The sequence below is a fragment of the Piliocolobus tephrosceles genome, chromosome 18, assembly GCF_002776525.5.
Source record: "Piliocolobus tephrosceles isolate RC106 chromosome 18, ASM277652v3, whole genome shotgun sequence".
Taxonomy (NCBI): Eukaryota; Metazoa; Chordata; class Mammalia; order Primates; family Cercopithecidae; genus Piliocolobus; species Piliocolobus tephrosceles.
Window position 1 is genome coordinate 7,124,283 of NC_045451.1, and position 72,089 is coordinate 7,196,371.

The following is a 72,089-nucleotide window of genomic DNA, read 5'->3' on the forward strand; positions in this document are numbered from 1 at the left end:
AAGCACTCAATAAAATACTTATTGAATGAATGAATGGTTGATATATTCTAAAACAACAATTTCAGAAGAAAGGCATCATAACGGGCAAATTTCTAAGGATTAGGAAGTGATATCTGAGGATTTTAATTTTAAGCTGAAAAATTCACTTTTACACATGCAATAACTCAATGAATCAGAAACAATTAGCAAGTCTCAGGGGAAACAAATAAAATAAAAATATGAATTAGACAATTTCAATAGAATTAACAAAGTGGTAAATATTAAAAATAATTTAGAAGTACAGAATATATGAAAAAACTGGGAATAAATTTTGAATTATTTTTAGATATAAATAAAACTAAATAATTGTAGAAATCATGGCCACACAGCACAATGTAAAGGCTGTAAGCTGTCAAAAGGCAAAATCATAAACATTATATTCAAGGAATTGAGAAGGAAAATTAGTGGGACAGTTTTGCTATCTTTCATAGCTCCCTCTCTCTTTATATATCTCTACATATTTTACATAATTCGAACTACATTTTAAATATTAAAAGTGTCAAATAAATACAAATATTAACATATAATAATTATATCCATTATATAATTACTGTATAATATATTTATATATATTTCCCAGTATTATTAATGTGTTAAATATTACACGCTAAAACTTAACATTTTAATAGTATTAATATTTATATATCAATTATATATAAATATAAAATTAGATACAAATATAAAATTATCAATATAAAAATATATATTTATATATAATTACTTTTTTATTTTTTACATAATTCTCACATTTTTAGCATAAAATTTGTTAATATACATAAACATATATGATATTAATATATACTTGTAAAGAATATTTTTATATTATGTATAAGAATTATAATATTCTATATATTCATGTTTAGAATATAAATATATCATATATTAATATATGATAGAATATATGTAATTAATATAATATTACTTATATTAATTGTTATACATAATATTAATACACAGAAAATCTTATATAAATTAATTATATTAATTATGAATACTAGATATAATATTAATAATCAAAAATATTTTAAAATCAAAGCTTTATGACCAATACTTCATAAGGATATTTTTGTGATTTTTTTTTCAAACTTAGAGAAAGCTTGTAAGATTTAATAACTCTTAGGATGATGAAGCAAATGGATGAAATCCAGCAACTCTTTCAATTATCTACAGATTGTTTTTCAATTAGCTTTATAAAATGTTTAATTTGAACTAAAATGCTTTTAATTAAGATGGCATGTGTTGCTTCTGTTACTGACTGTGTCTATATAACTGGTTTGTTCATCAGTTAGTTCAACATTTCATTTATTGATCTTTCAATGCATCCCTCTTTTTATCTTTACATAAGCATAAAATCATATCTGGGAAGATGTACAGTCAATGTTCCTTTTTCAACTTTTTACTTTTTCGTGTTTTTGGAAATTTTTGTAATGACCATGAATCATTTGACTAGCAAGTGTTAAAGACATTTATCTTGAAAAATTAAAAAGGAAAAGGTAGGCAAATAAAAAAATACAATATTGGAATAGGAATATCAGCCAAATATGTAAATGCTTTTACCATATAGATTATTTTGCACAAGCAACTTATAGTCAATTTTATTGCTAAACACATGTTTTCATAAATATTGCATTGATTATTCACCCCAGTTAGCTTGGGCATTATGCCTATTCTACACACACTGACTAATGCTATGACAATATTTTATTATCAGACTTTCAGAATCTAACTGTTTCATATTTGGCTGGTCTAGCTATGAATCATGCACTTATTTTTTATAATTATGTTGAATGTTCTAATAGTTTTTCTTAAGTCTTGAAATATGTTTACTTATATGTTTACTGGTAAAGAAAGAACGAAAGAGAAAATTTAAGGTGGTTGCATTGAGACCTGAGTGGATACTATTATTTTGCTTCAAGTCTATGCACTGACACACCATTGATAACCATCCTTATCAAAGCTAGCTCTAGGTGACATTTGGCTGGAACTTTTCCTTTAATTCTAGCTTCATTCCCCATCCCCCACTCCATACCTAGGTCAAGAACTGACCTATGGACATATGCTCTGACTTACATCCAGTTGTGCTTCATTCTTTGTGTAAATTCAACGTCTCTTTGACTTTCAAATGGAAAGATAAATATTTTCCACTCTCATCTGGTTCCAAGCCATTTTCTATGTGGTGCTAAGCTCTTCTTAAAACCACCATGCAGGCCCTTACACTATATGATAGGTAAGTACAATAGCCTCTGTGATTCCCAGTTCACAGGACTTTTCTAGGCTGCATGGTCGTTTTTTATTCTTTATTTTATCAGTGCCTTATAGATTCTGATCATCTTCACTCAGCCCTAGCCTCTCACTATTTTGATTTGGTAACCTAGATAGAGTTTATTTGCACTGTTTTTATCCTGGCATAAATTCCTGAACAAACACACATGCACTCTTTTCAAGAAAAAGATTCTTAATTACTAGAAACATTCAGATCAGCTTCAGACAAGAGAAGACATTTCAATGGACATTTTAATAAAGGTCCCGATTTTAATCAGGACGTTTTAATGTCCTATGTCCTTTAATCAAAGACATTTTAAGCAAGGTCCTTTTTTTTTTTTTTTTTAAGAATGGTAATGAAAGGTAAAACAGAGCTTTACCAATACAATCCTGAACATAAAACACAATCAAAGCAATGGTTACCAAGGGGTAGAGTTGGTCCAGTCAAAACAAAGGAGGCCAGTCAAGAGCAAAGTTTACAGCAACAGTTTTTTGGGATACTCAAGGCATTTTTCTTGATGACTTTCTGGAGGGTCAAATAGTGATAACATCTGATTATTATAAGAGTGTTTGGAGAAAATTGGCCAACACTTTAGCAGGAAAATCCCTGAGAAGGCTTCACAAGAGATTCTTTTTCCACCACGACAATGCTCCTGCTTATTTGTGCTCATCCACCAAGGATAATTTTTAAGAGTTTTGATTGGAAATCATAAGGCACACACCTTACCATCCTCAATTGGCTTTTCCTGACTTCTTTTTGATTTTTACTCTTAAAAAAAAATATGGCACTTATTTTTCTCCAGCAAATAATGTAAACTAGACTGCATTGACATGGTTAAAGTCCCAGGACCCTCAGTTCTTTAAAGGTGGACTAAATGGATGATATCATTGTTTAAAAAACAATGTGCTTGTGCTTGATAGAGAATGTGTTGAAATACTAAATTTATAATTTTTATTTTTATCTTTTAATTTTATTTTTCCACAAACTTTTTGAAGTCACCTTGTATTTTGTAGAAAGTCCCTAGATTTGGGTTTGTCTAACTTTTTAAATGATTATACTGAGGTGAGATCGTGGATTTGGGGAAGAGTGTCATACATGTTCTGTGTGCTCATCTCATCATATCGGGTGCATGTAATATATCAACGTGAGTCATTACTAGAGGGTGTTTAAACTTGATCACTTAATTAAGCTGATGATTGCCATGTTTCTCCACCATAAAATTAGTATTTTTCTCTTTCCATACTTAGAAGCTTATCCATAAGTCCAACTTATACTCAGGGAACCGGCAAGTGCAGTAAGCTTCACCTCCTACAGAGAAGAATATTAAAGTCTGCATGAACATGTATAAAAATTATTAAATTATTAATATAATTGTGGAAGGAGATGATTGAGGCCATTTAAATGCTCAATTTCTCTTTGAGGTTTTAGCCACTAATGCTGGTATACATCAATGGACCTTGCCAGCCTCAATCTTCACTTTAGAGGAAATTTGTACTTTAAATAGGAATTGCTGTCACCTTAATGTTGAGGGTAATGACACAACCACCGTATCAGGAAGATCTTCACGGAGCTAGTTTTTAGAAAAGAGGTCATACTAATTAGAATGTTACATTGTTATTTCAGGTAAATGCTAGTTATAATTTCTATACAAGGAACTACGACCACGCCAGTAGATGTCTTGAGTTCACAGGATAATCAAAGAAATTGGTCATTAAGAGTGAGCAAACAAAAATATGTATCGTGCATTTTTGTTTATTTTTTGTTTGGGATGGAGTGGTTGTGCAAATGTTTTTGTGTCTGTGACTACTACTGTTACTGCTACACATAAACACTCATATGCATCCATAGATAATGAAGTCCTATAGAAGGAGCCATTTTCTGAATTAATAGATGACATCTCACATTTCATATTTATACACATTAAATATTAATTATTTTGAAAGTACTTTAAAAGAATAGTTTGGCATTATTAAAAAGAACATCTACCATTTTAAAAAATTCCAGAAAAAATAAAGCTGACTTTTTTCATTGTCAAGAAGTCTAAAGTGACTCAGTTTCATAGTAAAGTGACATTGTGCTGTTTCTGTCAACATTATTTTATTTCTAATTATTGTTATCAAATGATGCTGATAACAGAGACATACATTCTCCCTATTCAAAGACATTTTTCAGGTCCCTGATGAAATGTTTACTAGGTATCATAATCGAAATGAACATCTAGTAATTGAATATTCTGAACAGAGAACGCTGTTACACTTCTAAGTGTAATTGGCAGATGAGTCACTTTAGTGGATTCATTAGCACTGAAGGAAACTTAAGAACTTGAGACATTTATAAATATATAATTTTGAGGATTATTTACTTTGTTGTAAAAATTTGGTTCATAAGATAGTATCAAAATACTAGAAAAATAAATAATTTGGGGAGAGATGAATTCTGACTTTTCTCTAAAATCACTTTTCCTTTATTCATTGTAAATAACTCAAGGTGAACTTTACACCAAGGATATAGTACTGATCAGAAAGTTCATTCATAAAGTGCTATGGGAGTGATGGGTAGTTGACTTTCATTCTTCTTTTCCCGCCCTAGCAGAATCAGTTATGCAGCTATCATTTTAGCATATAATCACTCTCCTTGAAATCAATATTAACTGACAGTATTAATGAGGTGAATTATTAATAGATATGCACAGGGCTACAATGGCTGTCACTTTTCATTGCAACTTCCAATTCCAGCACTATATTAGTGATGATTTTAAGCTATTGATGTAGCCATAGATCACTCTTGTTTTGTCAGAATCACTACATATTATTTTGATTTTGAGTACTAGTAGATATTCAGTATTATTGAGAACAAATAACGTATATAAAAGCCATACTGGATTGGGACCATAGTGGAAGATTCCAAAATGTTACCATTACTTAAAAGGGTGAATAGTTGTTGGGAGTTTTTTGTGTAATATCTACAGTTAACAGTGGCATGAAGTACATGGAGAATTATAATCTTGCAGAAAACATTTCATCAGCGCCTACCACATCCTAGGCACCCTACTTATGTCAACTCAACTAGACCTCCATCAACCTTAAAAGTTTAGCATTTCTAGAAGGTTTAACATACACAGAAACTTTTTCCGTATCACACAACTAGAGTGTACTGGAATTGGATTTGAAGTCTTGTTGGCTCCCAAAACACATTAATACAGATACTTTTCACCGTGCATCCTAGCTCTCTGATTAAATTCCTATATCATCCACTAATGTTCTATTGGTAATTATAATCATCATCATAGCTATTATTTGAATATATCCTCTATTTCAGTTTCCTGGAGAAGATGCTTTGCATTTGCTATCTATTTTAACAATTATACAAGACTGTACATATGCTAGCTATTTTAATCTTCTGCACAATTTCAGAGGGAAACTTTCACTTAAAAAGTAAATTTGGGTTTCAGGCAGTGCCACTTTTTTACTTTGTGACAACCCGGCTTTAATAATCATATAAAATAAATACACCTTTCTTCATTCTATGGAAAGGCTAACCAAAACTCAGAAAGATTAAGTAGTTGTTTCAGGTTCACACACCTAGTAAATGATAAACCTGAACTTTGAGTTTCATATTTTTAACTTGAACACATTTGGAGATAATTAATTTTTTTGTCTTATTTCATTTTCTGCTGTAGAAAAAAATCTCACAAATTAAAAAATATCTCACTTGAAATGAGAAAAACATTATCATATAATTATGGATGTCAGAAATCTAAAATAGGACTGCAGGCTGTATTACTTCTGGAGTTTTTAGGGAATAATCCTTTTCCTTGCCTTTTTCAGCTTCTAGAAGCTTCCTGCTTACACTGTCTCATGGTCCCACCTTATGTGACCTCTGCTTCTGTTGTCATCTCTCCCTCTTTGACTCTGGCCCTCCCTGTGCCCTCTTTCATTTATAAAAATCCTTGTGATTACATTGAACCAATCCAGATAATCCAGTTTAATTCCCCTATTGCAAAGACAACTGAGAAAACAGTTATTACCTAATGACACAGTTTGGCTATGTCCCAACCCAAATCTCATGTTGGATTGTAGTTTCCTTAATCCCCATTTGTCCTAGGAGGAACCTGGTGGAAAATGATTGGATCATGAGGGCAGTTACTCCCACGCTGCTGTTCTCGTGATAGTGAGTGAGTTCTCAAAAGATCTGATGGTTTCATAAGGGGCTTTTCCCCCTTTTGCTCAGCACTTCCCCTTGCTGCCACCATGTGAAAAAGGATGTGTTGGCTTCTCCTTTCACCATGATTGTAAATTTCCTGAGGCCTCCACAGCCATGCTGAACTGTGAGTCAATCAAACATCTTTCCTTTATAAATTACTCAGTCTCAGGTGTGAGAACACACTAATATACCTAAGTAACTAAGTGCCATTAGTTCTACCTGAAATCTTAATTCCTCTTGACCGTGGAACCTAGCAGATTCCTATGTCTAAGAATAATTAGGCTGTGGACATCTTTGGGGGGTATCACTCTGCCTATCACAGTTTCCTACTTCCATTGGGATGTGCTCAATTTCATGTTTAGTGTAAAACCTAATGAAGCCCAACTGCCTGGGCTTGAAGCCCAGCCCTACCATTGACTCACTGTGTGAGCCTGGGCATGATAGTGAGCTTTACTGTGCCTCAGTTCCCCCATCTGTAAGGTGGAGATAAGAACAGGATCTTCCTGCCTGATTGGTGAGAAATATAATGAGCTAATATTTGTAAAATATTTAAAACATTAACTGGTACCTAGTAAGTGCCATATAATTCCTGAGTAAAAAAGTAAGAACAATTCCTTTTCTGATGAAATATAAATTAAAAGCATTAGTGTTACATAAGCCACATAAATATTTGATAATGATTAAACCATGTGTAATTTCTATTCCCAGTTTAAATCTAATGGTCAAAAACTAATACCTGCAAAAAGGAATTACTGTTTCTTCTGCCTGGCTAAAGTAAGGACAGAGGCACAGAAATGTGAAATAAAAATTATACATATATATATATATAGTCATATTCAATTTAGGAAGATATACAAGTTGTCAGGAAGACCAGTAGGAATGGGAGAACTAACAAGGTTTTCTGCCTAAAGCAAGACTTCTGTCCTAGAAACCCGGAACCATCCTCCTGAGAGCAGAAAGCAGTTCCAGCAGATGATTCATTTGGCTCCCTATCCCTTAATAATAAGCAAGTAATGTTTTCATCCTCTGTCTCAGAAACCAGATACACATTCCCCTGCACTTAGAAGTGGAACTTAGGTTGGCTGAGAGGGAGGGACAGTTCATATTGGAGGCCAAGTCACTTTTTTCATGGCCCCAATTAAACACACACACACACACACCCCTCACAGATTTTTATTGGTGACAGAAGGAGAAAAACAGGAGGCTTGGTGGATGAGTCAGAACTGCTGAGGCAATGCTATACTTTTCCAAGATCCCAGAAACTGAATTAGGAAGACAGTTTCTTCTCCAGTAGAACAGCCTCTCAACTGCCCTGCTAGATACCTCCTGGTACTGGGCATCCTGGCATCCTATTTCCCTTCTCCAGAGACTCAGTCTATAGCTCTGCAGTGTTACAGAATAACCAGGTAGGTTAAAAATCCTGTACATACCTGCTCCCTATCCCAAACCTACTTCATAGGATCTGTGGAGAACTGAAGCAATAGAAAAGATCATTCCATTAGTCTTCTCTAACTAGAAATACTAGTGTGATGGAGAGGAAAAGACGCTGGGTCACAGTGAGTCTATGCTATGAACCCAACTGTCATATTCTAACCAGGTGACCTTGGACAGGAAACATCACTGAAAATCTTTGTCCCTGAGTTTCCTGTATGTTTACAGGGGAAAACAATATCCAACATGCAGATGTATTATGGGTTTACTCTTCATCTATGTAGAATGTCAAAAACAGTGCCAGGATAGAATAGTGAAAAGGAAATTCTTGAGCTGATGGTAGTACTGACTAATCTTTAGCAATGATGACTGATCAAAGAGTGTGTATGTGTGTATGCAATTTTGCACATATCACATATATATATATAAATTTTTGAATGCATATACAATGTTTATGTACACATAGACTGTGTGTTTGTTTGTGTGTGTGTATAGGTTCTGGAGCTTCTTTTAAATAATGCCTAACCCAAGGAGACTGAAGGTATCTTATCATGGTTTTTATGATTCTGTAAGTCTCTATATATGGAGTTTGGGGATTTTGTAAACCTTTAAGTTAGGATGCAAGATTTTGCATGTACATGAGTTTTCCAAGAAAAAAAACTATGTTTTTAAAATAAAATCTTGATTATGTCTTGACATGCTTGCCCAACTGCAAAAAGCACTGACCACAGCCTTTTATATAGCAAATAGACATTTTAGACACAGGGGTAGAAAAACGTTTGAAGACAAGGTTGGTCTTGAGTCAAAATCAACTTTAGAATAAAATTTTATAATTACAGAATAGTATACCTGAATGGAACCACTGAAGCTGTCCCTTGTCTTTAATGTACAATGGTGAGCTGGAGTCCAGAGGATTGAAGGGACTAAGTGATACAAGTGGGTAGCATAACCATCATGAAAATTCAAAGTGTCAGAGTCTTCATTTCAAAGTTTTCCCCCTGTAACTTCATGTTGTGTATATCTCTAAAGAGGTACTCAGATACCTACGAAAGACTAATGTGATCTCAGAGAAAAATATGTTAATACATTCTTAAAACAGTACCTATAAAATCAGCTACTATAATGCAGCAAGCATAAGGAAGATTGTGAATGTCTAGCAAATTAACACTTGACAATTCAAAGTGCCAACTAGTGCTAATTTCATTTACTGTAGTACTGTAAATGATGTCGATATTTGGCAGGCTATGACTTAATACCATCTGGCCTGAGAAATTTATGATTCATTCACACAACTAGACTTTTTAAAAGTTTTATACTGCTTTTACAGAGAATGCACTTGACTGCTGGTTTGAAGGACAGTAACTTGAGGTTTTTCAAGTTGAATCATCACATTTTAATATAAAGCAGCTACTTTTATTTTTTTCCTCAGGGAGTATATCTGAATATCATAATTGTTAATAAGAATTAATATTTGCAAGAGGAAGAATTATGCAAATACTAACCTGTTTGTTTATAGTTATGTTTTTCCATATTTTGTTTTCATTCAGCTTTCTATAAAGGCTAAGCCATCAGACTTACTGTTCCAGGGATGAGAGAATCATTCCGTTCTGACCAGAGAAACTAGAGGAAATGAGCCTCAATGCTAAGTAGACTTTTAAATGAAAGAACAGGTTTTGAAAGACAGACACTTTGGCAAAGAGGAATTTCTCAACAACAAAACTTTTCTTTAAGAAAAGCTTTAATAGGTCTAGAGGTTTAGATTACGTAGAATCAGTATTTATGTATCATCCGATTAGGCTGAAAAATTTTAGATGAAAAGTGTGTTTTTCTGGATGGCTAGGGGTGGAATTAAGGAGCCCTTCCATGAGATCCCAGAAGCTCTTACCTCCCTTCCTTAGACCCAGGCACCATATTGGAAGGGAGAACAAGACTTGAGAGGTGACTAAAAGTCTGGACATTTATGCACAATAAATTAAATACCTAAAGAAAATTAGATGTACATTTAAATACTTAAAATTATTGGCTTGGGACAAGGTTACTGGATTAGACAAAACATAAATAGCCATAGGTAGGTGTGGAAAGATAGTGGAGAGATTTGTCCCTTACTCTTGGGAGACAGAAAGACAATGAAGATGATTAAATTGTAGAAAGAAAAATAAAGTCCATTGTTTTTAACGTGTAATGCAAGTGACACTCAAAAGCATGACATAACTGACTTTTGTTGAGAATTGATTGCAAAGGATGCTTTGTACAAGGTGTCTTATTTGATTCCCACAATAATTCAATGAGATTAATATTATTATGTATATTAATATTATTAAGTATCAAAACACTAGTTGACTTCAAATATGTGTTTTAAGTGCCCAGGGGTAATTATGTGGAATTTGTCCTCAGGATAGGAGTGTCATTTGTCTTCAGTAGTCTTCTTACCTGTGACATCAGTCATCACTGATTTTGACCTCATCATGCCAGGCAATCTACAGTATCCCTACCTGAGCCACAAATGCTAGATGACATTCCTTTCTCTCTTTTCTCTTCACTTACATTAAATCCTTCTCTCCTCAACAGCTTCCCCTGAGAATGCTGCACTTAGCTATGAAAGATAAATTTTTAAAAACTTACTGCTTTTACTAGATGATACATTTCTTTTATCAGGGTTTTTCTGAATGAATCATTCAGAAAGAATTTGACATAATGGTGGGAGTTCCAGGCATTATGTCAGCCAAGTAAGAAATGTTTGTACATGGGGAATTTTCTGGCACACTTCAAATCACTCCAACTTAATCATGCCTGCCTGAGTAGTTGAATTTTAACCTTGGACTATTTCATATTACAAATCAGTTCATAATCTGATGGATAAGACAACTTTATTGCAAGGAAATACCTTAGACAAAAGCATTATAAAGCACTTGTTGCAAATTATCTACTTATTGGTCATTACTTATTTGCCCTACAATTTTTAGAACAGGACATTTCTCCTTTGTCTCTTACCATTGGATCCATCATGAAAAAAATCTTTAAAATTATCATTTGATACAGCTGGCTGCAGCATGGAGGTGTCACCCTGCCAGTTCTCTTTAAGAAACACTCACAATTCTCCCAAGGAAACAACCTTTACACAATTCTGAAACAAGGACAAAGAGAGCATCTTACTAACAACTTCTAAATTTTAACTTTTGGTTCAAGGAGAAAATGTGTATGTAAGAAAAACCTGTGAAATCTAAATTTACAAACATACACTAAGATCCACAAGTTTTGATGATCCACAAGTTTCCTCTTCATTCATTGAGGAAGGAGCGTTCCCACCTGAGGGTTATGGGGCTGGCTGAACTCAAAGCACCCAGCACTGGGCAGGTACGATTGGCAGCAGTGAATTAGTCACACATATGCACAGCCTGGGAGAGGAGGGCATTGCATGGCCTGCAGGACCACACAGGGGCTGTGGTCAGAAAGACAGTGAGAAAGCGAGGACTGGGGAAGGTCAGCTCTATAGTAACAAGAGGGTGCCATGGACCTACTTCCTGTACATGATGAGATTGACTTGTCTGAATAACTGGGCTGATCGGGGACTGAAGCCTCTAATTCAGGGATAGGCAAGTACTGTGCTGTCTCCATGACAAAGAAGGATGTGTAGCTGGGGACTTTCAATAGAGAAAGGCCTGGAACTTGCAGTTAGGCCCTCAAGTTTTCCCTAGGCATCTCAGTTCTCCCTAGGTGTCAAGGTACACATAACATCAGGCCTTAATTTTAGGTCTTGTGCCCCAGCATACCATATGTGTACACACATGCGTGTGTGTGTGCATACACAAACACACACACACATTTTGCTGCTGTATCCCATGGTCTTGCCTGTTTGCTCCCCTTTACACCTATGGTTACCAAAAATCACACCAAATTTCATTAAACTCTGCTGCAAGGTAGTGTATTAATACGGCTATTGCTAAATCATACAAAGCACTTGTAATAGTCTGTCCTCATGCTGCTAATAAAGACATACCTGAGACAGGGTAATTTATAAAGAAAAAAGAGGTTTAATGGACTCACAGTTCCACATGGTTGGGGAGGCCTCACAATCACGGCAGAAGGCAAAAGAGGAGCAAAGGCATGTCTTACATGGTAGCAGGCCTAAAGAACATGTGCAGGGAAACTCCCCTTTATAAAACCATCAGATCTTTAGAGAACTCACTCAGTATCAGGAGCACAGCAGAGAGGTAACTGCCCCATGATTCAGTTACCTCTGACTGGGTCCCTCCAACCACACATGGGGATTATGGGAACTACAACTCAAGGTGAGATTTGGGTGGGGACACAGCCAAATGGTATCAGCATTTATTTTAACATTACTCTTATCTTTAAACATTTGTTGCCTCTTAAGCATTTAGTTATGACTTGTACAAGGACAATGTAAAGTGTCAGAAAAAAATCTAATTGTTCAATTTCATTTCTTGACATAATTTTGCAAAAAAACCTTGATCTGAGGGAATATCTCAAGAGGGTTATAATGAGATCATATGATGATTTTGTATCTATTATTTTTTATTCGCACATAAAACATTTAGAAGATACGTCCAAATGCTATTCACACATTTAGACTCCATTTATCACACTAGTCAAGGGCTTTGTGAGCAGAGGGTACAGCTTCAGGGTAAGTGCAAGGTAACATGAAGTTCCGCAAAGCAAGAGACTTTTGATAGACAGGTGGAGGTATGAAGAAGTGAGAAGCCCTTTGGTTACTTCTGGCAAGTATCAAGTCAGTAGAGTGGTGGACTGGACATTTAGCTTACAAAATCCGCCGCAGCCGTTGTTCACCAAATCTCTGGCAGTCAGGATAGTGTTAAAGAACTGTTTTAGTAATTGTATGAAGCCATCCTGACTCTGGATGCATACAAGTGTTGAGACAGAGGAAGAAGGATAGAGTAAATGCCCAGAGGGATTTTCTTAACTGTAGCTGTAAGAAAACCTAAAATATTCCATTCCTGTCTAGCCTACCAAAAGCTGTAAGAAGAGGAACACCTCATCGCAATTTTATGGAAGGAGTTTTGTTTTGTTTTGTTTAATAAGCAAATTCTCATTCTTCCACTGTAGTCCTGTCATGAGATGCAGATCCTGGTGATGACATCTGAGTGATTGTGCATAGCTGCAATCCTAATTAATGGCCTTCCCATTCAATTTACCTTACAGTGCTAATGTAAAAACCTGATTAAAAAGAGAGCCCTGAAGGCCACTAGGTTGGTTCATTGCTTGACCAGGGAAGAAAATTTTCAAAGTGTGACGCTAGCTGGAAATGTGTGGAAAGTTTTCTAGGTTCTCATAATTGAAATATAGAAATGGATCAGATGGGAGAAAGGGAGTAGTATTGACTCTTGGCTGCAGCATTTCAGTAAGACAGTATCAGTAAAATATTCTGGACGGAGACCTGCTTGCCAGCAAAATCTGCCCATCTTTGAGTAGGTCTGAAAATCTGTGTACCATGATCTACATATAGGCCCAGTCCACAACAGTCCCTGATAATGTGAGCCTTTCAGAAGCATTTCCTTTATAATTTGTCTTAGTGTAAGAAGTTCTCAGGCAGATGAGAAGAGTGAAATCTCTGTGAAGTTTACTTGACACCACCTCCAAAGGCTTTTTCTTTTTTTAGAAACCCAGGCTTATATATGTCTCTTTATGGCATTATTTGCTCATCAGTAACTAACTAAAACATTGGTAATACAAAAAAGAACATCTGAGCATTAAGTACAAACTGAAAAGTTATACTTAACATTGTGTTAGTCCATTCCCACATTGCTATAAAGAAATATCTGAGACTTTTCGGAAAAAAAAAAAAAGTTTAATTGCCTCATACTTCTGCAGGCTGTACAGGAAGCATAGCAGCATCTGCTTCTGGGGAGAACTCTGGAAGCTTCCAATCATAGCAGAAGGCAAAGGGGAAGTTTGCATGTCACACAGTGAAAGCAGGAGTGAGTAAGAGAGAGAGAGAAAGAGCAGGATGCCACACACTTTTAAACAGCCAGATGTCATGAGAAAACACTCACTGTCATGAGGACAGTACCAAGGGGGATGATGTTAAACCATTCATAAGAAATCTGTCCCCATGATCCAGTTACCTCCCGCCAGGACCCATCTCCGATACTGGGAATTTTAACTCAACTTGAGATTTGGGCGGGGGCACATATCCAAAATATATCAGACATTAGGGTAGATGTTAGAATAGAAGTTGGCAGTGTGAGGAGATGAGAACAGCTGGGTGGCTCAGGGGAAGAGGTGATACCACATGCTGGGTTTCACAGACTATCCAGCTATCGAAATGTTGGATTTTTATTCTCTCATTATTCTTTCAATAATACCTTGGAAGCCCTAGTTGTTCAATAGACTTGCTTCTCTAGTTGACAAAAAAAAGTCTTCCCAACAACAGTTTGATATATGCATTATTTTTATTTTGTGAATTTAAGGTAAATAATTTGATGATTTGGTACACATATACATGGTGAAATAATCACCACATTCAAGCTAATTATTATATCCATCACCTCATATATCTACCATCTCTTTTCTTGTAGTGAGAACACTTATGATCTACTCTCTTAGTGGATTTCAAGTACATAGTGCAGTATCGTTACTGATAGTTACCATGCTATACATTATGTCCCCAGACTTTGCCATCTTGCATAAACTGAAGTGTTCACTGACCAACATCTCACCATTTCCCCTCCCCACAGCCCCTGATAATCACCATTTTACTTTCTGTTTCTATGAATGTGACTATTTTAGATTCCACATAGAAGTGAGATCATAAAATATTTGTTTCTTCTACTTCTGGCTTATTTCACTTAGCATAATGTCTTCGAGGTTTCTCCGTGCTGATGCAAGTGGCAGGATTTCCTGCTTTTTAAAGGCTGAATAAGATTCCATGGTACGTATACATAACACATTTTCTTTATCCATCCATCCATCGATGGATACTCAGGTTGTTTCCATATCTTGGCTCTTGTGACCGATGCTGCAGTACACGTGGAGTGCAGATCTCTCTTACAGATCCTGATTTCCGTTCCTTTGGATACAAACCCAGAACTAGGGATGCTTGGTCATATGGTAGTTTTGTTTCTAATTTTTAAAGAAGCCTTATGCTCTCCTATAATGACTTTATCAATTTATTGTCCTTCCTAAACTGTGTAAGCATTCCCCTTTCTCTACATCCTCACTATGCTTAATTTTTTTAAAGAAATAATAGCCTTCCTAACAGAAAAAGCAACCCAAAGTGCATTAAAGCCTTAAATGTAAGATTTGAAACTTAGAAAAAAACATGGTAGAAAAGCTTCCTGACATGGGTCTTGGCAGTGATATTTTAGATATGACACGAAAAGCACAGGCAACAAGAGCAAAAATAAATAAGTGAGACTATGTCAAAATAAAATCTTCTGCACAGTAAAGGAAACAATCAACAAAATAAAGAAGTAAACACTGAAATTGGAGAAAATATTTGCAAACTGTACATTTGATAAGGGATTAATATGCAACATATGTAAGAAACTCATACGACTCAATAGTAAAAATAAACAACACAATTCAAAGAGAGCAATGAACCTCAATAGATATTTTCCCCAGGAAGATATAAATGGCCAAAAAGAATGTGACTCATTCATCATCAGGGAGATGCAAATCCCAACCATGAGATCTCTGTATTTCTTAAAAGATTCAATGCATTTTGAAAAAGCAGTGGCTTATTCTGAAATAAATAATTATGCTGTTTTATTTTCTGACCCACATAGAGAAAAACACAGATTAAAATTCTTAAATTTGATATTTAAGAAAATGTGGTACACATAAACCATGAAATACTATATAGCCATAAAAAGGAAGAAGATTATGTATTTTGCAGGGACATGGAGGGAACTGGAAGCCATTATCCTCAGCAAACTATCACTGGAACAGAAAACCAAACACTGTGTATTCTCACTTATAAGTGGGAGCTGAACAAGGAGAACACATGGACACAGGGTAGGGAACAACATGCACTGGGGCCTGCTGGTGGGGTGCCAGTAGGATGAGTGTCAGGATAAACAGCTAATGTATGTGGGACTTAATACCTAGGTGATGGGTTGATAGGTGCAGCAAACCATCATGGCACACATTTGCCTAGGTAGCTGACCTGCATGTTCCGCATATTTGATGTGGTTTGGTTCCCTGTCCCCACCCAAATCTCATTGTGTAGCTCCCATAATTTCCACAGGCTGTGGGAGGGACTTGGCGGGAGATGATTAAATTATTAGGGCGGGTCTTTCCCATGCTGTTCTCCTGAGAGTGAATGGGTCTCACTGATTTGTTTTTCTAAGACCAGCGGAGAAGGCACAAAAGAACCAGCCGGTAGGCAAGTGTAGGAGCAAAACTGCAAGTTTATTTTTGGTAACCTAAGGTGCCCCGAGAAGGTCTGTGGGCCTCCGGCAAAGAAGGCCGACAGAGTCCCCCGGTGGGGATCTCGGATGGAGTTCCGGCAGTCCCGACATCCCGACAGGAGTGGGGCTGGAGGAAGTCGGTGTGGGACCTTGGGGAGAGCGGCTTTTCTAGGAGTGGGAGGGCAATAGGCGGGGCACGGGCGTGTCCGGGGCTTTCGGCAGGTGCGACCAGGTAAATCTTGGTCTCTTCGGATTGACGTCACCTGGCGCATGCCCAGTTGATCTGCACCTTCCCGGGTGCCGGCTGCATTTTCGAGCGCGCGGGAAGAGTTGGGGGTGGGGGATGAAGAACCCGGAAGTGCACCATCCTGCCTCCGTTCCTCCAAACACTCAGGAGGTCTGATGGTTTTAAAAACGGGAGTGTCTCTGTACAAGCTCTCTTTGCCTTCCAGCATCCAGGTAAGATGTGACTTGCTCCTCCTTGCCTTCTGCCACGATTGTGAAGCCTTCCCAGCCATGTGCAACTGTAAGTTTAATTAAACTTCTTTTTTTTTTTGTAAATTGCCCAGTCTTGAATATATCTTCATTAGCAGCGTGAAAACAGACTAATACAACATGTATCTAGGAACTTAAAATAATTTTTTAAAGCTGAAAAAAATATATAAATTCATGTGTGAGCAAGGAAATGACTGACAGCCTAGCTTATTCTAAAACACTCATTTCCTAGAACAACAATGATTGTTATCTTCTAATAACTAAGTTTTTGATTCTATAATATAGAATTAATAATGTCTACCTCTATTACTCTATCAAAAGGTGGTAATCAGACTGGAAAATAGCTGATTGATGTTAAAAGTGTATTGAAAATTATAAATGGTGATATACATAAAATATATTATTATTATTGAAATTGGCAAGATGGTATTCTTTCAATCTTATCTCAGCTTCTAGTTCATTGGCTATAGTTCCTATCATTTATCCTTCTAGCCACTGAATCACCACAAAGTTGGATCAGAAAGAAAAATAAAGCAATGATCACAGAGAAAAGTGTAAAACAGATGAAAGAGAGTAGAAGAAAGGGAAGATGAGGAGGATTTAATACAACCTATGCTGCTGCATGTGGGGATTATGCAAGGAACGTTTCTTTTAAAAATCATTTATAAAAGTTGCTACTGCAAATCCTTTGAAGAGGATGGTAACACTATGGAGAGCAGTTAATATGTATGCAAAGAAACAATTTATATTTTATTTTATGACTAGCGATACATAAAACTTTTTCCAGCTACTGTATATTCAGAAGATGTTCATGTCTCGGAAACCTGTTTTTAACTTTCAGCTTTTGGAGGTCGTTCTGCCATTCATTAGTTGTAACCTCAGTGTGGGAGGCACATGAAATGTATTTAATCTTGCTTCCAGAGTCTGCCATACGTCCCTCCTTCTCTCCATTCTCTAGTTCCTTCTTTGTTGGTGTGAGTTTTAAAAGTTCTTTTAAGTGCCTGGTATCTAAGTGTTACATGTCTTGATTCTTATTCCATTTCCTTTGACACACACACACACAAATATATATATATGAACAATATATGAATCATCTCAAAAATACAATTTCTGTTTATATTGTGAAAAGTAGAAACTAAGAAAGCTTTTGTAATATTCATCGTAAGTTTTCAAGACTATTTAATGACTAGGGAAAAGGTTGATGCTGGGTCTTACTTTGGGAATTAGTTATAAGTGTTCTTATGTGGCCAACTAAAACAATTATACTTTCATTTATTTTCTCAATAATTTATTCATGCGATAGTCACCGAAATCTTCCTAAAAGCAGAGCATTGTTCTGTGTGCTAGAGGCCAGGAGCCAAATAAGAGAAGCCATGTCCCTGCTGTGGTGCTGCTGACTTCCTGATGGAAGTGACTGGAAATAAAAAAATATAAGCAAATGTGCATCTGTGTGCTTTCCTTAGTGACAGATGAAGAAAAATATGGCAGAATAAGGTGATAGATGGTGAAGGGACAGAGACAGGAGCTGCTATTTAAGAAAGAAGGTTATGAAAGCCTTTCTGAGCGGAGACTGAAGTAATGTGAAATTGCAAATCACCTAAAATTGATTGAGAGGTGTGTCAGGCAGAGGGAGCAGCTATCGTGAAGTCCCTGAGATGGGCCAAGTTTGGTGTATGTGAGAGACAGAATATAGGGCAGAGGGTCAGAGATGAGGTCAGAGAAGTAGATGGGGGCTGTATTTTATGGAGCACTGTGAGCTAGGTTAAGGAAGTTGGATTTTGTTGAGAATGTAATGTGAATTCACAGGAGCATATGACCAGGGGAGTGATGTAAAATGACATATCTTTCAAAGATCAATCTGGGTAGCCTATGTACTTTAAAATGGCAGAGTGGAAGGAGGGAGATTGGTTAGGTGGCAAGAAGCAACGGTGGGATGGGTGTGGACGGTGAGGGTGTTTAGACAGAGAACCAATGGTTTGGCATGGGCTTGAGAGAGACACTGGTATGATGCCCAGAGCTTTGTTCTTTGACATGGGAGGATGATGATGATGCCAAGCAGGAGCCTGTTGCAGGAGGATGCTTCAGGTCTGTGAGGGTTGGAATTTAGTTACAGTCTACAGAAGCTATTCTGGCTAGTTTATGAAGTTAGTAATTTAATAACTGCACAAGGCAGCTGACAAAGTCTTTGGAAGGACTTGAGAGTTAGCTTTATGTTGAGTTTCCCAGGAAAGTGTCCCACCCATAGAATCACATGTCCCCTGTTATGACTGAGGAAGCTACTGACCTGCTTACTGCAAAAGCATTCTTTTGATTATGACTATAGAGTATTCCCATCTATGCTTCAAATGCCTCCCTTTGCAATCTAAGCCTGGCACGTGTAGTTGATTGGCAGATCTTATATTATGTAAGAAAACGTGACTGTGAGGAAGAATTGGCAAGCTGGATTGTGGTTTCTCAGCCTTCCTAGCTCAGAAGAGTGTACTAGATAAAGATCATATTGTGTATTAACCTGTTCTCACACTGCTGTAAAGAATTGCCCAAGATGGGGTAATTCATAAAGCAAAAAAGTTTAATAGACTCACAGTTCTGCATGGCTGGGGAGGCCTCAGGAAACTTACAATAATGGCGAAAGTGGAAGCAGACGTGAAGGAGGAGCTGTTAAGCACTTATAAAACCATCAGATCTTATAAGAACTCACGCACTACCATGAGAACAGCATGCGGGAAACTGCTCACATGATCCAATCACCTCCCAAGATGAGATTTGGGTGGGGACACAGCCAAACTATATCATACTGAATATAGAGCAAGCCAATCCACAATGGGGTAAGGGAATTTAGCAATGTGCCTTAGAAATACTAAATATGAACTGCCTTTGAAAAATACCTTTGGAGATATTTAGTAGATGGTGAGACACGGAAGCCTAGGACCCATGAAAGAAATGAAGAATTGAAGACAAGTTTAGTCTCCCAGTCTGGTCGACACGGTGAGACTCTATCTCCAAACAAACAAACAAAAAAAATAGCCAAATGTGGGCATGTGCCTGTAGTCCCAGCTACCTGGGAAGCTGAAGTGGTCAGATCAATGGTTTGAGTCCAGAAGTTTGAAGCTGTAGTGAGCTGTATTTTCATGCCTGCCCTCCAACCTGGGCAACAGAGTATCATCAATGTATGGATAGCATGTAAAACTGGAACTTACTGAGATTGCCTAGAGAAGAAGTATAGATGAATATTTTATTGCCTAGAGAATAAATATAGAGGAATGTTTTCTATAGATGACTAAATGAATAAATATAGATGAATACATATATAATCCATACATATATTCACATATATTTTTATATATTCATATATATATATATATATATATATGTATCATCCTCCTGAACCTTATTATTTAGAGGTCAGGAAGACAAGCTAGCAAAGGAGACTGAGAAGGAGAGGCAAGGGTGATAGGACGAAGACCAGAATAAGACAGTGTCTGCAGAGGCAAACAAAAGATTTTAAGAAGGAGGTATAATCAATCATACACAATGATTGAGTGTTTAATACCATATAGACAGAGACTTGACTATAATATTTGACTAGACACACTGTTTTACTGGAATAATAGGAACAAAAATCTAATGATGCTGATTAAAATAAGGAATATGAGGTAGGGAAGTGGAGATAGAGAGTATAAGCAAGACTTTACGGAAATCTTACCATCAGCATCTGAGGTTAGGAAAACCATTAGAAATGGCTTAATAGTTGGATGGGACTTAGGACCAAAATGAAAGTTAAAAAAAAAAAACTTTTTGACTGCTGATGAAAAGAAGGAATTGATCCCTTTGAGATTTTAGGCGTCTCTTGATTCTGCTTCCTATTCTTGAGTTAAATGTGTTAAGTTATGCTTTGCTATGTCATTTGGTGTCCAGAGTCAAAGTAGGTCTGGGACATGAAAAGAGCTATTATTAAATATATGTTTCTAATTACACAGTTAAGTGTTTACAGAATTAATGTACTGTAATTGCTTGATTTTCATGAATGCTTTTGTATCCTTAGTAAGTCAAAAAATTAATTAATTAAACTTCTAATCATATTTTTGTTTAATATAGATTTAACTCTGTCTGTAGAGAAAGGGGTGGATGTATTTTATTTTCAACAGCTATGTCACAACCAAGATGCTGACCACCAAGTTAACCTCGTGTATTTAAATATTTCACTGTTTACACATTTTTTTCTTAAGATTATATACTAAAGTTTTTCATGGAGTATTGCAACATTTATAATTATTTTAACTACATGAAGAAGTGTATTATTTGTTTTTTAAAACACTTTGTCTTCTTTGACTTACAACATTTCAACTGACTGAGGAAAACCCTTCTCTGAGCAATGCAGATTAATTAATTTGGGGGGTGAAATTATCATTAAAAGTAAAACAAACTATAGAAGTCATGCCTTTAAGTGACTACATTTTCTCTTGTTTTCTTGGTAGGTAATTATTTAATATAAACTATAATAAGTAAATCACAGCACAGAGAAATAATACACCCCTGTTATATTTCATCTATGTAAGTTCCTTTTTTTGAAAGAGATCACCAGGCACTTCATTTCCAGGTGAGCCTGCCAAGGATCCAGGTTTCCTTACTATCCTACATGAATTTTCTAAACTTTTAAAGTTGTGTCTCAAACCTGGATTTAAGTCTGATGAATACACTTGCAGTTTTTACATTTGTCACTTTTGGAAAATTACCCAACTTCTCTGATTCTTAATTTATATGTATAAAAATGCAGAAAATTGTATGTGTCTCACAGAACTGCTATTAGAGCCAATGATAGAAGAAATTCTATCTGAAGATTCTTCACAGTGGTGAAAGGCGAGAGGAGGAGGAAGGCAGCATGATGCTGTGCTGCTCACATACCCATCAGAGCCAAAGGAACCAGCATTTGCTTGAATCCTGGCTCTGTCTTGTAATTAGTGTGTGATCTGCACACTCCAGCTTGATGACATGCAGACTGAAGTAAAAAGGATAACTTCACAGGATTCTTGTGAGGGTAAAATCATAGACACGAAACTCTTGGTATAAAAAATTTCATATATATTATGAAATGCTCTGGGTAGTAAAATAACATATAAGGGTATTTCATCATAACCAGATAATAAGATACAAAACTCTTGGTAGAAACAATAAATAGTTTAATCCCCTAGTTTTCTAACTATGTTATTTTAATGATATTGTACAACCAACTTTTAAGAATTTGCTAATTTAGGCTTCTATCTACTCCTTACTGTAAAGACTCAGAACCAGAAGTGCTATTTTCCTTCATATTTATGTTTCAAAGAGATGGTTTCTAGGCCTTTCAGAAAAACATTTCCTGGGGCATAAAACTGGTAATAGAGGTTTTAATGGGGATGGTGTATTCTCCTAAATTACTACCAGTATTTTTCCAAACATTCCCTGGTACTTTATAACACTGCTTTTCCAAATTTGCCCCAAATTAAATTGATAGAGTGCTTTTCACAGATTCCCACTGTCCTCCATGACAGGGTTCCTCAATTGCTATTTTTTTATTAACATGAGTTAAGAAGAGCAATGGATGTTCATCAAAATGGTGGTTTATAAGAAAGAAAGTAAGACAGTCAACAATCATGTTCAAATACTAATTTAAGTGAGCATTTATTATGTTTCAGGCGTGATGGAAAGTAGCAGAAATGATGTTTATACCTCAGGCTGGGATAGAAATCCTTCTACTCTCCAAGACTGCATTGCAAAGCTGTCCCTCTTAGCACCTAAACTCTTTGGTTGTTGATTAGAGGGGAAAGTCAACTGTTTGTATCCAAGATCATGATCAGCCTGTTAGCCTTCTAAAAGTGAATATATCACCAGACAGGGCTGAACAGATAAGGAAGACTTTATTCAAGACGATCACAATAGAAAAGGGGATTAAACTTAACTCATCCAAATCCAAAGGCTGTTTTCAAGAGCTTGGGTAGTGGCAGTCTTAGGCTGTATGTTTTGTTATTTATTTATTTATTTATTTATTTATTTATTTATTTATTTATTTTATTATACTTTAAGTTCTAGGGTACACGTGCACAACGTGCAGGTTTGTTACATATGTATACATGTGCCAAGTTGGTGTGCTGCACCCATTATCTCATCACTTACATTAGGTATATCTCCTAATGCTATCCCTCTTCCCTAGCCCCTCCCCAAAATAGGACCCGGTGTGTGATGCTCCCCTTCCTGTGTCCAAGTGACCTCATTGTTCAATTCCTACTTATGAGTGAGAACATGAGATATTTGGTTTTCTGTTCTTGCAATAGTTTGCTGAGAATGATGGTTTCCAGCTGCATCCATGTCCCTACAAAGGACACGAACTCATCCTTTTTTATGGCTGCATAGTATTCCATGGTGTATATGTGACACATTTTCTTAATACAGTCTGTCACTGATGGACATTTCGGTTGATTCCAAGTCTTTGCTATTGTGAATAGTGCCACAATAAACATATATGTGCATGTGTCTTTATAGCAGCATGCCTTATAATCCTTTGGGTATATCCCCAGTAATGGGATGGCTGGGTCAAATGGTATTTCTAGTTCTAGATCCTTGAGGAATCGCCACACTGTTTTCCACAATGGTTGAACTAGTTTACAATCCCACCAACAGTGTAAAAGTGTTCCTATTTCTCCACATCCTCTCCAGCACCTGTTGTTTCCTGATTTTGTAGTGATTGCCATTCTAACTGGTGTGAGATGGTATCTCATTGTGGTTTTGATTTGCATTTCTCTGATGGCCAGTGATGATGAGCGTTTTTTCATGTGTCTGTTGGCTGTATGAATGTCTTTTTTTGAGAAGTATCTGTTCATATCCTTTGCCCACTTTTTGATGGGGTTGTTTGTTTTTTTCTTGTAAATTTGATTGAGTTCTTTATAGGTTCTGGATATTAGCCCTTTGTCAGATGAGTAGTTTGCCAAAATTTTCTCCCATTCTGTAGGTTGCCTGTTGACTCTGATGGTAGTTCCTTTTGCTGTGCAGAAGCTCTTTAGTTTAATTAGATCCCGTTTGTCATTTTTGGCTTTTGTTGCTGTTGCTTTTGGTATTTTAGACATGAAGTCCTTACCCATGCCTATGTCCTGAATGGTATTGCCTAGGTTTTCTTCTAGGGTTTTTATGGTTTTAGGTCTAACATTTAAGTCTCTAATCCATCTTGAATTAATTTCATATAAGGAGTAAGGAAAGGATCTAGTTTCAACTTTCTACTTACGGCTAGCCAATTTTTCCAGCATCATTTATTAAATAGGGAATCCTTTCCCCATTTCTTGTTTTTGTCAGGTTTGCCAAAGGTCAGATGGCTGTAGATGTGTGGTATTATTTCTGAGGGCTCTGTTCTGTTCCATTGGTCTATATCTTTGTTTTGGTACCAGTACCATGCTGCTTTGGTTACTGTAGCCTTGTAGTATAGTTTGAAGTCAGGTAGTGGGCCTTACTCAAAGTAAAAGTCTAAGTCCTCATGTCTTCATGAAAACAGGTAGTTTTACAACTTGGATGGAGGCTCCCACAGAAGTTAGGTTCCTATGTACTCTTGTAGAGACCCAGAGCCAGGGGTGCTATTTTCCTTCATGTTTGCATGTCAAAGAGATGCTTCCCAGACCCTTCAGAAACACATTTCCTGGGACATAAAACTGGTAATAGTCCTTTAGGAAGATATGTATGCATTTCAAAAAGGCAGAGAAATAATTTGCAATTACAAATTGTAATTACTTTTCTAAAGCAAACACTCTAAGAAAAGGGAGGCCAGGGGCCAATATGAGAAAGAAATCTGTCTAAAGTTTAGTCAATTTGTGGGGAACATTATGACTGTCCTGGTCAGCCTTGTGGATTTAACTAATGAAAACCAGCAGGGGGCTTTTAGAATGTGTAGTGTGGCATGGAAAATTCAACGGATTAATTTAAGGGGCAATAGAAATAGCTTACAGGCCATCAATTGTCACAAATACAATATTTCTACTACCTCTGTCAATGCAGCACTCCTTTAACATACCAGCAGTGACAGGGCCAACTTTAGAAGCAACTGAAAGATGTCATACTAATCCATCCTATTCCACCAATGAGCTGGATAAGGAAACATAGTCTTAACCATAAATACAAGGTTTCCAAATCCATCTAAACACCTCAAATGTTGGAAGCCCGTTTCAGGACATTGTTACAACCTCAACCCCACAATTCAACCATTGTAGGAATCTGCGGAAGGTCAGAGCACGTGGCGTTTTGTCCGTGTCCTTGTCAGTATGCTTTCTGTTGTGTTGCACTCAGATGCCAATCAAGGGGATGACAGAGGTGATGCTTAGTACACTTTGTATCTGAAACTCTTGGTGCACACGTGTTGTGAGGAATAAGTAAGCACTCAGTCCATGACTTATTGCTTCAGCAGAGTGAAAAGAACACCCCTGTTTTGGATGGAATTGTATCCCCAAAAACTCATTTTTTCGACACCTATTTCTGAATGTGACTGTACTTAGAATCTTTAGGGAGGTGATTAAAGTTAAACCAGGTCATAAGAGTGAGGCTCTCCTCTAATGTGGCTGATGTATTTGTAAGAAGAGGAAGACACATCAGAAATCTTTCTATGAGTGCACATAGAGGAAAGACCCCAGGAGAACACTGTAAGAAGGTGACCATTGGCAAGCCAAGGAGAGAGGTCACAGGAGAAACCAATCCTACAGGCACCTTGATCTTGGACTTCCAGCTTCTAGAACTGTGAGAAAATAAATTTTTGTTGTAAGCCATCCCAGTGTATGGTATTTTCTTTTTTCTTTTTTTTTTTTTTTAACCTGGTTGAATATTTTATTTTTATTTATTTTTATTTTATTTATTTTTATTTTTTATTTTACTTTAAGTTCCAGGATACATGTGCAGAATGTACAGGTCTGTTACATAGGTATACCTTTGCCATGGTGGTTTGCTGCACCTATCAACCCATCATCTAGGTTTTAAACCCTGCAGGCATTAGGTATTTGTCCTAATGCTCTCCCTCTCCTTGCTCCCCACCCTCCAACAGGCCTTAGTGTGTGATGTTCCCCTCCCTTTGTCCATGTGTTCTCATCGTTCAACTCCCCCTTATGAGTGAGAACGTGGTGTTTGGTTTTCTGTTCCTGTATTAGTTTACTGAGAATGATGGCTTCCGGCTTCATCCATGTCCCTGCAAAGAACATGAGCTCATCCTTTTTTATGGCTGCATAGTCTATGGTATTTTCTTTTGGAAGCCCTAACTAACCCTAGCACACCAATATGAGCACATTGATAATTAGAGTGCTTGGACTCCAGTCTGGGTTCTGCCAATGACTGGCTTTAATTAATTTAAGCTCTTTAAGCTTTGATGCTTTGTTTTGTAAGAGAGTAATAATATTTCCTTTTTTGCAAGGATGTGGTTAAGATTAAAGCTCTTAGAGCACTAGGGCCTGGCATGTAGTAAGTGCTACATATATTGGACTATTACACTCATCAGAATTGTTTAGCTAAATATATGAAAGCAAGAAAGTCAAACATTTTAAAAATATGTGTTATATTTTCCTTCTCTCGTAAATGTACTTTTATTAGATCTGATATAGTCTTTCTTGTTTGAAAAAATGTGTTAATAAGTTGGGTTTACCACATTTCAAAAATTGTAAAGTGAATTTACAAACAGGCACCTGCTTCCACAATACCCTTTTAGTGGTAATTTGGAAAGGAAAAGGCTGGGCAAAGATGACAATGATCCTGATACATTATGGCAGGTCTTAAAGGCCAGGACCGCAAATTGATTCAGGTATCACTTACACTTTAATGGTTGTTTGTTTATTCAGATCACAGAATAGTAAATTCAGTAGTGTGATTGTTGACCTCACAATACATGACTTGACCAGTCTGTAGCTGATGTATTATTCATGCTTAAGTCAAGTGATTTTACAGATGAAAAAATAGCAGAACAGTTACCTCAAATTATTCATCATCTAAATATATAAATTTCAAACATTTTCTATTTTTGAAATTATTTTGCTGTTGCAATAGTAACATGGAATGATGGTCAGGCAGTTTATTTGTTGTGAATTAATTCAAAGGAGATGATTATTCCTATTTATGGGTGAACATGTATAATTGGGTTTTGTATCATCATTGACATTTGATGGTTTCATCCTTCTGTAACCTGTGCATGTATTAGAAGATGAAGAAAGAGATGAATATAAACTCTCAAAAAATTATTAAATGTGTGTGTGTGTGTGTCTAGGGGGAAAAAAGTTTATAAGAGACAGTAGTAGGTTTCTTTATTTTGTGTGTTTCTACCTTTAGACCTAATATTTTCTGGCTAGAAATTATGCACTATAGAAAAAAAGTAATGTATTGACAATTTGTTGACCTTTAATTAAAGAATAAGCACTAGTAGCAAAGAGAGTAATTTGATTATTTTCTACAGGTTTTCTAACAATCTAGGGTTATTCTGGAGATTGTAGTATTGAAGAAAGACATGGGTTCTTATTTTAGCAAATAGCATGAGTCCCTAGAAACTGAACAAGAAGTACTGGGATCACAATTATCAGAATATGGGGCCAACTACACTTGGTAAAAATGAAGTATTTCTGATTTCCTATTTTGCAGTTACATATTTTAATTTTCATTTTACTGTAAGCCGGTTCATTTGTAACTGTATATAGATATCATGGAACATAAAGGAATAAAATTGCTTCATTATTTTTACTGAAAAGAAAAAATTAAATTTCATTGGAATTTAAAATTATGCTCTTCTTTATATTTTGCTCCATTTAGGTGTGAGAATCTAGATTTCTCTCAGTGTGATAAAATAATACTGTGTGTAAGGCACACTATATGATGACATTGTTATTTGAAGCATTATCATACTTCTGCTGAAATGTAACCACTAACCACTCTGAAGACAAAATAGCTGCATGATAGATAATTTGGAGAAAATGATTTTACTTTATTTGTGTTAATTAAAATTATTTTTAGATTGAGATCATGAAGATAAGGTTTATGTTAATTTGCACACTTATTTAACATACAACATATACACACTTTAAGAAAGAAAGTAGTTAACACTGACATTTTGTGTCCTCAGAACTAATGTGGCATTGATTAAGCATTCTTGGAAGAAAAAGCACTACATAAACTTTTATTTTTTATGTCTACAACATCTACAAAGTGAAGATCAAGGAATTGTAATGTAACGAGTTGTATTTTAGCCTCCTTTGGGAAGTTTTTTCAAGTAACCTGTCTGATTATAAACCTTAAATATTTGTAAAACTAATCATTTCCAGTTAGATCTTTCCATATTTTATGTAAACTCCTCTAGTCTCCTAGAATTTTCTACATTTCTGTTTTAAGACTTAATAATATCACATATATTATGCAAGCAGTGGTTCAATTTGGTAATGCTTTATTTCATTAGCTTGGTGCCATCTTAAGGTCTTATTTATTATGACATTTTCCCTTCTATGGATAATAGTTTCTTAAAAATATTGACATCATTATATCTGCTCAGAAAAACCATTAATAAAGTTGTAGGGATAAAAAATGGTGAAAGATGTCCAATTTTGTGAACATGAATTTTCCAATGAAGTTATAATACCAATTATTTGATTTAGATGGAGCTTTTCTGAAGCAAATGATAAATGATACCTCCCATGGCTCTATGTTATTCACCAAATTATAGGAGAAAATTCATTAGAAACCACTATGTTGAGAGACATGGTGGAGACAGAGATGGAGAAGACATGACTCCTGTCTATAAGAAATAAAAAATCAAATAGTTAATACATAATAGCATTAAAGTCTCCATACAAAAAAATAGTTAAAATAACAGAGCATAACAGCCATACAGAAGTTCACAAGATGGATGAGTATTTAATGTCATTATTTTACAGGCTTTATTTCATAGAATTAAAAAAAATATTACTTCAATCTTTACTGAGAAGAGATGACTTTTGGGAACTGTGAGATTTGATACTAATGTTTCTTCATGAATGAGATTGACCTAGGTGCAGAGAACAGAATGGCAAGGCAGATTAGAATGGATATGAGAGGGAAGTGAATACTGTGTACAGAGGAGGAATATGGCTGCAGAGGTAAGTTGTGACACAGTATCAAGAGTGTTATACATCATTCCCTATCAGGGGCATACCCTCATCCTATAGAGAAACTCAGGGACTACTTACTGCTTTAAACTAGTTTTAAGTTTAAGAATGGTGGGCACTCAACAGATAGTTGTTGAATGAAGAACACTCTTTAAGTAGAAAGACTAAATGTAGGTAGATAATTTAGAAGGCCATCATGCTAAATTAAAATTTTCAATGCTATTTGGATTTTTTAAAAAGTTGTAGTTATATTTATCATTATTGTAAAGCTTAAATAGTTTGTTTTTTAACCATAGAATTAAATGTCAGTTCTCTTCTCACAAATGGTTACAGGAAAATGCATGATGATATCATAGTTTTATGATACTAATCATTGTGATCGTTAGGTTTAATTGTTTTCATACTATGCTAAAATATGTTAAAGGAAATTTTAAAAAGCTGAGGATAACATTTTAACTCATGATCTCTATTAAGCAATAAAAACTGGAATATGTCATTTATGCTGTGATGTCTTTGGCCCTGAGCACAAAGTTCACACCATCAAGACCTAGAGAATTGTATTAAAATTTTCCACAGATACAAGGATCCTGCTAATCGTGTCCTGGAAGCACGCAAAATACTTACAGATTACCTATTTTAGAGTAAGAAATTCCTGGATGGTCGGTAGCCCAAATAATAGCCCCTCAAAGATGTCCTCCTGCTAATCCCTAGAACTTGGGAACATGCTATGCTACATAGCAAGGAGGAATCAAGGTAGCAGATGCAATTAAGGTTACTAATCAGCTGACCTTAAAATAGGGAGATTATTCTGGATTATCTAAGGTGTGTCCACTGGAATTGCAAGAGTCCTTAAATTTGAAAGATGGTGGCAGGAGAGTAGAGAATCAGAAGTGTGGCATCAGAATAAAGGTCGGAAACTCAACCCAACAGCAATGAAACAAATGATCCAATTAAAAAGTGGGCAAAAGACATGCATAGGCATTTTTCAAAAGAAGACATACAAATGGCCACCAGGCATATAAAAATGCTAAACATCACTTATAATCACAGGAATGCATATTAAAACCACAATGAGATACAATTTAACATTTGTCAGAATGGCTATGATTAAAAACACAAAGAATGACAGATGTTCGCTAGGATGTAGAGAAAAGGAAGCTCTAACATGCTGTTGATGGGAATGTAAATTAGTACAACCTCTATGGAAAACAGTACAGAGATTTCTTAAAGAAAAAAAAACCAGAACTACCATTTGATCTGGAAATCTCACTACTGGGTATCTACTCATAAGGAAATAAAAACAATCATAATATCAAAAGGATACCTACACCCATATGTTTATCACAGCACTATTCACAATAGCAAAGACAGGAATCAACCTAAGTGTCCATAAACAGATGACTGGATTAAAAATTGTGATATACACTCACAATGGAGTGCTATTCAGCTAGTAAAAAAACAATGAAATCGTGTCTTTTGCAGCAATATGAATGGAACTGGAGGTCATTGTTTTAAGTGAAACAAGTCAGACACAGACAAATACTGCATGTTCTCACATGTTCTCACAAGCGGGAGCTAAATGATGTATACACATGGACATGGAGTGTGGAATGATATAGACAAAGGACACTAGGAAAGTGGGGGTGAAAAAGCATTAGATGATGAGAAATTACTTGATGGGTTCAAGTATGTTATTTGGCTGACGGATACTCTAAAAGGCTGTATGCAACATATGCATGCAAGCAAATTGCAATTGTACCCCATAAATTTATGCAAATAAAAATAATAATAAATTTAAAGAAGAATTGCTAGCTTAAAGATGGAGGTTGTCATTAGCCAAGGAATGTGGTCAGTTAGAAACTGGAAAGGAGAAGGAAAGTAAACTCCCCTGGAGGAGTTTACATAAAGGAACACAGCCCTGCAGATGCTAGATTTCAGCCCAGTGGGACTCATTGTAGATTCTGAACCTGAGACTGCAAGACTTCAAATTGTCTTCTTTTAAGCCCGTACATTTGCAGCAATTTGTTATGGCAGTGATAGAAAACTGATGCAGTTTGGTAAATATTTTTATTGTGACATACGTTAACATCCAAAACACTCCTTTCTAAAACTGTTGAATTTTCCAAGATTTTTCTCAATAGGATGTGTGTAATTTTGCTTCTTGGCATCAAAGATAGACTTTGTTGGAAGAGCAACTAAATAAACAATTCCTTGTTATTAGATCATATTAACATTTTTAAATTTTGAAAAATATGTGTTATTTTTCAATTCATTGTTATAGCCATAGTCATTTCTGTTTTGATATGTATGTACACATAAAAATCATTTAAAAACTTAAGAATGGTGCCTGTGAGATATTTACATTTCAGCTAGCCTTCAAAATGCAGAGAAGGAACAAATATACCTTTAGTTTTGCATTTGCCTCTTAGAAATATAACTACCTACCTTATGCCATTCATTACATTTTATGAATTCATTAAGCTCTCCACTTACCATTGCCTTTTAGGTTTTTTAAAAAATTGTAGCCCAAATAATTCTAATGACCTACTATAACATCTTTAGGGATAATGAAATTAGAAAACATGTATCTATTTCTTTAGTAAACAATTCTTCCTGAATACGTCCTTTGTAACCATTGCTTAAGCAGCCTCATTAGGCTTGTAGACGATCTTACAGCCTCTTTCGGTTCTGAGATCTTTTACGTTCTTGAAAACTACCAGCTGAAAACTTACATGCACTGAGATATATACCAGATGCGGAAGGGCACCTTGGGATGAATGCATCGTGGACAGGAATTCATCACAGCCTGACAGCCTCTTTGTTTTGCTCACCTGCTCATGTGGAGTGCACCTGTGGCACGCTGGCTCTCCATGTGGAAGCTGTTTTGGAGACTTCCAAGATTAAAGCTACTGTTAGATATTTCTTCTTTCATATAAGGCTTTTGATTTTTTTTTTTCCCTCACAGTATTACGGTCTGGAGCCTAATCTCAATTCTTTTTAGTGCTTTTCTATCTTTCTTTTAAAAAATCTGCTGCAGGGCTCTGAAGAGAAGACCAATCATAAAAGCTTAAATATCCTTTTTTTTTTTTTTCTCTAGCAGGATTAGTATGAAAATAATATCACCGTGCTTTCCTCTACTCTGGGCACTTTCATGCAAGTATCCTGGAACACTTTCCTAAGCATTAACTGGTGCTCCCAATGTCTTTTTAGAACAAATGAGGACTTAAAATACTAATCCATGTCATGCTGAAGCTCAACCCTCCGGGGGAGTCATTTCAGTAACGTAATAGTAGTTTACAGCTTTTTTGGGGTGCAAAACCTTTTAGAATTGAGTCTTTTAAAGGATTAATTAATGCATTCATCTATTTTTTGTTTGTTTGAGTCATGCATCTTATATTCCAGACAGTCTGCAGGGGCCTGGGTATAAAGTGATTAATAACAAAACACAATCTCTGTCTTTACAAAGCATACGGTATAAAGAAATGGAGCTCGACATGCTTATGTACCAGATTCTCCCAGAAGACCTGCTGCAGGACAGACTGCTGGGTCTGACTCCCAGCATTTCTAAATCACTAGGTCCCGCATGAGGCCATGAACTTGCATTACACATGATGCTGACGCATTGTGAGAACTACCATGTGGATAATTGTATAGCCTATGATAATTGGATATTTGAGCATGTGGCAGAATAACATGTAAATGTTACTATAAAAAAAGCAGGAAGGGAAAAAATGAGTGCATGAGTTTATACTGGATCAGACTCCAGAGAATCTTGGAAAATTGGGAGCACATGTGGGGAACCATAAACTTCACTAAGACAACAGAATGAAGAGGGAAAAACGGATGAAAGTTAATACCGCTTTGGGGTGTTGTTAGCTGGGGAGTTTTATGGGAGGCTGAAAGAAAATTTAGATAAAATAATCTAGGGCATTTTATGGGTATTATTGACATTTATAAGTTAAGATCTACTAAATCTACAAAAATGTGTTTTGCCTCTGATTAGGCTGGCATAATGGAAGGAAAGAGATGCAAATACAAATACATACTTCACAATTTTGCCTCAGACTAATCTTTTGTTGAACAAATTATGGATATAGATCTTACAAAATTTAATTTCCTATATAGTTGTGTATTTTCCTTAAGCAAAGATTTATTCCGAGGTATACTTGTAAATGTTTAACAACTGAGAATGAGGAGGGGCCCTATTTTATAATTATTTCCCATAGCCAATTTCAAACTATCAACATTTCAACAACCAGCTCTTGCAAAATTCTTGAAAATTTAGCAATAAACTCTTATGAGCCAGAATAAGTAGGGTCCTATTCATTTTTCCTTAAATCACATTGTTTACAGCAGCTTAGAGTTAGATATTTGGAAGCATAGACATATTTATTGTAATCTTGTCATTTTGACATAAAAAAGCAACTTAATATTTAAAGAAGATCTCTTGAATTATTAAAAATTCCAAGAATGAAAATGCCACAAAGTCATATGTAAACTTTGTAGGGACTGAGAATATTTTAAAGTTTTCCACTGAAATGTATGCAAAAATTAACTATCTTAACTGAGTCTGTAAATTCAGCTGATGATTAATATTCTCATCATATATATTTAGAATTGTATTTTGTTTAAAATGTATTCACTGACTCCTTTTGAGTATCAGGGAACAAGCCAGGCTCTGTAGACATGTTAATACTTAAGAAGCTCTCACAGCTATTACAGGAAGAGGGCAAATGTACTGGTATAGGGTAAGATACTTATGATAGGTGTTACTCTAGTGAGGATGGCCCTAAAAGTTCCTCACCTTGCTTATATTCTTTCAGGCATGTTATGGTTCTGTCAGGGCTGGTTCCTTTAAAAAGAGGTCTTTGTCTTGGGAATTTATTAATTTAATACAATTATCTATTGAGAGTGACTGTAATTGCATCTATATGTTGTAATGAGACCTATAGACTGTGTATCATAAATAGATGTTAAGAAAACTAAAGGCTCTGTTGAGATCTGTTACTGATCTCCAATTTTTATCACTAAAGACTGTGAAAACCCTTAGGTAGACAAGCTACATAAATATTTCAGCCTCACCCTTTATCTTACCTTGTGATCCTCAAATCTTTTTTTTTTTTTTTTTTTTTCTGAGATGGGGTCTTGCTCTGTCACTCAGGCTGGAGTGCAGTGGCCCCAGACTGGAGTGCTGTGGCACAATCTCAGCTCATTGAAACCTCTGCCTCCTGGATTCAAGTGCTTCTCCTTCCTCAGCCTCCCGAGTAGCTGGGATTACAGGTGCGCACCCCCATGCCTGTCTAATTTTTGTATTTTTAGTAGAGACGGTTTTTTGCCATGTTGTCCAGGTTCGTCTTGAACTCCTGAACTCGGGTGATCCGCCCACCTCAGCCTCCCCAAATGCTGGGATGACAGGTGTGAACCACTGCACCCGGCCCCTCTGGTCATTCTTATTCTACATTCTTTATTGTACCTTGTTGATTCTGCCCTGCCATATGTGCATCTTCTTTAGGGGTCTTTGTAGATGACTGAAACAGACATTCACCTTGACTTGCTAAGTAAATGCCAGTGACATTCCAGCTTCCATTTAAAATATATACATATATATATATGTAAATTTTATAATGTAAAGATTCTCTATTGAAGCCTGTATGGCAACTGCCTCCTTTGGATGGCATTAACATTGCTGTGATACCACAGTCCCAAGAAAGAGTTTAAAAATATGCACTTGCTGATGGGATGGGGGTAAGAGTATGCATTCCATGCTCTTATGTAATTCAGGAAGAGCAGCCTTCACCGTCTCCTCATGCCGCCATGCCAGGTTCTTTAACGCTGGCCAACGCCTGACAGACAGTCCTTGCTAAGTCATGATGATTGAACTGTACTGTTTTAGTATGCATACAACTTGTTATTTGTATACATTTGAAGATTGGAGGTAAACTTTCAATACCTAATCCAGGAATCAATTTAGAACATATAAATTATTCCACAAATTCTTACCATTTTCGTAATTTTGAGACAGTCTTAAGATATCAAAAGATAAAGGCAAAAATTACTCTCTCAAAATTAATATTTCTATATTGTATGAACAATGCATATAATTGGGGTATAGATTGTGTTATGTGAAAATGTCAAAAACCAGAATATTATTATATTTTGCATGTAACTGTAGTGAAAATAAACTTTTCATAAATAAATCTCAAATCTTTTCAAATAATTTGTTTTTAACACAAATTCTAAGCAATGACATCATGATCCATTGATCCTTGCACATACTGAAAACTTAGGACAAAAGGCTTAATAAAAAGCAACTTGATTGGGACAGTAAGCGGGTTGACAACAAGGGTTGTCAACGAGGACAATGAGGGTTGAAAGATGACCTTTGGGTACTATGTTCACTATTTTAGTAATGGGTACACTAGAAGCCCAATCCCTACCAGTATGAAATAAAAATGCAGCAAACATGCACATGTACCCATTGAATCTAAAAGAAAATATTATTAAAAATATATATATTAAAAAAAGCAACTTGAACTATTTCCTTAATAAACTCCTGATCTTTCCAAAAGCGATCAAATTTAAAAATTTTAATTTTAAAAAAATTTTTGGCCAGGCGTGGTGGCTCACACCCGTAATCCCAGCACTTTGGGAGGTCAAGGATGGCGGATCATGAAGTCAAGAGATGGAGACCATCCTGGCCAACATGGTGAAACCCCATCTCCACTAAAAATGCAAAAAATTAGCTGGGTATGGTGGTGTGTGCCTGTAGTCCCAGCTACTCGGGAGGCTGAGGCAGGGAATCGCTTGAACCAGGGAGGTGGAGGTTGCAGTGAGCTGAGATGGCACCATTGCACTCTAGCCTGGTGACAGAGTGAGACTCCCTCTCAAAAAACATATTTCTAAAGAATATCTTTACGTTATAATTAATTGTGTTTTCATATTTAAGCTTCCTGTATAGACTTAGGTAGGATAGATGAAGATAGAAGAAAGGATTGCTGAAGATTAGCCTATTAGAACTTACAGTGTAAAACTAATGATGCAGCATATACAAGTTGCACTGGTTTTAGTTTCTCTATTCATTATAACTTTAAGTAATATATCATAGCTTTGTTCCTTTATGCATAACATAGCTACTGTCTCGATCTCTTCAGTTTCCATTTTAGAAAATGTTGGTGTTCTTGCTCTTTCTTCCAACTCTTCTCTCTGACTTTGATTCTCTCAACCTCTCTCATTTACATTTTTAGTTTTATAATGTCAAAGTTAATAAAATTTAAATTTTATCTGCAAGTGAATTCTTCAAATTGAAATTCAAAAAAATTTGCAATCTGTTTTACTGTGAATCTCGTTTACCGCAGAGACAAGCAATGTACTATTATCACATTTTTTTCTTTCTGATATTTGTAAAGCTTCCAAATGTCTTTTTTTCTCCAATACTTGACATTTTCTTTTCCAATTCAGTTTTCTTTTTTCAAGTCCTCCTACTTAGCTATTATCCTTGCACTTTTCTTCATTGTGCTCTTGATGTTTGTTCAATATTTTCATCTTTTTTTCCATTGATATTTTGTTGCTGCTTTAGCATATTCTTAATAAACCTCCTTAAAAATCAGTACAAGTACTTTTATTTTTCTTGTACACCTGACATTTTTTATTCTGTACCAACATTTCCCTGATGGTGTGGCTGAGCACACAATTACAGTTTATTACATTTCTCTTCATTAAATTAAGGGAATCTATTCACTGTCTTTTGGCATTGCACGTCACCGGTGAGAAATCTGATACCTCCTTGACTCACATCTTTCTTGGTCATCTATTTTATTTGGCATTGCTGTTTTTACTGTTGTCATCATTGTTGTTTTAAAAGCCTTTAAGATTTTCTCTTTATTTTTGGTATTATGAAAATATACTGAAACAGACAAGAAGTTTTTTGTGTGTTTGATTTTTTTATTTTTTGCTCTGGGCACATGTGACTCACTTATCTGCAGATCAAGGCCAGTCACATCTAGAAACGGTCCTGTTAATTTTCTAATTTATTTAATAAATCTCCCCCTTCTCTTTGCTGTCTCTTTCTATATGTCCTGTAAAATAAATTATTTTAATCCATTAATCTTTTTTCTCATAAATATTCTGGGAGATCGGCTTTCTGGGTCCATGCACACTCTTTCCTCTCTCTCTGAGTCCCACTTTCTGGGACCTTGTCTTAAACTTTTAAAGTTAACCTAAAATAAATATCCAATACATTTAACTTTAACTACCATATTTTACATGCATGTATCCCTTCTTATTTTTAGTGTTTCTATTTTATATTAACCTCTAGTCTGTTAATATTAGATTTTTCCTTCAATTTCTGAACCTGTCTATGAATCCACTCATTTATTTATTTTGTTGATTTATCTCTTTATTTTATGCTCAGTGCTTTGCTCAAAGGTCTTGAATCTCTGGCTTGATTTTTCTGTTGAAGACTAGAACAACAGCTATGGAAATCCATGGGGCTTGTGGACTGGTGATCATTGTTCTTGACTATGTGAGTGAAGATATAGCCACTTGGATGTACAATCACTAATTCCCAAAGTGAAAGATCATGTAATCCCAGTATTTTTTAAAATTTCTTAATAAAATAATTTTTAATTTTCTATGTTGGATTAGACATTGTGTGGCTTTTTAACAACCAGAATTTCAATTTAAACGCTTGTATTCAGGCTAAGGGTTTTCATTGTTTGTGTGTTTTTAAAACTGTACCTGGAATTTCCAAGTCTCGTATCTCTCTGAGTGACTGCTTTGTGACTCCATCAACTTGCTGAGTAGTGACCCTAGATTGTAGTTCTCTTTCTGTGTCTGTCTGTCTCTTCCTTTTTTCTTTTAGTCTTCATCTTTTTTTCTGATAGGGTCAGAAAAAAAGGGTCTTACTCTCTCACGCTGGCTGGAGTGCAATGGCGTATGATATGGTTTGGCTCTGTGTTCTGTGTCCCTCTCCAAATCTCATCTTGAATAGTGCTCCCATAATTCCCACATGTTGTGGGAGGGACCCGGTGGGAGATAATTGAATCGTGGAGGGATTTTCCCCTACACTGTTCTCGTGGTAGTGAATAAGTCTCACGATATCTGATGGTTTGAAAAGGGGAAACCCATTTTGCTTGGCTCTCATTCTCTCACTTGCTTCCACCATGTGGGAAAGTTGGAACTTCCTAGAGACTTGTTGAATGGCTTTGACCAAAACCCTGAAAGCGATATGGACAATTAAGTCCAGGCTGAGGTCATCTCAAATGGAAATGAGGAACTTGTTGGGAACTAGATCAAAGGTGACTCTTATAATGTTTTAGCAAAGAGACTGGTGGCATTTTACCGCTGCCCTAGAGATTTGTGGAACTATGAGCTTGAGAGAAATGATTTTGGGTATCTGGCAGAGAAATTTCCAAGCAGCAAAGCATTAAAGAGGTGACTTGGGTGCTGTTAAAGACATTCAGTTTTATAAGGGAAGCAGAGCATAAAAGTTCAGAAAATTTAAAGACTGACAATGTGATAGAAAAGAAGAACCCGGCCGGGAGCAGTGGCTCAAGCCTGTAATCCCAGCACTTTGGGAGGCCGAGACGGGCGGATCACGAGGTCAGGAGATCGAGACCATCCTGGCTAACCCGGTGAAACCCCGTCTCTATTAAAAAATACAAAAAATTAGCCGGGCGAGGTGGCGGGGGCCTGTAGTCCCAGCTACTCGGGAGGCTGAGGCAGGAGAATGGAGTGAACCCGGGAGGCGGAGCTTGCAGTGAGCTGAGATCCGGCCACTGCACTCCAGCCTGGGCGACAGAGCGAGACTCCGTCTCAAAAAAAAAAACAACAACAACAAAAAAAACATTTTCTGAGATTTCTAGCCAGCAGCAAAAATTTGCATAAGTAACACGGAGCCAAATGTTAACTCCCAAGACATTGGAAAAAATGTCTCCAGAACATGTCAGAGGTCTTCACAGCAGCCACTCCCATCAAAGGCCCAGAAGCCTAGGAGAAACTGGTTTAGTGGGCCAGGCCCAGGTTCCCTGTGCCATGTAGGGACTTGGTACCCTGGGTCCTAGCTGCTCTAGCCATGGCTGAAAGGGGTCAACATAGAACTCAGGCCATGGCTTCAGGGGTGCAAGCCCCAAGCCTTGGCAGCTCCCATGTGATGTTAAGCCTGCGAGTGCATAGAAGTCAAGAATTGGGGTTTGTGAACCTCTGCTTAGATTTCAGAAGATGTATGGTAATGCCTGGATGCCCAGGCAGAAGTTTGCCATAGGGGCATAGTCCTCAGGGAGAACCTCTGCTAAGGCAGTGCAGAAAGGACATGTGGGGTGGGAGCCCCCACACAGAGTCCCTTCTGGGAAACCACCCAGTGCAGCTGTGAGAAGAGGGCCACTGTCCTCCAGACCCAGAAAGGCAAATCCAATGACATCTTGCACCATGCACCTGGAAAGTCAACAGACACTCAATGCCAGCCCATGAAAGCAGCAGGGAGGGAGGCTGTGCCCTGCAAAGACACAGGAGAGGAGCTTCCCAAGGCCATGGGATCTCACCTGTTGCATCAGTGTGACCTGGTTGCAAGACATGGAGTTAAAGGAGATCATTTTGGAACTTTGAGATTAGACTGCCCTGCTGGATTTTGGACTTGCATGGGACCTGTAGCCACTTTGTTTTGGCCACTTTTTCCCATTTGGAATAGCTGTGTTTATGCAATACCTGTACCTCCATTGTATATAGGAAGTAACTAACTTGCTTTTGATTTTACAGGCTCATACGTGGAAGAAGCTTGCTTTTTCTCAGATGAGAGTTTGGACTGTGGACTTGTGACTTAATGTTGAAATGAGTTAAGACTTTAGGGGACTGTTGGGAAAGCGTGATTGGTTTTGACATGTGAGGACATGAGACTTGGGAGAGGTCGAGGTGGAATGATATGGTTTGGCTCTGTGTCCCCTGTGTCCCCACCCAAATCTCATCATGAATTGTACTCCCCAAATTCCCATATGTTGCGGGAGATAACTGGTGGGAGATAATTGAATCATGGTGGTGGTTCCCCCACATTGTTCTCATAGTGAATAAGTCTCACAAGATAGGCCGGTTTGATAAGGGGAAACCCGTTTTGCTTGGCTCTCATTCTCTCAGCACCGCCATGTGAGACATGTCTTTCACCTTCTGCCATGATTGAGAGTTCTCCCCAGCCACGTAGAATTGTAAGTCCAATACACCTCTTTCTTTTGTAAATTGCCCAGTCTCGGATATGTCTTTATGCAGCATGAAAATGAACTAATACAGCATGATCACAACACACTGCAACCTCAACCTCCCAGGTTCAAGCAATCATCCTGTCTTAACCTCCAGCCTCAATCTCCCAAGTAGATGGGACTAGAAACGTGAAGCACCAGGCCTCGCCAAATGTTTATATATTTTTTGTAGACATGGGGTCTTGCTGTGTTCCCCAGTCTGGTCTCAAACTCCTGAGCTCAAGTGATCCACCTGCCTTGGCCTCCCAAATTGTTGGGATTACAGGTATGAGCCACCACACCTAGCCATGTCTGTCTCTGTCTTCCTTTGCCATTTCTATCAATTTTTAGTCTTCCACAAATGTTTTAAAATCTCATCTGGAGATGATTTAGTTGACATTTTGAACTTCATATAATACCTTTTTATAACTTTTTTACATTAGGCCTTGGAAGAGTGAGGGATTAAATGCCTATTCTCTATATGTCATTGTATATTAGTCATTCAGAATAACTATTCAATTTGTAAATTATTTTTGACTTTTGACATAGCAAAAAACTCACAGAAAAGTAAAAGTTTAGTAAAACAAAAACAAGATTTTCTCCAGAATCATTGGAGAGTAATTTGCCAACCTGATACCCCATTACTCCCAACCATTTTATTGCATATTTTTTATAAGCAAGAACATTTTATAAGTGAACACAATAAAACCATGAAAATTAACATTTCTTTCTTATATCATCTAATCCTTATCTCCCATTTGACTTTGAGTAGTTTTGCCAACAGTCTCTTTTATGGCAAAGGAACACATTCAGCATCAAGTGCTACATTTACCAGCAATTATTATTTTTTTTCTTAGTAGCGATTAGGTTTCACCATGTTGGTCAGGATGATCTTGACCTCCTGACCTGGTGATCCACCCTCCTCAGCCTCCCAAAATGCTGGGATTACAGACGTGAGCCACCGTGCCCAGCCTAGCAATTTCTTTTTAATCTCTCATAGGTTGGAAGAATTCTTCAGCCATTCCTTGACCTTCATGACCTTGAAGCTTTGGAAATTAGAAGCCAGCTCTTCTTTAGAAGGTTCCTCCTTTTGCTCCTTTTGGGCTTCCTTGATGTGCTCTCTTGATCAGATTGCGATGATGCATCTTCGGCAGGAATATCGTAGAAGTGATTCTGTGTTCTTTTCCCTAAAAGATTTATTTTTGTTTCACTACTTACTGATGCTATTTTGATGACTCAATTAAGTGCTGTCTGTGAGGCTCCTTTGCTGTGAAGTTACTCTTTTCCTCTTTGTAATTTAGTAAGTATTTTATGGGAAGTTACTTTGAAGCCCTGTTAATATTCTATTTCTTACCAAACTATCAATCTCTTTATTGATCATATCAATATAGGCTCACAAATTCTCATATTATTTGTGGATTATAATAGATTATTATTTTATTTACTTGGATGCTAAGTTTTAAATAAACAGTCAGGCTGGCCTGGGTATTAATTTTGTATGTTGTCGTCATTCTTTGAACACTTCCTTTCTCTATGGTGGATATAAGAGGTTCCTCTATTGTGTGTATGTGTCAGCCCTGGAATTAGTGCCTTCCACAAAGATTCTTATTTTCTTTTAGTGGGGAATGGCATTTTGAGTGTCAAGATCTGATAGCGAGATGTGGATTCTTATTGGATTCTCATCACTCTTAAGCACGTAAATGTATATTCGTTCACTGCATATCTACATGTAAGTGTTGGGAGAAGGAATAGTAGATACTAGAAAAATATTCTTAGGATGTGAGGAGTTTCTATTTGTTTTTGTATGTATTTCAGATTGAGTACTTATCAAACTATGTTTTAAGAAAGTCAATTTTGTCTTACTATTGACATAATAGAAATTTAAATTTGTGAATTATCTCACTCTATATTCATGTATGAATTTATATATAAAAATATTTTGCAGCAAATATTTAAAATTCAAAAGGAATTCTTGAAGTCAAATATTTAAAGAACAAAATACAATCATCAAAATAAAATAAAGTGCTTTTCAATCTTTTACACAATTAGTGAATGAAATACTTTTTGGTTTGTTATGGATTTATCTCTGCATAAATAGGGAATCCACAATAGGTAGAAAAATATATTAAATGAAGAAAATCATTTATTATTTACTAAATAGAAGATGTTTGTTAATATGGATGGAACTTATTTTTTATCTTTCTTTCCTAAAAGAAACAAATGAAGAAAATATTCTCTGTATATCCTTGTGTTTATGAGTATTTTTAGGGTGATCACCAGTATATGTGTGAATAATTTTATTACTTTTTAGAAGCATAGCAAAGGAAAAATATAATGCAGATATTTATTTCAGCATCCAAAATATTGAGTGGTCTCAGCCAAATTTAGATAAATTGTTAAGCATAATTATGGACATTAAGGCACATATGGGCAGCTTTAGAAAATCTAAGAAAATGAAATATCAGTTTAAAGCAAAAAATCAAAGAAAAGTCCATTGACCTTTCAATTGAGTCACTGAGTTTTGATTGCCAATGATTTATCCACTAACTGTGATTGCCCTTACTTTTGTCTACGACTCTGAAGATTTTCACACTCACAAAACTACTCTCAGAATTTCAAAGTTATTTGAAGCCAGCAAATTATAGATTGAAGCTTTTAACTTTGTTAAACCACAGAATTTAAAATGTTTACTTTTCCCACAGAGATAGCTTTATATTTGTTCACATTGTGAATTCAAATGAAACTGAACATAGAAATGCCTGTGAAAGCTCTTCATCCATTTCTCTTATCTTAAATTTCTGATTCTATTTTATTCCATTGGAGGGAAATGAATAAAAAACACTCTTACTAAACTCTTGCCTTCCTTTCTTGATCACTGCTTAAATCTAGGCCCAATGGAATTGAGCAAATCTGCACCGATTTTGCTGAAGGTATTTTAATTAATGTTATTGTCATCATTACTATTTAACCTACGCTGTTAGTTAACTGTGATTTACAGAAAAGCCACCATGTCATATTTCTTTTTTCTGTAATGAAATAGACCAAAATGTTATAGGGGAAAAAAATTGGACTGGGACTCAAGAAATTTGCAAGGCATTATGAATTTGTAGTTATCTTTATTATTAAGCTTCACAGATCTTTTAGTCTTAAGTAGTCTCCCCAACTTCAGGTATATTATTCTGGAAATCTGTTGCTTCAACAGATAAAAGTTTTAATTATGAGAAAGCATTATTTTTAGCAAAAGGTCAATATAAATATTTACCATATTACATACTTTAAATATCATTAAATTTTATTTCTATAGAATCATCTTCTTTCTTTAACTACAATATTACATTTACAAGATTTGTAAAAATAGATATCTGATTTTTGTAATTAAATATTGGCAATAAATAAATGTGGTAAATAGTTATTTTCTCTAAGTCAACTTTAACCTAGGGTCACTAGATGGAGAATATATTACTTTTAGGTACAAAAGAAATATCCACCAAACTCAACTTAAAAGATTTACAAAAATTTATTTATTTACATTATTTTTTTTTCCAGGACAGTGATTAACAGAAACAAATTCTTTATACAGAATTTGTAGTACTTTTCTACCTAAGTAATTACGTTGAATAGATTCGTGTATATTTATAAATTATCTTTGAAGAGTGAATGGGAAACCAAACAACAAACAACATGAATTCTATATAGGATTTCAAAAGAATGAACTGCTTCTTCATCTTCTTAGTCTGAAGTTCACAGAGATTCTGATATCTTAAAGTTAGTATTTTGAAAGAAATGCTTTTAAAACTCATTATGTTTATACATATATTATTAGTGATGTAGCTAGTTTCTTTTTCAAGAATGAGGGAGTATGGCTTATTTAAACAAACAAAAAAAATAAGCATTTAACCAATAATTTTCACTCCCTACCTTTATGACCATTGATTTTTAACACAGTGATCACTGATGCAAAGCATTTACCCTAGGAGAAAACATGTTTTAAATTGCTGTCATTTTTCAGTTTGAATGTAATAACTTTCTAGCAAACACAATAGATGCAATGCTTTATTTAACTGTCATAGGAATATACATACAGTATGTGAATTTAAAATATAAGCAGTATGTAAATTATATAAGCAAAAAATATGTTTCTAGCCCCATTTTTATCTTCTATTTGTGCTATAATCAAGTAAACAATCGTGGTTTTTTCTTTTTTCTTTTCTCTCTCTTTTTATTTTTATTTTTATTTTTTTTGAGACAGGGTCTTGCTCTATTGCCCAGGCTGGAGTGCAGTGGTATGATCTTGGCTCACTCCAACCTCTGCCTCCCGGGTTCAAGTGATTCTCACGTCTTGGCCTCCTGAGTAGCTGGGATTACAGATGCCTGTCACCACACCTGACTGATTTTTATGTTTTTAGTACAGACAGGGTTTCACCATGTTGGTCAGGCTTGTCTCGAACTCTTGACCTCAAGTGATCTGCTAACCTCAGCCTCCCAAAGTGCTGGGATTACAGGCATGAGCCACCTGCACCCGGCCTTGTGATTTTTCAGTTTTGCAAAAAACATACAAAATCTCACTATATTTTCTTGCTCTTATTTGCCTGTCCTCTTGATTATGACCAAGAGGCATTTGCTTTATGTGTACAAAAATGGTAAAAGGCTAATAAGTATTTTCACAATTATTATTCATAAAACATGTGTGGGTATAACTGTAGTAAAGAAGTTACTAAACAAGTAATTTGTGACAATTAATAAATCATAGATTAGATTATCAATGAGTGTCAATAAACTTTATCCTCTTGTGATATTTAAAAATAGAATACATGCTACAGTACTTGGATGGATAAATATTTATCTTTCTTAGAAATTGAGGCAGACCAGATAATTTCTCAATGCCACTTTCAATATTATCAGTCTATAAATACTAGTTAAAATTATGTTTCAACTCTTGGGAAAGTTGCTCTGTAGCTTTTAAATACAGTTTATTAAATTCTGCAGGTTTGCCACTTCAATACATGCTTGATAATAAAGTAAGATCCCGTTACCAATTCATATGAATTCCATATGGTTTTGTAAATAATTACTAGAGGTGCTTTTTGAAAATGTTATCAAGACTCAGCTGTATACCTCGCTAATTCAAGCACAGTCTTATCTTATACTTTGGTTTTGCTTTTTCTTCCGTTACTTCTCCAGATAAGTGAATGAGTTGTTTCACGATTGTGTCAGGTTTCGTAGCTGCACCTAGAGCACTAGGCACATAGGCACAATTTCACCCACTTCTCCATCATAGAACAGTCGTAACTCACTGGTCATGCTGTTTTTTTTTCCTAAGTTCCTAGTCTTTTACTTATTGATTTTTATATGCAAGTTATTTCATCAGCCTTCCAGACACATGAAACACTTATCAGTGATTACGAATAAAAGTGGTTATGTACCTGCTATTTTAAATCTAAAAGAACAGTGTTTTAAAACTTTTAAAAATATTTTCTACTTTAATGTATTTTGATTTTTTTTTTTACTTTTAGGTTTCATATATATTTTTACTTTTAAAGTAGAGTTCATGACACATGAGTTAAATGTTTTGAACTTTGGTAATGAGCAGGTAAAGCTAATTGCTCAGTTTAAAAACACTCTTGAGAATCCTAAGGAAACCATTTCTTATTCCTGATGGTATCCAAAAGGGATAATCAGATTATCACTTGACATCTCAATAAGGGTGTCTTGTGGCAGGAATAACTATACCGCTTTTAAATGCAAAGCTTGAAAACTTCTTACCCCAGTGGTGTGACGGAAAATGTTCAAAATTAGCTCTTGGAGGGAGAAAATGAGTGATGTTCTGTGGAATTTGCTGATTTTCATGATGTAAACATTACCACTGTAGCTGATTTAAGCTACCAACGTGCTAGTGTGGGTTCACTGGACACAGAGCGGTGAAAAGATGCACAGTAGCACGTCATCATCATACAACATTTCTACCGTGCAGATGCGTAGATGTAGACAACTTCAGGAGTATATGATAATAGTAAAAGATGGTAACAATATATTAAAAAGTAATTACGTTTACATATTACTTTTATTTCAGCATGATTTAATTCCAAATTTACATATGTTAATTTTTAATAGTATCTGTATTTAATAACTGGCACACACATTTCCAGAAACTATCAATCAGTGTTCCTGAGTATAGGGCACTTCCAACCCCCAGTGTCTCAACCCTGTAGAGCTCTTCTTCAGAGATCCCGAAAGCAGTAAATTATAAGAGGTAAATGTAGTAAACCGTGTATTTAGAAGCAATGACCCTCTAGTGCTGTCGGGTGACCTGTTTTGAGAACACCCTTTTCATCCTTGGTGAGTCTGTACGTGTGTCTGTGTGGGGAAGGTGTTTGGAGATTGTGTGGAGCAATTTAAAACCAATAGCTGCAGCTCCTAAAAGAACACGATTTTCAAACCATCCAAAGCATGATTTTGAAATGCCCAATTCCTTTCCTGCATCTAACATTTAAGGAGCCATCCTTCCGGGCTTGTTTTTGTCAGGTTTTGTGTTAAACTGCTTTCCCCCAAACTTTTGTGTTCATTGCCGCACTCTCATAATCCCCCTATACTGACTGGCTGTGGTTATTATGCTTTGTACGAAGGCTCTATGTCCAAAGCCAGTTATGAGTTTCTGTCCCAGTGGATCATACGATGAAGTCGAAGCAGGCCATCATCCAGAGCTATATAATAGCCCCAGACGGGGAATACAAAAGTGCCGCGGATTATTGATAGAATCATATCTGCCGTTTTGCTGACAAATTTGATGTTTCCTTTGCTGCTTTTCTAATATTAAGAAATGTTTCTGGTAGCATGTCATTCCATTGAGTCATTTGGAGTTGAAATGATGATTTAGACTTCTAGTTTTTATTCTGATAATGAGGAATGACTAATTTTTATTCTGACAATGAGTCACAATATGCAGAGTGTCTAAATGACAGTAAATCACAACAATTAATCAGAAATGTAGATCCATTTTAAATCTACAAAATAAGAGTAGCAAAATCCCAGGACTGTCACAATGATCATTTAGTATTTTAATAGAAATGATTTTTCCTGTTAAAATACTCATTTCCTGAAAAACGCAGATATAATCAAAAGTTAGCAATTATTTCATCAGCACCTTTAGCAGAAATCAAGAAGCGAGCAGTAAAAATAATATTTTGTTTTGTTTCACTTTGTTTTGGCTGACAAATTGATGCATTGGCACAACTCAGTGACACAGTTACAATTCGAAAGTATTTTCTAGTTTGGCCTAAATTTTTAATTTGTTTTTTAATGCCACTCTTTGGCAAAACTAGTATGAAAAAAACTCTTTTTGACATTATAAAATGCTATTTTAAAGACCTGGTATTGACATCTCCCAGGAAACTGAAAAATCATTCAATTTAGAATATTCCTATGCTATATTTTTATTTATTTTTATATTATCATCATTATAGCTTACCATAGGATGAAAAATTATTGTGGTGTCACAAAAAAGAAATCAACCTCACAAAGGGAGCCAGATAAAATACGAGGTTAACTCTGTGAACAAGATTGACTATGGCTCTTGTTTATATGGGAAATTAAGCGGGTTTACTGTTTCTTTGCTTTATAGTAGAGTTAGACAGCTACTGGATAAAGAGGATTTACATATGATAGAAAACATATTTTTATTCTCAGAAAGGACAGCTCTTGTGGTAATATAAGTTACATAATGATTCATTTTTTCTCCCCCCATCTTTATCCTTCCTTTTATTCCAACTAAAAAATAGTTTTTATACCCAGATATGTTTAAACACAAAACTGATGATAGGAAAAACATATTTAATTTGCTTTATTACATATACCCACAGATTTCTTAGCACCATCTGCGTGTGTGTGTGTCTGTGTGTGTTTGTGTGCATGTGTGTGTGTGTGTATTATTTTTCTGAGATTTCTGGCTGTAGATGTTCAGAGCTCAGTGCCATAAAATAATTTTTTAAGTGGTGAAGGTTTCTTAAGAATATATTTTTTCTGTATCAAGAATAGATGATGTGGCAGTGTACTGGTTTGTTCTCACACTGCTGATAAAGACATACCCGAGACTGGGTAATTTATAATGGAGAGTTTTAATTGACTCACAGTTCAGCGTGACTGTGTAGGTCTCAGGAAACTTACAATCCTAGTGGAAAGGGAAGCAAACACATCCTTCTTCACATGGTGGGAGCAAGAAGTGGTGAGCAAAAGGGGGAAAAGCCTCTTATAAAACCATCAGATCTTGGTCTTCACAAGAACAACATGAGGGTAACCTCCCCTATGATTAAATTACCTCCCACCAGGTCCTTCCCATGACATGTGGGGATTACAGCAACTGCAATTCAAGATGAGATTTGGGTGGAGACACAGTCAAACCATATCACTGCCCCCCAGCCCCTCCTAAATCTCATCTCCTCATATTTCAAAACAGAATCATGCCTTCTCAACAGTCCCGCCAAATCTTAACTCATTCCAGCATTAACCCAAAAGTCCAAGTCCAAAGTGTCATTTAATACAAGGGAAGTTCCTTTTCCTATGAGCCTGCACAATCAAAAGTAAGCTAGTGACTTCCTAGATACAATGGGGGTACAGGTATTGGGCAAATACTCTCATTCTAAATGGAAGAAGTTGACCAAAATAAAGGAGCTACAGCCCTACACAAGTCTGAAATCCAGTAGAGCACTAATTAACCCTTAATGTTGGGAGAAAAGCCGAGTGTTGGGAGAAGCTGAGGTAGGACTTGCACGTCTGACATAATGTATAAGTGTCTTGGAACATGTCCAGGGTCCTGGGTCTAAAACCTTTTGTAGCCTTTGGACCACCAAGCTCTGTGCTAAAGGGTGGAAGGCTACTCTGACGCACCATAATATAAGCCCAAGGCATAAAACCTCTCATGATTTGGATAAAATCCAGGGCTCATGGCTCTGGAATGTGTCTAGACTTGCTGGCTCCTTGTTTCTAGCCCTCCCAGGGTCCTAGATGGATTGTGTCTTAGAATTGGCCATATAAATGCTAAACCATCACAACTGTAAATCATGTGCTTAATGCAACGCTCCCTTTCAACCCCAAATTCTCACAACCTGTTTCTTTGTTTGATCACCAATAGTCTGGGCTCCAGAGTTTGGGGCCTTTGCAGCCTCCATACTTAGCGTTGGCCCCCTGGACCTATTTTCTCTCTCAAACTGTCTTTTCTCATTGCCTTGACTCCACCAGACTTCATCACCCCCATGACCTGGTGTTGAGTCCAGTCATCCCAACAGTCCTGGCTGCCCAACGTGGGGTGACAAAGACCCCGGTGAAGGAACTCTAGGGCATATGAAAGCAGAGGACTCATGGTCAAAGGACACCCGAGGACGACTGAAAGAAGCTCGGCAGGAAAGCTAAGCGCTAGGAAGAACCAGGGTAACAATGGAACAAAGTGAAAGCAAACATTCTGCTTACTTGAATTTGTTAAGGCCTTTATTACCAGAGGGTGATGCATGGGGTAAGACCCAGTGGAATCTGAGGCTTGTTTATTCAGAGGGCCCCATTTAGAGAAGACAAAGTAAGGAATTAGAAGGAGCCTGGGCAAGGAAAGTCATCTTGAAGCTTCAGTTTCATGGTTAACCTGCCTCTGCTAGAGAAAAACAGATTTAATGAGCACAGACGCATGGCATGGGCTGAATGTAAGGAAATGTGGACTTAAGTCCCCAAGGAATATTTGTTTGAGTTGTGGAATATGCTTGATTTGGGTATGTAGTAATTTTCGCAGCATCATTCATTGCAAGATTCAGGACATTCTGGCATGTTTCCAAAGCCCAGAGCATCATTGATGCAAATGATACTTGGAAGAACTCGACAAAAACATTGGGAGATAATGTGAAATACTACAATTTGGTCAGGAGGGAGTGGGACCCCTCTGATCCTCGGATGGAGTCTGAGGGTTTTTGTAGACTTGTGGTGGTTTTGAGTTTCTCTGGGATAGCTTGTACTTTGCCAGCAAATGAAAGCTTTGGATCTCTGCAGATGTCACTTGGAGGAGCAGTCAAAGACATCTTTAGGTTCATGGTCATATTCATTATGGTGTTTGTGGCCTTCACGATTGGAATGTTCAACCTCTACTCCTACTACATTGGTGCAAAACAAAATGAAACCTTCACAACAGTTGAAGAGAGTCTTAAGAGACTGTTCTGGGCTATATTTGGACTTTCTGAAGTGAGATCAGTGGTCATCAACTATAACCACAAATTCATTGACAATGTTGGTTATGTTCTTTATGGAGTCTATAATATTACAATGGTCATTGTTTTGCTAAATTTGTTAATTGCCATGATCAACAATTTATTCCAAGAAATTGAGGATGACACTGATGTGGAGTGGAAATTTGCAAGTGCCAAACTCTGGTTTTCCTGCTTTGGGGAGGGGAGAGCACTTCCTGTTCCCTTCAATCTGGTGCAGGGTCTGGGGTCTCTGTTTTGTCTCTTGCTAAAGCTTAAAGGGTGGATTTCTGAGTTCTACCCAGGGTCATAAAAAAGATTTCCAGGAAGATGTAGAGATAAGTAAATAGAGATAAGTAAATATAGAGATAGAGATAAATATAGGGATAAATATAGAGATAGAGATAAATAGAAATAGAAATATATAGAGATAGAGATAAATGTAGAGATAAATAGATATAGGTAGGAAAAGACGGGGACTTGTAGGAACTCACAGGAACTAATAGGTACAGACAGGGGCAGATAGGGATAGATGAAGACTAGCAGTATAAGGTCAGTGCCCTAAAGAGGTACAAAAGTAGAGACTAGCAAAGACTAGCTGAGATTTGCAGGGGCAGACAGGAACATTCTGAATTACAGGAATTAGCTATGGCTGAAAGTCCAATCAAAATCTGGGAGGACTCATATAAAAGGAACAGAGGGGAAGGAGACAAGGATAAAAATGCTCTTTCTTTTCTCTCCAACAGGACCTTTTGGATTCAAAGTTGTGCTAGCAATAGGAAATGTGGGGATGCCAGAAGTTCTCAGACATGCCCTGGAGACATTTTCCCCATTGTCTTAGCAATTAGCATTTGATTCCTCATTATTCATGCAAATTTCTAGAGTGGGCCTGAATTTCTTCTACTGCATGATCATCCTGCAAATTTTCCAAACTTTCAAGCTCTGTCACCCCTTGAATGCTTTACCGCTTAGAAACATCTTCCACCAGATACCCTAAATTATCTGTCTCAGGTTCAAAGTTTCACAGCTGTCTAGGGCAGGGTAAAATGCTGCCAGTGTCTTTGCTAAAGTACACGATTTAAAAAATCTTAAAAAGTCATCTTTTCTCCAGTTCCCAAGAATTTCCTTATTTCCATCTTAGGCCATCTCAGCCTGGACTTCCTTGTTCATATTACTATCAGCATTTTGGTCAAAGCCATTCAATAGGTCTCTAGAAAGTTGAAAACTTTCCCACGTTTCCTGTTTTCTGATCCCTCCATGTCTCTAGGACATTCCAAAATTTCCCACATTTTCCTACCTTCTTCTGAGCCCTCCAAACTGTTTTAATCTCTACCTGTTACCCAGTTTCAATGTTGCTTCCACATTTTGGTGTATCTTTACAGCATGCCCCAATACTCCCAATATCAATTTATTGTATTAATCCATTTTCATGCTGCTAATAAAGACACACTGAAGACTAGGTAATTTATAAAATAAATACATTTAATTGACTTACAGTTCAGCATGACTGTGTAGGCCTCAGGAAACTTACAATCATGGCAGAAGGGGAAGCAAACACATCCTCCACATGGAGGCAGCAAGGAAAAGTGATGAGCAAAAGGGGGAAAGGCCGCTTATAAAACCATCAGATCTTGTGAGAACTCACTTTCAGGAGAACAGCATGAGGGTAACTGCCCACTTGATTCAATAACCTCCCACCAGGTCCCTCCCACAACATGTGAGAATTATGGGAACTACAATTCAAGATGAGATTTGGGTAGGGACACAGCCAAACCATATCAGGCAGTGACAGAGAGTTAATTTTTTTCATTTATACTGATTCTCCAGTTCTGTTCAACACCACACAAAAGTTGGTTAAAAGTAAGAGAGGAATTGAGCTCTAGCTAAAAATTAAAGATCCTTGAAGTAATAAAATTATCGTGTATTCCATAGCTTAAATGTAATTTCATTTTAATAGTCAAATATGTTGGAAAATTTTAAAGAAAACCAATACTTGAAGTCATGGCATGCATGGCACTGTATCAAAGATACAAATCTCATTTGAATTCACTTTTTAAAGTTTGTAGATTAGGTGGAATGAAGGCAGAAAGAATGAGTTATTGAGTCAAAAAAGTATTATTATTATTATTTTTTTTGAGGCGGAGTCTCGCTCTGTCGCCCAGACTGGAGTGCAGTGGCCGGATCTCAGCTCACTGCAAGCTCCGCCTCCCGGGTTTACGCCATTCTCCTGCCTCAGCCTCCCGAGGAGCTGGGACTACAGGTGCCCGCCACCTCGCCCGGCTAGTTTTTTGTATTTTTTTTTTTAGTAGAGACGGGGTTTCACCATGTTAGCCAGGATGGTCTCGATCTCCTGACCTCCTGATCCGCCCGTCTCGGCCTCCCAAAGTGCTGGGATTACAGGCCTGAGCCACCGCGCCCGGCCCAAAAAATTATTACATTATTTCTTTTTATTAGTTTGTTTTGTTATTATAATGGGTTTTTTGGTTAGAAAAGAATTTTGCCTAAAAAATATATAATGCAATTAAATATAAGTGCTTTACTGATAACAACTTAGTGGAATGAGATAATGATTCTAGAAAAATGTCATAGGCTATATATAATTTAAATTTTGTCTGCTTCTGAATATTTGGATTGTCTTAACAAAAGTAAAGAAATGTAAACTATGAAAATTCAAGATAAAAATAGAATGAATAGATAGCACGTTCCTTAAGTCAATTTTTTTCCTTTAGTTTTGACAGCTAAGATAAAAAATAGTAGATTAAATTCAGCACATTTATTGAACTGGGTATATGTACAGAATGATGGTAGTCATTTCAGATGATACAAGGATGAGTAATATAGAGTCATTTTCATCCTATGAAACAGAAGGCAAATTTATCTGTAGGATAAACTTTTCTAGAACCGTAACGTTCGTGTCTTTGTATAAAGGACACAGGATATTTGCCAATCACTTCTACATGAGGTACGTAAAAAGGTTGAAGCATTTTGAAAATTAATATCAGTAGCATATTTGGTTCTTAATAGCAACTGTTGAATAAACTGATAAATAGATAAATGTTTGGATGATTCATGTAAATGTGTTTGTGTATACCTATGTAAGCATGTATATGTTTATTAAAATTGATAACATAATATTGCTTCTGTGGAACCTGAAATAATATGTTCATATGGGAATAAATCTTATCAAAATGAGGAAAATGAATATCTGTCCATCAAATTGTCCATCTGAAATTAAAGATTTAGATACATGTTAAGATTTAGATACATGTTAATTTAAAATATATTAATTATATTAAATAATTAAATTTAGTAATTATATTAAATAATATCTATGTGGATCAATCAGCTTTAGTTAAGCCACAGTAACAAATTACCCCCAAATTTTAGTAGCTCACATAACTAAGGTTATTTTATACTCATGTTTACATGGATTGAAGGTGGGCTGTGGTTTTGCCCTTTATGCTACTAAAGCTAAAGATGGAGCTACTCTCTGGTACATGCCACATCATATCAGAGGAGAGGAAATCAGATGGTGGGAACGAGCTTACACCTGACAATGTCACAACTCATTTTACAGGCACATATTATTGCCCAAGGCGAGTCACATGACCAATCTTGATATTACATGTATGGGAAATATACTTCTCACACAAGACTGGGCCCAATGGGCGTAAGTATCAAATATTCCTAAAATAATGTAATCTACCACACAACAAACACTTCTGCTAGATATAAAGTCTTTTAAATTTTATTTTATTTTAAGTTCCAGGATACATGTGCAGAATGTACAGATTTGTCACATTGGTAAACGTGTACTATGGTAGTTTGCTGCACCTATCAACCCATCACTTAGGTATTAAACCCTGCATGCACTAGCTATTTAGCCTGATGCTACCCTCCCCCAACCCCCGCGACAGGTCCCAGTATGTGTTGTTCCCTTCTCTGTGTCCATGTGTTCTCATTGTTCAGTTCCCATTTATAAGTGAGAACATGCAGTGTTCGGTTTTCTTTTCCTGAGTTAGTTTGCTGAGGATAATGGCTTCCAGCTTCATCCATGTCCCTGCTAAGAACATGATCCTCTTCCTTTTTATGGCTGCATAGTATTCGATGATGTAGATGTACCACATTTCTTTATCCAGTCCATCATTGATGGGCCTCTGGGTTGATTCCATGTCTTTGCTATTGCAAATAGTGCTGCAATAAACATATGTGTGCATGTATTTTAAAAAAAGAATGATGAATATTGCTTTAGGTATATACCCAGTAATGAAATTGCTGCGTTAAATGGTATTTCTGGTTCTAAATCCTTGAGGAATTGCCTCACTGTCTTCCACAATGGTGGAACAAATTTACATTCCCACCAACAGTGTAAAAGCGTTTCTGTTTCTCCATAGCTTCACCAGCATCTGTTTCTTGAGTTTTTAATAATTGCCATTCTGACTGATGTGAGATGGTATCTCATTGTAGTTTTGATTTGCACTTCTCTAATGATCAGTGATGTTGAGCTTTTTTTCATAGGTTTATTGGCTGCATAAATGTCTTCTTTTGAGACGTCGTCTGTTCATATCCTTTGCCTACTTGTTGATGGGGTTGTTTTTTTGTTTGTTTGTTTTCTTTTGTTTAAGTTCCTTAAGTTCCTTGTAAATTCTGGATATTGTAAAATCTGACCTTTGTCAGATGGGTAGTTTGCAAAGATTTTCTCCCATTCTGTAGGTTGCCTGTTTGCTCTGATGGTAGTTTCTTTTGCTGTGCAGGAGCTCTTTAGTTTAGTTAGATCCCATTTGTCAATTTTTGCTTTTGTTGCAATTGCTTCTGGCAATTTCATCATAAAATCTTTGCCCATGCCTATGTCCTGAATGATACTGCCTAGATTTTCTTCTCAGATTTTTATGGTTTTGGGTTTTATATTTAAGTATTTAATCCATCTTGAGTTAATTTTTGCATAAGGTGTAAGAAAGGGGTCCAGTTTCAGTTTTCTGCATATGGCTAGCCAGTTTTCCTATCACCGTTTATTAAAAAGGGCATCCTTTCCTGTTCGTTTTTGTCAAGTTTGTCAAAGATCAGATGGTTGTAGACGTGTGGTCTTATTTCTGAGATCTCTATTCTGTTCCTTTGGCCTATGTGTCTGTTTTGGTACCAGTACGATGCTTTTTTGTTGTTGTTGTTAGTGTAGCTTTGTAGTATAGTTTGAAGTCAGGTAGAATGATGCCTCCAGCTTTGCTCTTTTGCTTAGGATTGTCTTGGCTATATGGGCTCTTTCTTGGTTCCATATAAATTTTAAAGTATTTTTTTCTAATTATGTGAAGAACATCAATGGTAGTTTGATGGAAACAGCAGTAAATCTATAAATTACTTTGGACGATATGGCCATTTTCATCATATTCATTCTTCCTGTCCATGAGGATGGAATGTTTTCCCATTTGTTTGTGTCTTCTGTTATTTCCTTGAGCAATAGTTTGTAGTTCTCCTTGAAGAGGTCTTCACATCTTTTGTCACCTGCATAGGTATACATCTGATAGATACAAAGTGTCATAGATATGTGATTACCCAACAGTAAAAAGATGTTAGTTGTTGCTGCAGCAAACTCGCAGAACCATAAGTTACCTTAAATTTTTGAAAGAAATCCAGAGACATCTGTTATGTACAGAACAAATTGCTAGCACAGTCTCAACATAATTAAGTTACTCTCCTTTAAATAATGCCACATTTTTGCATAGCTAGGCTTTTGGTGGTTGTTGTGATATAAAGCAAGTATCGTAAGAAAATCTACATGGAACAGGAAAGGTGCATAGTGGTGTCCAGTCTATTGCAAGACTTGAGAGGTTGTGCAGGACTCATCAGATACACACATCTCACTAATCTGTAATGTAGTTGTTTAAGCATGACATACTTTTTTTTCAATTCCTGTGCATTATTATTTTGTAAATGGTTACTAAATTTTTAAGATGCACATGAGCGTCAAGTTGTTTAGACCTAACTACTTAATACAAGGGTATTTATTTTGGCTAGAGTTGCTCTTGGGGGAAATGTTGAGACTCTAAGACCATCTTGAACTGAGAAAGCTTGGGAACCTCTGTTATAGGCTTTAAATTATAATTAAAAATTGTTGTGCCCTTTTGGATTCAGTTTTGTATTTTATCCTAAAGTGGAAATCCATATGTTTCAACCTGTTGGTATAAAACAGGCCTGATATTTGATATTTAACATCCAGCATCAGGTGGGCACCTACAAATCAAGACAAAGTGAACAATATTGAAAGAGTATCTAGCATTCCTGGGTACACGTGTACTATTCTTCAAGAGAAAGCTTTGAATTAAATGAAGAACTTGAAAGACTATCTAACTGACATCTCAAAGTTCAATGTAATACTAATGAAGTTCTTCATTTATAGTCTTAGTAATTACCTCTAAGAAGCATGCAATATGACACTTTGAATTTCAGAGGTGCTGAATAAATAAACTTTTGATATCTATTTTATCTTGGAATATTTGTATCTCACAATGTAGGCCCGTTTCCACATTGCCTCATCTTATATATGTTGACAAATCAATAGCACCTAAGATTTCATGATGAAATTATTGTTCCATCTCTCTTTATCCTTGATATGCAAATATCCCTTAAAGCATAGACGAGACCCACACAATTTTCAATTGTGGTCATTTGTCTGTTTTAAAAATAAATGTGGAGGAAGCTCCAATGCTGCGTTTTACGGGTGTTCTCAACAGATTTGTAAATCTTCCCTTTTATTACTAGTTTGTTTCATTTCCATTTATTTCAACCACTTTTAAGATTGAAATGCACACAGTGATTAATAACTACACGTGTAGAAGTGAGTTGGATTTTAAAGTTTGCATGACCTAGGCAATAATGACTCATAAGTTGTTGAAGATGTTCATACCACATTCATGGCCATATTGATTACCCATTCTTGTTAAAGATTTCTGACTGAGGACGAACAGAAAACTATGTCATGCTCTACAGTTAGGCAACAGAAGTGCAATTTAATAAAATCATATTCAATGTGAGAAGTCACACAGAAGAAGAAAAAACTTACTTTGCTTTGAGAATGGATTGAGAGAAATTACTAAGAAGTCAGCATCATAGCTGGACTTAAAATGTACCCGAGAATTCTCCATGTGAATAACCATATGGTGCCTAAGTTGAGACAGGCAGCTTTCAACACAGAGAGATTAGTGTTTTGATGAATAGATAGATTATGAAAGCACTAAGACATAGATGGGAACTGTATGTCACTGAGTGTGGCTAGATTGTAGGAGTGATAGGAAATGGGGCTGGATAGGAAGGTGGAAACTAGAATGTAAATATATGCACAGATGTCCTGAAAATATGCAGATCTTCACTTTATTGTTATGCCGGCCACCGAAGCCTTTTAAGAATCTGGTAACCGTTCATGTTTGTGAGTTAGAAATAACAACCTTTCAGCACTTACAAAAACTGATTGAAGAGGAGGGTCCTATGGGGAGGGAGATCACTTAAGTTCTGTTACTTATATGATTTATAATTTAGGAAACAGGAAGTTAGTTGGCCTCTCAAGCATCTCCAGTCTGTCTTCTGTTGTGTGAGCATTGCTATTATGCAGTGAGCTGTCCACTACTCTCCTGCAGAGCCACTCAAGCCGGTAGAATTTTGAACACAATGAATAACAATGCTGTGTGCATAAAAAGAATCAGAAAGCATGGTTTGGTCTTGTCCCTGATCAACATCAGAATTGAAAAATACCCTTAAGCTAATGGAAAAGAGGAGAAAGTTTTTCAAGTGGTGTCAATTTGAACTTGAAACAAACGAAAAAGAAACCCAAGGAAGTTTTTTGAACAGAAGAAGAGTTTAAACACTGATTGCCTACATGATTATGTCTTTAGTTCTTGTTTCTTTCTGTGGTAATGTAAAAGTTAAAAATTGACCCATAAATTGATATTTAGGGAAACAATTGTAACTTTTTAAATAGTCTTGGAAAGGTAATAATGGTAATAACTCCATTAAACTTGAATATATATTCAATATTTTTAACTTACAAATTCTTTTGTTAACTGTCTATGATTTTATTCTTAGATGTCTAAAGGTTAACATTAAGAACATGATAATATAACTTATGGTATATTTCAAAATAACTAGAAGAGAATATTTGGAATGTTTCCAACAGAAATCTATGATAAATATTTAAGGTGATGATGTGATTACTAATTACTCTGATTTGATCATTACACATGATATGCGAATCACATTTACTACCAAATATTTACGATTATTATACATCAACAAAAATTTTTAAAAATAATTGTAAGCTTTATGAATCACTTTTTAAAAATTTGCTACTGTTCTTACATATCAAAAACAGAAAGTAATCAGATAATGCATCACAGATATTACCTTTCTGTCTATATTGTTTTAAAATTTCAGTATGCCAATAAGGCTAAACAACATTGAATGCCAGAAGAAAAAAGAACAGAGTAAATATTGTTTCAAATTTATAATTTATAAGTAGATTTTTGGATCATTATCTTGTAGAGTCTAATTCATAACTCATACATATATTTGGTACAATATTTTAAATATCTTGGATTGATAAAATGTAAATTAAATTTCATACTGCAAATTGACTTGGCTACTTAACACTGATGAGAAGTGAAGGAAAGTAAGTTTGTCTGAGTTTATAGGTGTTCATGGATTGGTCTGTACAGATTAAAGGTGTCCCAAGAACTGTTTCTTTGTAAATACTATATATCTTACCTCTTGTGATTTTATATGTAGTTATTCTTGATAAATGGAGATATTCTATAACCCTTAAAAGTAAGATACATACAATAAAATACATATAGAATTGGGCATACATACAGGTCTTTCATTCATGTAGATCTAGCTATAACTATAAATTTAATTGAAAAGTTTTTAAATCAATCATTTTTAATTTGCATTTATCATTTCCCCATTCAATGATATTTTCTTCCATTTCCTTTTCTATTGCTCTCCTTACATTTCTTTTTTTCTTCTTCCTTTTCACTTTCTCAGTCTTTCTCTACTGTAATATAGTAAACCATTAAAAAAACTGGATAAGTACATTTACGGCTTTCTTACTGCTGCCCACAGGGTGCTATAAATGCACAAACTGGATATAATTGAGGCACATATTAACTTACCTTCTGTTGTACAGGAGAACATAAGCAGGCTGTTAATGTGCACTGTGTTGAAACTCTTAACTTAGGGGATGAGAATTAGCTTGCAGTAGTAATTTGGTAAGCACCTGGGAAAATTGCAAGCTTAATTTCTTGCAACGTGGAATATGATTAAAAAGAGAATATATTATTATCATGGGCACCATTAAAAAATGTGTAGACAGCATTCTATAATGTTAAAATGGAAATTGGAAGTTGTACTTAAATGTTGAAGATGCTGCATGTTAATTACTGTCTACCACAGTGCACTGCAAGTGCAATTCAATTATTTGCTTTGTCAAGCAATATTTTGATTAACCTGAACTTTAATTTTGTGCATCTAATGTTTTTTATGTTATGATAAAACAGTGGAATGGTACGTCACCATGCCAAGAGCTCCCTGAAGCCTCTGGAAATGTATTTGGTACCATAGGAGCCCACATTTAAATCTAGATATAAAACATTTCTCAAATTTAGGAAATTTCATTTTAAATATTAGATAGGGAATTTTTATTTAAATCTATTAGACACTGTAGTATTGTATATATTATATATAATAACTTTTATTCTTCCTAGTATATTTTTGAAGTAGGTATTATCGTGTACCTGTTTACCTTGAAGCAACTATGGCTAAGAGCAGATAAGTAATATATAGAATCTCACTTAGCTAGTTCTTAGTGGAGTTACACTTTAATTTGAGGCTTATATTTATCAAAAATTCAAGCTCTGTAGGACACTATGTCCCTAAATTTTAAAGTTTATTTGCTAAGTTTTAGATTTTAAAGAAAAAGCCTGGATAGTTCCTGTTTTACATTTTACAGTGTTTCCCATCATCTAGGAAAATATAAATAACATACTGTAAAAGCACCACTCATGAGCAATTTGTGAGTTACATTTGGATGATTATTTTAATGGCCAGGGAAGGAATGACCTGTGTTTTGTTGATTACTCAGCTGTGTTTATAAGTAGGTTATCACATCTGGTAAAACATTTGATTGCCTGGCTTCTGGTCCAAATTGGCTACATGCAATAATAATGATCTCTCCTGAATTTAGTTTGGTCAATTAATTTTGTTATGGAAAATTATACAATCATGTAGTTTTAACTGAAACTAGGATATCCAAAATGATGCCTAAGAATTTCTGTAGTCATTCTTTCAACAAAACTTGTTCTCAGCATCTTTCAATTATCTCTGAAAACTGAGGTTGGTCATAAAACTAAAATGTTGTATACAATCTTGTTTCTAAAGAAATAAATAGTTTACTTGTGTAAACAGACATATAAATGGTTTATTATGTTAAAATACTGTTAATGAAACAAGATAAGACCGAACAAAACACTAATTAACCACAGAGGAGGGACGCACTAAACTGCCTGAGGGGAGTGCATTAAACTTGAGCAGAAGAATTGGGTCATGGAGTAGAATAAGGAGTTTATTTGTGCTGAGATGGGTTCAGGAATGTTAAGCAACAGCTGCTAGATAGCAAAACGGCTTATTTCAAGTAAGAGCAGCAGTGCTTTTCGTGATATAGATGAGAAATCTAGTGTGTATTTTTATACCAGATAGGTATCTGCCTCTACCCATCCATCCACACATACGTATCAATAACTCATGTCCTGGTTTTCCCATTAGTTTCTCCTTAGCTATATTGTCCTTTTTTTTTTCTTTTCTTTTCTTTTTTTTCTTTTTGAGACAGTCTCTCTCTGTTACCCAGGCTGGAATGCACTGGTGTGATCATGGCTCACTGTAGCTTCCACCTCCCAGGCTCAAGTGATATTCCCACCTCAGCCTCCTGAGTAGCTGGGACCACAGGCCTGTGCTACCACACCCAGTTAATTTTTAAATTTTTTTTAGAGAGACTCAGCCTCCTGAGTAGCTGGGACTCCAGACCCACAGCACCAAGCCCAGCTAGTTTTTTTACTTTTATTTTGTGTCGGTATGAGGTCTCTCCATTTTGCCAAGGCTCATTGCAAACTCCTAGACTCAAGTGACCCTCCTGCCTTGGCATCCCAAAGTGCTGGGATTATAGGAGTGAGCCACTGTGTCTGGCTATAATTTTTTTTTGTCTGTTTGTGTTTTTTTTTTTTTTTTTTTTGAGACAGAGTTTCATTCTGTCACCCAGGCTGGAGTGCAGTGGCATGATCTCAGCTCACTGCAACCTCTGCTTCCCCGGTTCAAAGATTCTCCCACCTCCGCTTCCTGAGTAGCTGGGACTTCAGGTGCACACTACTATTCCTGGATAATTTTTGTATGTTTTTGGTAGAGATGGTTTTCGGCCATCTCTACAAAAGATAGAGATGTTGGCCAGTCTGGTCTTGAACTCCTGAGCTCAAGTGATCTACCTGCCTCAGCCTCCCTATGTGCTTAGATTGCAGGTGAGCCACCATGCCCAGACTATATTACTTTTATACATATAACAAAGTGACAAAAATGCATGTGTGTGGGGAGTGGGAGTAGGGGACAGGTGTGTTAGACCATTCTCTCACTACTACAAAAATAATACCTGAGACTGGGTAATTTATAAAGAAAAGAGGTTTAGTTGGCTCACGGTTCTGGAAGCTGAACAGAAAGCATGATGTTGGCATCTTCTTGGCTTCTGGGGAGGCCTCAGGAAGCTTACAATCATGGCAGAAGGCAAAAGGGGGGTTGGTATGTCATGTGGCCACAGGAGGAGGAAGAAAGAGATGGGGAAGGTGCCACACACTTTTAAACAACCAGATCTCACCAGAATGAACTATCACAAGGACAACACCAAGGGGATGGTACTAAGCCATTCATGAGAAAACTGCCCCCAAGATCTAGGCACTTCCCACCAGGCCCTACCTCCAGCATTGGGGATTATATTTCAACATGAGATTTGGGCAAGGACATAAATCTAAACTATGTAATTCTGCACCAGCCTCTCCCAAATCTCATGTCCTTCTCATATTGCAACGTATAACCATGGCTTCCCAATAGTCCGCCCAAAATCTTAACTCATTCCACCATTAATTCAAAAGTCAAAAGTCCAGTGTTTTATCAGAGACAAGACAAATTCCTTCTAATAAGAGCTTGTAAAACAAAAAAACAAGTTAGTTACTTCTAAGATACAATGGGAGTACAGGCATTGGGTAAATACTCTTGTTCTAAAAGAGTGAAATCAAGCAAAAGAAAGAGTCTACAGGCCCCATACATGTTTGAAACTCAGCAGGGCAGTTATTACCTCTTTAAGCTCCAAAATAACCTCCTTTGACTCCATGTCCCACATCCAGGGCACTCTGCTGCAGTGAGTGGCCCTGAAGGCCTTGGGAAGCTTTGCTCCTGTGCTTTTACAGGGTTCAGCCCTCATAGTTGTTCTCAAGGGCTTGTATTGAGTACCTGTGGCTTTTCCAGGCACAGGGTGCAAGCTGTTAGTGGAGCTATCATTCTGGGCTCTGGTGAATGGTGGCCCTCTTCCCACAGTTCCACTAGGCAGTTGCCCTGTAGAGACTCTGTGTGGGGCCTCCAATCCCATAGTTTTCCTCTGCACTCCTTTCATAGCAGTTCTCTGGGAGGACTCTGGCCCTGCAGCAGCCTTCTGCCTTGGCACCCAGGCTTTTCCATACATCTTCTGAAATCTAGGCAGAGGCTCCCAAGCCTCAGCTCTTGCACTCTGTATACGCACAGGCTTAACACCATATGACAGTCTCCTATGCTTACCATTTGCACACCCCGAAGCAGTGACCCAAGTGGTACCTGAGCCCCTTTGGGCCATAACTGGAGCTGGAGTGGCCAGCATACAGGGAGCAGTGTCCTGAGCTGTGCAGGACAGTGAGGCCCTGGTCCTGGTCCAGGAAACTACTCTTCCCACCAATTGGAAGGGCTGTGGTGAAGGTCTCTGAAATGCCTTCAAGTCCCTTTTACCATTGTCTTGGCTATCAGCTCTTGGCCTCTTTTTAGTTATGCAAGTATCTCTAAGAACTGTTTACTCGACAGCCTACTTATATTTCTCTCAAAAAAGCTTTTTCTTTTTCTGCCACATGGCTAGGCTACAACTTTTTCAAACTTTTATGCTCTGCTTCTCTTTTAAATTTAAGTTCCAACTTATTTCTTTGCTCTTGCAACTGAGCATAGACTGTTAGAAACAGCCTCTCCACACATTTCTTTTACACTTTGCTGCTTAGAAATTTCTTTTGCCAAATGCCCTAGATCATCACTTGCAAGTTCAGACTTCCACAGACTCCTGGGGCATGAACACAATGCAGGGAAGTTTTTTGCTAAAGCATAACACATGTGACCTTTGCTCCAGTTCACAATAAGTTTTTCATTTTCATCTGAGACCTCTTCATGTTGACCTTTACTGTGCATATTTCTATCAGCATTTTGGTCACAACCACTTAACAAGTCTCTAAGAAATTTCAGGCTATCCCTCATCTTCCTGTCTTCTTCTAAGCCCTCCAAACTCTTTCAACCTCTGCCCATTTACCCAGTACCAAAATCATTTCCACATTTTCAGGTGTCCTTACAGCAGAGCCCTACTTTTTGGTACCCATTTTCTGTGTTAAGCTGTTTTCAGGTTGCTATAAAGAAATACCTGAGACTGGTTAACTTATAAAATAAAGAGGTTTAATTGAATGGCAGGCAAGGGGCTCATTCCTGTAATCCCAGCACTTTGGGAGCCCAAAGTGAGCAGTTCCCTTGAGGTCAGGGGTTCAAGACTAGCCTGGCTGAAAGAGCGCAAAACCACCTCTATTAAAAAAATTTTTTTTAGCCAGGCCTGGAGGCATGCACCTGTAATCCCAGCTACTTGGGAGGCTGAGGCACAAGAATCGCTTGGACCTGGGAGGTGGAGGCTACACTGAGCTGAGATGGTACCACTGCACTCCAGGTTTAGTGACAGAGCGAGACTCTGTCTCAAAGGAAAAAAAAAAAAAGGACAAAAGGCTTAGTTGGTTCTGCAGGGTATACAGGAAGCACAATGCTAGCATCTGCTTAGTTTCTGGGAGAGACTCATGAAACTTGCAATCATGGCAGAAGGTGAAGGCACATCACATGATCAGAGCAGGAGTGAGAGAGGTGGGGTAAGTGCCACACAGTTTTAAACAACCAGGTCTTAGGAGAACTCACTCACTATGGTGAGGACAGTGCCGAGTGGATGGTACTAAACTATTCATGAGAAAACTTTCCCCATAATCCAGTCACCTCTCAGCAGGCCCTACCTGCAACATTGAGGATTACATTTCAACATGAGATTTGGGTGGGGACACACACCCAAACTCTATCAGTAGGTGTATGTTTACTTGAAGCCACGGATAGTGTTGGTTCTTTAAAAATTAAGCCTGATAAAACATATTGAGACATAACATCTTAACTTTGGGTATCATTATACAATCCTAAGCTTATTTAAGGGAATAAGCAGCAAATATCTATTATTTTTCTATTAGTAAAATACAAATTGGCAAGGTTTTGATGCAAAACAATAAATTTTTTTAAATGAAAAGAAGTAGATTGACTTATTTGAAAATTAACCGATAAATGAGTCAATTGTATTTTATCTATTTCTAAGGCTATTAGCTATTATCTAGAATAACTTTAATCCCATTTGAATAATGTTACATAAAAGTAAGTGTTTAAAAATAAACTAAACAACTATAATCTCACCAATAGTGCATAGAAAAGTATAACTCTATGTATTTATATATTTACTTTCACTTTCTGAATTTTCTCCAAAATTTTTCAATGTTCCTAAGAAAGTAGTTTTACCTGTCATTTTCAATTTATTATTTACTATATTTAGTAATTTAAGATTAAAATTTGGATGGTAATACCCAATAAACATTCATCACATGTCCAATTGTAAATCATAAGTATAAGGGTCTTTAAAAATGTCAAAATGCTTTTCAGTAATATAATAAGTTAACACTAATGAGTTATAGTAGATATTATGTAGTTAATAATCACCTATATGCTTACATCATACTTTATACATTCCATGTTTTAATGAATAACTATTATATGATTTGTGTGTTACATAGATTATATTGAAAGTGCTTCTTTTTCCTAAAAAGGCAAACTCTTAAATGCAGGACCTTGTTATATGTATCTTTGAATCTTTATGACTAGTTTATTTTTGGGCATATGTAATATATATGACTATATAATTGATATTCAAATTAAACTAAACTAAATTATAAATAATATTTTTATTTTTCATATATGATTAGTGATTCAGAGAAAATTATGAGAAAGTATTTTCTTTTTTTTTGAGACAGAATCTTGCTTGCTCTGTCTCCCAGGCTGGAGTGCAAGTAGCATGATCTCAGCTTACTGCAACCTCTGCTTCCCGGGTTCCAGTGATTTTCCTGTCTCAGCCTCCCAAGTAGCTGGGATTACAGGCACTCACCATGATGTACAGCTAATTTTTTCTGCAGTTTTAGTAGAGACAGGGTTTCACCATGTTGGCCAGGATGATCTTGAACTCCTGACCTCAGGTGATACACCCTCCTCGGCCTCCCAAAGTTCTAGGATTACAGGTGTGAGCCACTGCACCGAGTCTAGAAAATATTTTAACCTATACAAATGTACATGAGTGTGCCAAATATTCTGAGAATATAGCCAATCCTCAGAATGCTATTCTAAATAAAATAATAAAAAATTATAGTTCATATATGATAAGAAGTTATATTTCTAATAGTCTACTAAAAAATCTGGAGAGTTATCCAACATTATACTTTTTTCCTACCCAATTAATCTTCAGTCTTTATGAAAATGAATGACTTTACCTGTCAAACTGACCTGAATGCGTAGTTTAAACGTGTTTGCTCTCTTTCTCATTAAGTTTGCTGTCTGTCTAGCTTATAATGACCCTATCTGGGGAGAGGTAATTAAGTGATTTGCTTTAATAAAATACCTTTCTTTTTAGCTCCTGCTAACCAGCTCTAGCTGAACAGCTATCATAGGTTTATAAAATATAAAAAATGACATCACATTTGCAATGGAAATAAATTAAATCTCATAAATAAAATTAGTTTCTCATGACAACTCTCTTTATCAATATAAAATGTATAACTAACATATATGATTTATTTCTTTATGCACAAATATTGTGTATCCCCAATTATACTTGCACAGACTGTATATTTAGTTCTCTCTTCACCATCAAATACCTATATATACTATGTGGTTATTTACTAATGATTAGTGATTGATTTATAACTATAAGTCATGGACTTTGTCACAAAATGCTATGATGCTTAGTCTGAGGATGCTAGACTTATGACACTGTAAAGTGTTAGCAGAAGAGATGCTTTAAGCATGGCCTTCAAAATAGATGAATTTCCCCTTTCTTATTATTAAATTTTGTTATTCTTTAGGTGATTCTTCTCTTTCCATCACATCATGACTGGGAGTTGATCTAATCATTGGCTTGAAAATACTTATTCTAATTTCAGATAAGTTGGTTAGATAAAAAAAGATTGCCAAATCCATTAACTTCACACACACATACACACACACACATACACACAGACACGTATGCACACACACATACACACACACTCCACAGGTGTTACATGTGGAATGATTAATAACTATAGCACTTTCATTCTCAGTTTTGTATTTTTCTTTTATTCGCTATGAAAACATTTATTCAATCTTCTAATTTGTCCTTATTTAGTAGCACTTTATTTATACATTTATTTTAGTTTGGGACAAAATGTTAGTGACCATTCTAGAACTTAAGTCCCTATAACTAAGTGAGAAATGACCACACTTCATCTATAGGAGAAAGGTGAAAGAGTTGATTTATCTAAAAGTGATTCTAACAGATCGCATTCCCAGAATATTGGTGTCTTATGATCAATGTCCGATGGAAACATGCTACAGTTACATACTTAAGAACATCCATCCACAAGTTGGCACCTTAGGCTTCAGGTGTCACTCTACAGCATAGCTAGAGCTTCTCTAGGAGAGAAGCATGAGAGAGATTAGCCTCAGATTCTCCAGAAGGAAAAGACTCCGTTTATTAATTTTGGACTTCTAGTTTCCAGAGCTCTAAGAGTATAAACTCTATTGTTTTAAGCCACATAGTTTGAGGTAATTTATTATAGCAGCCTTGAGATATAAATACAGATGTTAGTACCAGGATGTGGGGCACTGTTGTAACAAACACCTACAAATGTAGAAGTGGGTGTGGAATTTCATAATGGATAGAAATTGAAAGAATTATAAGGTATATATAGAAAAAATCTAGACCGACTTAAAAAAACTGTTGGAACAAATAGGGACATAAAAGGTAATTTGGGAGATAGCTCAGAATGAAGCAAAAGGACACTGGTGAAATTTTGTCATTGTAGAGAACCCATATGCCATCATGAACAGAATGTTTCTAGAAATGTAAACATGGTAAAGTGCTTCCAGTAAGATCTCAGAAGGAAAAGAGCAGCATGCTATTGGATAATTGGATGAAAGGTGATTTTTGTCATGATGTGCCATAGAGCTTGGCTGAATTGTCTTATAGTGCTGGGTAGGAAGTTGAACTTATAAGTAGCAAGCCTGGATATTTAGCTGAGGATATTTCTCAGCAAGATGTGGAAGGTGTGGCTTTATTTATCCTTGATGTTTATAGTAAAATGTGAGAGGAGAGCAATAAATTAAGAATGAAGCTATTAAGGAAAATGAACAAGAACTTTATGATTTAGAAAATCTTCTGCCTAGCCACATTGTAAAAGATGGAAAGACATGCTGTGGGGATAATGCCAGTGGTGTAGCTGGAATGTAGAATTTTTTTTCCAAAAGTGTCCTGTTTCAGGATAGATTTATTTGGATTTTTTTTGGTGGAACACTGGCCATTTTTAAGTTGTTGTTTTTTTTAATCCATGTTGAGTATCTTTTTGAGCAATCCTCTTGCATTGGCATATATGAAAATGAGGTTCTTTAAATTACAAGTTGTGAGAATGTTAAATAGAGTATATTATTTTCACAAAAACTGTCCTAATATATTCAGATAGAAAAATGTTTAAAATTAGGCTGCAGAAAGAATGAACAAGAATTACATGGAATTTTCTCAAGAGTTGATGAAATTTATTGAGTGAGTTACTAATATTCAATTTTATGGTAATCATTGTTTAAAAAGATGGCAAGCATGCTAAAACATAGGCTGATAAAAGTATAAGTGTATATATTTCAGGGGAAAAAAGCAAAAGCCCTTTTATATCTTTCACACATTCTGTGGTAAATTTTTTGAGCCCATTTATAATCTTTTGGTTGTGGCCTGTGGTTTAGAATCTAAGGCCAATATAACCTATAATGAGAATTACTTGATGATAACATTGGTAGATGACTTTGTGTTTAATTTATTACCAAAATATGTAGGACATGTGGAAAGCTTTATGGTACATAAAAAAAATAAAATAGGCCAGGGCTTACTTATTTTTGTCTGGTATGCGCATGAAATTTTGAAGCTGCTTTTTCAAGATTATGTAAAATGAAATTATATTTTAAAATGTTGTTTTTAATGGATGTCCACAATCAGTGTAAGGATACAATGAGCGAGGACCAAATCATAAAAGTGATTATTAAAATTATACAATGCTTGTATGATTTTTTAAAAGATACTTTTAAGTTTATTAGAAAATATAGATGTACAATTAGAAATAATTTAAAGATATGGAAATAATATCACAGATTTGTTATCTAGCAGTTAATATAATTGCTATTGTTGAAAATATGAACTTTAATCAATAAATATTAAATTAATTATATACTGTTAAACACTATTAATGTATTAAATTGTATTTGTTTTCAGTAATTATAAATGCCAAAAAGAAAAGAACTGTTGGTTTACTAGATCAATACAGAACATATCAACTTGATTTTCAGTGTATGGTGTAACTACAAGGATCACAGCTGAAGGGTGACCCCGGAATTTCTGAAATGAGCATACAGCTTTGACCCTTAAAAACTAGTCTTTGTAAAGATTATCAGAGTAAACATCTTAATGCAATGATGTGAATATTTTATATCGGGCCGGGTTCAATCAGAGAAGTAAACCACAAAACCACACAAGGATTTGTTACAGGGATTTGATCCTTTTCACTTTGGGAAGATGGTGAAGAAGTCTCTCTAAGCTGTGGTCTTCAGGTCTTATGCTGTAGCTGGAATTGCAAAGGGGTGACAGCAGAGGGGAGAAAATGGGTAAACTGGCAGAGAACAAGAATAATTTGGAACCCAAAGTCACGATCTAGAGTCCATAGTGGCAAACTGAAATCCATGTCAGCCCTTGCTGTCTCTGACTATGGTGGAATAATTGTCCTGCAGAAACAGGGCCCCTTTTTCTCAGAGCTCAATGCATGCACCTGACCCAAGAGTCAGAGATGCTGAAGGAGAGTCCTGGAGAAGCTGGGGCAGGCTCAGATGCTGCCTCATGCCAGTGAGGTGAGTTGGGGTCATTGACAATAAGCATAAACTACAAAAGGCCGCTGCTTCACTTCTGCCTTCCAGTCTAGAGTATGAATCTCTCTCGTGGGCTACACTAACCAGAAACATAGAGGAAAGGAAAAGGAAATATTTAGTTGGCCTCTTTACCAAGATGACATATTACAAAACCACTACAGTCAACCATTTGTCAAATTGGTACTCATCGCGTCTTTTTAAACCAAACCTGATCCCTAAATAAAGACAATAACAATGTCATGTTTCCACTGGACACAATGCGAGGAAACCCAGACACAGTGGAAGAAACTCTAACCCTTCATATGAAAGGATATAAAGTGGGTATTTCTTTTTTCTTTTTTTGTCATTGAGGATATTCATTTTTCTTCTGGCTGTTTCATGCTCCTCCATTGGTTTCCTGTAACTTAAATACTGACATTAAATCAATTATTGTTAACACATGTTAGAAGATGAGGAGTGATAAAGGGGAAGAAACAAAAATTGGTTAACATAGAAACATATTCATGTTAACATAAGGAAGGCATACTTGCAACAATTGCATTCTTTCTCTCTGCAAGTGGTATCCAAAGCTGGAATTTCTAACTACCCATCCCAAATTTCCTTTGCCCTCAGCAAACACTTCAGCTGGTCATGGTTCCCCACCTGGTGGGGTGACTTAAACCTTCATTGATGAGGCTATTAGCAGACTTTCTTTTTTTTTATATATATTTTTTATTTTTTTAGATGGAGTCTCACTCTTATTGCCCAGGCTGGAGTGCAATGGCCCAATCTCAGCTCACTGCAACCTCTGCCTCCTAGGTTCAAGTGATTCTCCTGCCTCAGCCTCCTGAGTAGTTCCCAGGTTCAAGTGATTCTCCTGCCTCAGCCTCCTGAGTGGCTGGGAACCACCATGCCTGGCTAATTTTGTATTTTCAGTAGAGATGGGGTTTCTCCATGTTGGTCAGGCTGGTCTCAAACAGGTGATCCGCCCACCTGTTCTTCCAAAGTGCTGGGATTACAGGCGTGAGCCACTGCACCTGCCCTGGCAGACTTTTTTGAATTTAGTTGTTATAGTTTTCCATTGACTTCAATTACAGAAAATTTTAGTACTATAAAGTACTCTTCATGCTCTCCAGCATACCAAACAAACTTCTACCTACTTCATCGTGTAGTAATTATCAACTTTCTCTTTCATATTAAGAATCAATAACTTCAGCCATTACACCGAACTCCTTTTTGCTTGTTGATGCAACAGCCTGAAGATCCCAAAGCATCTAGGAAGCAGCCTCAACTATTAGTTCAGTGGAATTATTGTCATGTCGCTTGAAGATTGCATTGTTTTCTTTAACACAAAGACTCTCAAGAAGCACAGCCTGAAAGCATTGCATTCTAGGTAGGAAGAGTGACTCCATAGGTAGAGTAAGCATCTATTCCACCAAGAACAGTGTATCGCCTCTTCCACATTGAAACCATCAAGAGTAACTAATGTGCCACCAGGAAGCTGTCTGATCCTTCTGGGGAATGATGCCGAAGCAAGGATTCAGTGTTGCTTTCCGCTATTGGGAGATTTGACACTCTGCCGTGACGTATCCAGATCGGCCATGGAGAGTGTAAGTCCCTGTTGCTGAGACCATGCATAACTTTCATCTCTGCCACCATGGCCACTTGATTCAGGAGCCCATTGATGATGATAAGTGATCCTGGGCAAAGAGGCTAACTGATATCCACAGAACAGGTCAACCCACCCACCTGATTATTAAAATTCTCCTCTGATGAGGCCACTCTGGTGAGCGGTCACATGGGACACAAACATCTTCACACTTTTTGCTCACTAAGAGAGGTCTACTCATATATATCTTCTCCAAATATCGTTGCCATCAATTTTTTAAATAGAACTTGTTATTTTACAATGGTTTTATAATTACAATAGAGTTGCAAAGAAGATAGACTTCTCATACCATAAGACATATGAGAATTTATATGATATCTGCCCTTCATAAGGTAAGTTCCAGCTTTATTTCCTTTTAATATCTTATATTACTATGATATATTTGTTAAAATTATTGAACCAATATTGATGCATTATTACTAACCAAAGTCCAGGCATCATTCAGATTTCCTTAGTTCTTTTTTTATTTTTTTTTATTATACTTTAAATT